Here is a 69,793-nt window from a genome sequence, read left to right as displayed (position 1 = left end):
AAGGTTAAATCTGAAAAATGTTTTCAGCTCTACAGTGCAACTACTACATGTCACTGTTTTTCATTTAATAAGCTAAAGCATCACCACCTTAAAAAAATAAAGTTGCAGAAATAGTCCTTTAAAGTTCATCAGCCCAGTAGCAAAATATCCATCTCACCAGTCCCAAAGTCAGGCTCACATCTACACAAACACATTCACTTTCCTTCTTCCCATCACTCTCCTCTTTTTCAACCAAGTCAGTCATACCAAATACTACTATACTGGCAACACCACCTGTCTCTTCACATTCCCGATTCTTTGGATTACAATCTTCATAATTAACAGAAGACACAGGAAGATGTAGGCTCCTGAACAAGGATGTAGAAAGGCCGCCCGGATGCCTTGCCTTTTCTGTGCCTACAGCACCTAGGAAAGTGCACCAAAAACCACCCAACACAAGCAAAGATTGAGAACATAGCTGAGAGTAAAACAGGAACAACTCTTCTGCCACATCTCCCTTTCTATTGACTAGTTTCCACTTCAAGTTTGAAAGACATATTCATAGTTCCACTGAAAACTCACAATCTGACTTGATATTCAATAGTGGTACCACAGTATTTCACATTGCCAGCACCAATGGTTGTTTACAGTTACACACCCGATTGGGCTGAAATTTTCTATGCAAGTTCTTTTTCCCCAAACTGATTTTCAAAAAATAGTATTTAGCCATTTCCAAGGAAAAAAAAAAAAAGCTCAGGAAAAACATTTTTCAGTTTTTCATGTATTTTACTATTTCTGTACAAACCTTAGGGCTATTGTTTGGAGTAAATACTTCAAGCACATCAAGCAAGCAACAGGCTCAAAGAATGCTGTTCCATATCTTTATGGTAATTTACAGAAAGTCAGCTTTGTTATGAAGTGCAGAAAGTCATGTTGGCTCACACAGAGGAAAGTTATTAGAAGCCTGCTTATTATCTTCCAAATGTCCAAATGCATTTCTAGCTGCTCCTCTGGACCATCACAACAATCTACAACATCAAATTAGTATGTTTAAAAAAAAAAAAATTGAAAAAAATCTATCCTACTACATGCTCCTACTCCTATGAGAAACGCTCCACTTAACTCCTTTCTTACAGCTTTTCCACCTAAACTGCCTATATCCTGCAGTGCATTTAATAGTCCAAAAATATTATGGAATTTTATTTACAAGACTATCACTCTGCCATATGCATTAAATATCTATTTTAGCCTTAACAGACAAGAGAGATTTACAAATAAATAAATCCATGCATGTCTTCTCAGCTATCAAAAAAAAAAAAAAAAAGCTCTTTCTGATACAGTAAGTAAAAAAGTTACACAGGTTATTCCTAGAAGAGCCGAAAATAAAGTCCCTGAGCTAAACTTTTCCCATAGCCTGGCAAATGGGCACTCGTAAGCATACCATCTGTGTAAAACATTTTCCATTCACAACTCTTTTCTTCCCTAGTGTTGCTTCTCACTTAGCAGCGAGGAGGCAGAAGCTGGGTACACCACCCATACAAGACAAAGAAGCCCATATTAAATATCTCAGTTTCGAGACTCACCAAAACCATTACGTTGTTACCAAGACATCAGCCAAACACACGTTATACATTAATGAAACGAAACGTAAATGCAAAAAGCTAGGCAGTCCTAAATAAAATGTTCTCTTTTGGGAAAGAACTCTTCAAAGTAATGGTAAACAAAAGCAAGGGTGGAAAAGCACATTAAATTTCAGTGTCATTAAAGATGACAGGCTTGGTTAAGGCTTTTTGGGGGGGTTCATATTATTGCCAAAGGCAGCAAAGAACAGCCTTGCTGCGAAGGAACACGCAGCGCATGGTAAGCGGAGCGCCTTCCCAGGATCCAGGCTGACAGCGCGTAAGAGATGGCAGTGTTGACATAGCACTCTTTAGTAGTAACTTTGCTCCTGTGAACAAAAGCTGATATTCTGACACTTCAGAGCAACAAGCTTATTCAACAAAATCATGAATTTTCTTAATACTTTTTCTACCACATTAATATACAGCGAAAGCTTGGAACAGCATTAGTGCCTACCAAGCACGTGATTATTTTTGTCTTAGTTGATAGCGCACAATTTGGATGACATACGAAATTCAAGTACTGTAATAAATTGGGATGAAACAACAAAATAAATTCATTTCCTTACACTTTCATCTGGAAATAATGCAAATTTGGTGGAAGCTGTCAAAATGTTGCAGCTTTTTATTACCTCTCCATTGCCACGCTTGCACTGCTGACTACCCACATAACTTCATGAGGAAACTATGCTCAAATCTATTATTTTATCTAATGTTAAACAAAAACATACTACAAAGAAGTCAGTTTAACAACAGTCAGTTTAACACGCTTCCATAGCTTCTAACAGGAATCAAGAACCGTGAACGTTTTCTGTAACAGTAAAATCAAAATGCTTAATCTGATTTTCCTGTTATTCTAAGACGGGTTCAGCTACGTGTTTGAATCAAAGCAGCCAATAATTAAATACTAAAAAGCTCCCTGAAAGCAGTAATTTATTGTGGTTTGTCTTCTTTTTTTGAGGGAAAAAAAAAGTATTGTTGAAAACCGCCTACTACAAACTCTGTGGAGTTTGTCTTTCACAGATTGCTTTTACATAAAAGACAGGTTGAAGATGACAACTTTGAACAATCTCCTAATTGTTTTAGCTCATTTAAAAGCAATGTCAGCACCAAACATTTCATGCATCAAAAATCTTATTTTTAGCTTTAATAGTAAAGAGCACCATTACAACAGAACAGTCACCTGTTCAAGCGGGAAAAAAAAAAATCACATAAGGAAAAAGAAGTTACTGTTTCTGAACATTTTGATGAAAAGTAAATTCTAGTTAGCATTTTCAAAAAAAATGTGCCTATAAGCTGTAATGTTTTAATCCTCACACAGCAGGCCTTTCAAAATATAATAAAGTCTCAAGGACTTCATTTATTAGACATCTGCTTCAGTTAATTTCGGAGGGGATAGGAAAGTGGATTTTGTAGCGGTTCCTCAAAAGGGCTGGCATTAGTCCACCACTAGGCCTGCATTCTTCTCAGTGGGTTTAAAAAAAAAAAAAAACAAAAAGTTTTGAAATATTTGGCATTATATAGTCTGGAATGTAATATGTTTTAAGCTCTGAAGCACTCAGTAGGAAATTAGTGAACTAACAAATACGTTTTAAAGAAGCAGTTTGATTAAGTACTGCTACTCCATACCTACACCTATCAGATGCAAGTAGGCACTTTAAAAAGTAAAATTGTTGCAAGGTGTACATGGACATTAATTTGAAGTTCAAAACCAATTCAACTACATCTATCCAGTAAGAGATATTGATCAGATGTTGGCACAGGACAAAGAAGTTCGGTGGTTGTTTTCTATTTCCTAAACCATTTTATGTTTAAGCTTAGCCACACAAATCAAGCAAGTTTAAACACTGTTATCAATGCCAGTTCATTGCACAAACGCAATTCAAGATCCGGCATAGGAATTCCCTTAAGGTTTGCAAAAAACAATTCCCACCTTTACAATTTCACAATTACAGTAGAAATTTCTACTTCACGAGCCCAAATACACCACAAATTTTTTTTCAGAGGCAGAAAGATACAAGAGAAAAGAAAGTATTGAACTACTCTAGTCTCTACATATTCCACTTTTATTTGTGAGTGATCTTGCACTATATATTTACCAACAGACTGTAAATTAGGTAAGATAGTAAACATGGTAAATAGTAAGTTAGGAAAGTTTACAGAATTTAAGAGCTAACAAAACCACACCTGGTTCAACGTGAGAATATTCTTCTATTGCATTCTCATTAGTGTTGTCATATAATGCTATGATATAGGTATTTTTCTATCCTTTACTCTCATGTTAGGCATCCAAAACACTATTTCACACTGTTTTAAAAGAAATATGTAGTCTATTTGATAGCAAGATTTGAAAAAGTTAAAAGAATTTTTGTTTTGCTGAACTGGTGATTTTAAAAAAATCTCTTTTGAAAACTTTATTATAGGGATATCATCAACTAGAAAAATACAGGTGTAGACAGTAAGTGTCTCTCTTACAGAAACAAGGAGCACATAAGATTCAACGACGTATGTTTATGAAGTGCTTGTGAAACCTATAAATAAACATGGTTTAGAGTCTGGTAGATAGTACACCTCTTACTAGAGGGAAAAAATCAGTGCTTTGCAAAGTAGAACACTGAAAACTTTTACTGTAAACAAACATTCAAAGAATGCTGCTCACTTCACAAAGTTAATTTAACTGCAAATATGATTCTCTTTGCAGACACTGTTCTTTTTAAGACAGAGCATTGTTCTGCCTGATCTTGGAAAAAACTTCACAGCCCCATCTCAGGTTTAAGCCTGATCACAGTGACTGTGATTGCAGTGTCATTCTTGCTAAGACTTGGACATGAAGACGCTCTTGTTTTCAATTAACACTGAAAATACTCAATTAGCAAACTTCAGTAAAAACGATCACAATTTTCACAACATGTAAAGCTTTCTAAATGTATCTGCAAATGCATTTCAAGAAACATTTTCTTAATTTGTGAAAAAAATTGTCACCATATTATTAAGCGTAATTAAAATGTACAATACAAGTTTTAGTCAAGATACAGTTAGACAAGATTTTAAATGCCACATTAAAAAGGATCTTAAAAATCCAAAGTACACATTTCTTTTCTGGGAAAACCCATAAACGTAAGTGGAACAGTGAGAGGCCAGCTCATTTGGCATTTTACATGAATTTTAAATCAAGTCAATAAAAGCTATGAAGATAGCTGCAGTCTATAATCAGAAGGCTTGTTATGACTGTTTTCCTACAGGAAAAAAAAAAAGATCCCCTTTTAAAGACAGTGTAAACAAGACGGATATTTCAGTCACAGCTGTGAGGTGCACTCCCATTTGTTATTTATTAAAAGTATAATGAGAATGGTAAATTATTTATCTTTCTTTGCTCACTAGGTAACGTTAACCAAGCACAGCAGAAGAATGACTGCCAAGACACAAATACAGAAGGCCTGACTTTAACCCTCCCCAGAACTCATTAAACAGATCTATAATAAAAACAACAATAAAAATATTAAAGCAACAAGACCTCAGGTTATGCCCTATACTTCACCGAGGAATACAAATATTTGAACAGATGGTAGCTGCCAATACATCCTTCCAGACTGAATAACCTTACATCTGCTTCAAAACAGAAGCTGACAATTTCATAGTTACGGCAAGTCTGTGGAAATTAATTATTTTAGCTATCTAGATCACTGTTTTTGAGACTTCCTAAGAACATGCCTACAAAAGAACACAACGCACAAATAAAGCAATATAAAGCTTAGCACCCTATCTGCAAACAGAACAGACAACATTCTCAAACCGATGAAAACACTGTTGCTTTTTGTCAGCAAGACGAGCACTGAGGGTACCATCACGGATGTGGCCACTCGGTGTTCTGCTTCCAGAGCCCTGCGACTCGCAGGAAACTAGTGGAGCTTCGGCACTTTGGCAGCACAAATTCGTGCACCAATTGCAGCTCATCGTCTGCAATCAACTTGTAACCAGAATTTCCTTTCTGCGCCTTATTCTCTAACGTAACTGCATTACGAAATTAAGGTTAACTGAAATCCCTGGAACTTAACTACTACAGCTTACGAGACTACTTACCGGCGACCGGGTATTAACCTCAATATTGCGTGAAGACCTTAAAGTAACCAGAGACGCTACAGGCGGGCGCAGCTCCAGAGCCCCACAAAGCAGAACTCCCGCTGCTTCGGGCACCCCTCGGCACCTCGCCCCCGGGCCTAGGCGGAGGGGAACGACGCCTGCGAACCCACCGAGCGGCCCGGCCCGGCCCTCCCCCGCCGCCCCGCTCGGCGATCTCCCCTACCGCCGCACCTCCCGCCCCGCCGGCCGAGAGCTCTGCCAGCGCAGGAGAGGACTCGAGCACCAGCTTTGTCTCCTCTCGCAACGCCCCTCTCCTCATTTTAGTCATTCCTACCCGGAACGTTCTTCCCCACCGGCCCTACGACGCCTCGGAAGGGCCGCCCCGGCGCTCCCTCAGGGGAGGACGGCTGCCCCGAGCCGCCGGCTCTTTGTCCACCGCCGCCGCCTGCTCTCCCGGGGCAGGTGCACCCGACGCTTCCCGGGGCGATCTCCGAGAACTACTTTTGCCCAGTTCAGGCTTCGACCGCGGCTGGATTTGGGGCCAAGCGAACCTCCGCCGCCGGCTGCTCCCTCCGCACCCACGCAAACCCCGACGGAGCCGGGGGCGCCCGGACCGGCGGCGCCTTCCCGCCGCAGACGGCCTCGGCGGCACAGCCCGGGCCACCACCTACGCCCGCGCTCCTCCGGGGATGGGGGACGCCCCGACTCCGGCCCCCGCCGCCGGAGCGGCCACAGCGGGCGGGCGGCGGGTCCGGCGCGGGGAAACCCGCCCGTCCCCGTCCACCGCGCCCCGGCAAAGGGCAGCCCTCCCAGGCGGCGCCGGCTCCGCCTGCTCGGGAACAGGCTCTCGGGAGCGCGGCGCCTGGCAGGTGCGGCGGCGCCATCGGGGAACCACGGCCCGGCCGGCCACCCCCCTCCCGCCGGCGGGGCCGGGCAGCCCCGCCGCCACGTACCTGCCGAGCCCAGCGAGAGCGGCCGCCGCACCGCGTCCCCTCAGCCAACCTGGGGGGGGGCGGGGCGCTGGGCAGCCGCCGTCGCGCATGCGCTCTGCGGACACACCGCCCGCAGGGGGGCGGCGGGCAGGTGTGCGCGACTCCCGCTACCGCCCCCTAGCGGGGGTGCGGGTAACCGCCCTCAGGCGCCGGCCGCGGGGTGCGGGAGCGGCGCGGGAGTGAGGGCGGGGGGGGCTGCCCCGGCCCACGGCAGCCTCCTGGGGCCAGGGACGGGCCGTGCGCCTCCCGAGGCCGGCTCTCACCCCTGGAGCTGAGATGCGAGGCTGTCCAGAGCAGCCCTCTGTCAGTCTGGGCACCGCTGTCTGCCCTCACCCACCAGCGACCCAAAATACTTCCGAGGGGCAGTCTCAGGGAGGCTTTTCCTTCACGCTCCTCACAGTCAGGCACGCTGCCGACAGGCAGTCGGAGTTTCAGAGGCTGGAAGGTATGGCAAGAGGAGGCCTGAGGCCGAGGGAAAGCTGACTCTGCACCATGGGGACAGAGGCAGCCTCCGTCCTTCCGCTGCCAGCGGCGCCAGGGCAGCCCGTGGCCAACGCTTTGGCCCCAAAACGCTGGTTAGATCGTTTCCTTAGGGCTTGGCTGGAAAGGTACCAGAGAGTCATGGCTGACACTGCACGGGGCGCGAGTGCTATCAGGCACCATGTTTTGTGAGAAGGGAGGCTGCAGACGGACAAACTGCAGGCATGGCTTGAGGAGGGATCGGCTGACATTTCCATGCCTCTGCTCATCACCTGGGAGAGGGGGTTGAAACACTACTTCTGTTCAAGGGCACACGAGGACAGGGCTATTAAAGTCTGATTGTTTTGTTACCATGAAAAACACGAGGAAGTTAATAATTCTGTATTTAATGGTGTACAGTAACAAAGACACAGGATTACACAATTAAAAATGAGAAAATGAGACTTATGCCAGATCATTATCCAGTGATTTCCACTCATGGGGCATGCACTGCCCCAAATCAGGTGCCGAGCCTACCTAATGCATGTAATAATTAAAGACTGAACTGTAATTTGTATGCACAAGGCTTGTGAAATAAGGCCACGTATCGAGCTAAAATAGGGCTTACCTCCTAAAAAGATGTGTTTTTCCAGCTCTACTAGTTTGTTCGATGAAAAGATACTACTAGTACTACTACTACTACTACCACCTCTCATCTTGGCTTGCCTATGTACTTAAGCCATCATTACTGCCACTGTGACACAATCAGTGTAGTTCAGGCAATTTTCCAGCTTTTCAGAAGTTATCATGCAGCCTTCACTTTTTTCCTTTTGAAGTCCCCGTCTGTACTGTTTTGTGTTTTCTATGTCTTTAAAAGCAGTAGGCAAAATGTTGGAAAGCTACTATAAACAAGACTGCATTTCACCACTGGTCCAATTAGATTGCCAAAAAATATTCTTCAAATGACAGCAGTCTTGGCTGGATGATGAACTTTCATCGTTGTTAGTGCAGCTGAACTGAAACTGGATCAAAACGTGCTGCAATGGTGAGGAACTTTAGCAAAAAACTAATGTAAACAAGATCTTGTCCCATTCATCAGTTAAGGAATCTAGGCCACATTCCAGTCAATAATTGAAACGTTAATTATCTTGACAGCTTTCCACTGAGTGTGAAAGAATCCTGTTCCGCCAGTCCTGCAAGACATAGCCACAGACGAATAATGTTCTCTGTGGCACATTCACCCTAGCATTTACCAAGCAAGAAGTTCATCGAGGGCAAATAAATACGACAAAGAGAATGTCAAAAGACAAGGGTGTCAAGGCCATTCATCGTAAAGTAAATATATTACCTATAAATAGTAATATCTTTTAAATTCCTTTTCAGTATCTAAATCTATACTGACTACAAAGAGGCTCAAGCAGCAAAAATGGGTACAGAAAATCATCATCCACAGCTTTTCTAGAAGCAGTCTGAAAGCCAAGAAACCAAGCAGTATAAGAAATGCTGTTCAAATAGCAGTATAATTTGAAGTTTGTTATGAGAAGCCTCGTAGCATAGAGATGTTCAGTTTGAAGAGCTCTGACCTCTGAAATGATGTAATATTGACACGCAATAGAATCCAGGCAGTCCTATCAGCATACAGGTTTGCCAAACTAGTAGGTGCATCAGAAAATCATCATCAGAAGGTGCATCATTAAAAACTTGATTGCAAAAGAGACATGACAGGTGGAATCGGAAGTTGAAAACAATGTATTAAGACACAGTAAACTGACAAGAGTCTATAATTAGGATCTGTAATCCTATAGTTCTTAATCCTGTACAACAACTGTACTTGGCATGACAATCTGCTGTCTTAACCAGATTAGACATCTTGCATTTCAAGTAATAAAAGCAATACAGTTCCAAAGACGTTTGGCTGTGCTAAAATTAATCACCAACAGATTTATTTTGTCAAAGTTATTCCTATATTTTGCTCTATGTAATACTTTAAAAGTCAGGCAGCAACAAACCACAGAAAATATAACTTACATGGTTAAACTTAAAAGTTGAAACAGTTTGGATTAAATCCAGAAACATAAATAAGAGAAATAAGCACTTTTTTAAAAAAAAAAAATTTATAAAATGCTTTTATCCAACACTTGGTTCCTTCCTGAGTTGCAGATCAGAGCAGGGCTGCTCCTCCAGGCATCGTGAGCTGGGAGCCAAGGGTAACCCCACCAATGAGGGCACTGTCAAGAGTTGGTGCTAGCAGCAGGCATTGTCATACACTTAGTGACCACCACGCCAGGTGAGATGTCAAATCAAGTCCAGGATCCATCCAGAAAGCCTTGTCAGGAAAAGCAAGACAGAACTAGAGACCTATACCTATGCCATAGGTCTGAGGCTCATCCAAGGAGGGAGCAACCAAGACAGGCTCACCCAAGACACAGCACAGGCAAATCCCAGTGGCCCAGGCCTGAGCTTAAATGGAGCCTCGGAGTCTCTCCACGCTATGGGAAGAAGGTGCCTGAGTAAGAGTCGCGGTTGAGGCTGTTCAGGGCAATTAAGGCCTTTTAGTGTCCTGAGGTCCCTAGCAATCAGGGGAACTGAAGTCCTTTTACCAACAAAACCATGCATCGCTATTGTTCTAAATGAGCAAAGTCACTGTTGCCAGTGATAAGTGATGTACAGTTTACAGCTTTGGTGTGGAATAAAATCTGCCATGGATGCTGCCTCTGATTAAATAGATGTAATCTGACAGGACCATTCAAAAAAACTGCACAACAAACAAAATCTGGTGGACAGACTTTGCTGAAACTGTGTTGTTTCTAATGAACACCGGTATTTGCTGCTCCCATCAAATCTATTCACCCGGCTTGTTGAATCAGTTAATCTGTTCCTTTTGAATTCTTCGGTGTGGTTAAATGTCCCAAATCAGAAATTCCCATTCTCTAGCTAAATAGAAAGCTGTATAGGTATCTTGACACGGATTGCCACAGCAATCTAGATGCTAACAACTGACAGCTTCACTCGCCTAGCTTCTCTCCAGTGATACTGATGCAAAATTCGGTAAGCATCATTGCAAACAGTTCCCTCACTGCACAGAGCCCTCCTGAACTGCATCTCTGTCTGTCCAGGTCTTCTATTGCATTTGAACCTTCTGTCTGAGAGACTGTGTCTTTGAATGTGGTTGTTTTCTTTCACTAATAGTGCAATCCACTGGACCTGAGAAATCTTTGTCGCGGAGGGAAAAGCACAAGAGACAAAGATGTTTTGCAGAGGGTAGCCCTGGTCATGGCAGGTGTCTCTGTTGAAGGCAAGAATGGTTGCAGGACTTTAAAGAAGCCAAGTGCAGCACTTTTCTTTGATCTGGCTTTAATTGAAGTTTCTCACCTATACACACAGACACAAATGCCAGCTAATCAAATTTCTCCTCCGACAGATTGGGAGGAGTATAAGAATGAGATGGTTGTTCTCTTAATAGGAGATGTTCAAGTGTGTGGTGGAGGAGGATGTCTCAACAATTTCACAGATAAATAAAGCAGATAAACTTTGAAATCTTATTTTCTACTTGCCTGTGGTACTTTCTACTTGTTTCTTTTACTGTTTTTTTTTTTTACTATTGAATAAACTGTAATTATTACCTCTCTTTCGATGATGTTATAAAACAATAAAATCAAGTAAACCAAAGGACAAATCTATCAATAGAAGTCACATATGCATTGCAACCCCATAGCACAGTGAAAAGAAACAAAGAATGATCCGCTATGTTAAAAAAAAAGAAGATAACAGAGACTGTAAATCTTACCTATTTTAGAGCAAAACTTTTTCCTTCTACGAGATCAACTGAATCATTCCTAGCAGTTTTGAGAACTGTAGTATAGACAACAATTCCCTAGTCAGTCATATTTCTGCAATGCTTAGCTAAGCATTTGGAAAGCAAATCTAATTGTTACGTAGGCATAATAAGCGTTCAGCTTATGGGAGTCCTAAAACTATAGCTCTTACCTTTTTGGTGCTTTCCCTGATTTGACTGATACAACATTAAAACCAGTGAGGTCTTGTTTTTTTCTTCAAATCCACCCACTAAAAAAACCCAAAAATAATAGCAAGCAGGCAGGATTGATGTTAGCTGCTACTGAAGCTCTTTCTCAAAACTTCCAGTGGTAGAAGACAGCACAGCCTCCCTAAGCACTACATTGCAGTGCCAAACTATCCTTGGAGTTGGAAATATTTTCCAAAGTCTGACCTAATCTCCTTTGCTGCAGTGTAGGACAAGAGGTAATGAGCTTGCCTCAGTGGATGCAGGAAGCAACAATCTTTAGGGTGTTTAATGGCGTCATCTGTCCCCTCCATTTTTGCAAAGAATAAACACATTTATTTTAATCTTTCCTTATAGGTGATGGTTTTTAGACCTCCAGTTGTTTTTATTATTCTGTCTGGACTTCTTCCTGTTGGTCCTCATCTTTGTAAAAAAACAGCTCTCAAGTCTAGGCACAGCACTCCACCTGAGCTCTGAACAGCACTGGCTTTAACATATCACATACCTGCTTATACATCCCAGCAAAAATCCCTTGCTTCTTTCCTTACGGCAGCAGAATGTTGCTTAACCAGTCTTTCTCCATCTTGCATGTGACTTCACTTCTGAACTTTCTTCTGTGTCCATTGATTCTTACTGAATTCTAATCTTGTTCTGAAAAAAATGTTTATGGCCCTTCATATCTTGCAAATTTGGTAAGAGGTCTCCCTATTCCATCAGCTAAGTCATTAATTGAAGTATTGCACGTTACAGGAAGCAGAACAGTCCTCTGAGATGAGATGCCTTACTTTAACAACTAGCCATCCAAACTCATGGTTTGGGCATGGGTTTCATATCAGTTTTTTTCTGTCTTTGCAGTAGCTTATGCTAGACAGTGTATCCCTCCCTTTTTTATGAGATCTCGTAGGAGGGAATTTCAAAAGCCTTCCAAAAGTCTATCTATATCACATACATTGGCTCTTTCCTATTTGTCTTAGAATTACTCAAATGATGTGCTCAAATCACCCAGCAAATCTATTGTAACATCAAAACCTCAAACCACTTCACTAAATAAGTATCAGAAATAAGAGTTTAAAATGATCATAGAATCATAGAATCATAGAATGGTTAGGGCTGGAAGGGACCTTCAAAGGTCATCTAGTCCAACCCCCCTGCAAGGAACAGGGATATCTCCAACTAGATCAGGTTGCTCAGGGCCTCGTCCAACCTGGCCTTGAATGTCTCCAGGGATGGAGCATCCACCACCTCTCTGGGCCACCTGTTCCAGTGTTCTACAGCTCTCATGGTAAAAAATTTTTTCCTAATATCCAATCTGAAATGATGCCTAATAAGTGAATGCTCATTAAAGTCCTGTATTCTTTAATTAAAAGTCAGGACTTGAATGCAAAAAAGAATATAAATGGAAATAAATTCCTTTTATACACAGCAGATATCTATATACAACCTGCAGAACCCATTGACACAGTACATTATGAATGACAAATCCGTTACCGTGTTCAAAAGAGACCTCAACCTTTATATGACTACACAGAACACAGCCTAATCAGGGAAGACACAAATGAATAAAGAATATCAATTCTCTATTGTCATGGTTTGATGTGGAGGGGGGGGTGGTTCTGGTGGCAGGAGAGGGGTTTTGCTCCCTGCGACCTCCCTGGTTTTGGAACCAGGTTAGGCTTAGTTCTGGCCACCAGATCAGACTGCCATCCCCGTCGGGATTGAGCCAATAGGGCGCCTCTGCGAATTGCCCTATTTAAGTCAGGACAAGGGAACCGGAAAAGGTGCTTCGCCCAGGATCGAGCAGAGAAGGGAGGAGGGCACTGCCCCCGCTCCCTGGCTCCCGGCCGGGCAGCTGCCTGCGTCGGGCCGGCGCCGCCCACGGAGAATGGCGGCGGCGGAGCCAGCTGGGGAACTCGGGGGCACCCCACTCCTGGGGTGCCCACTGGGCTGAGTTCATCTGGAGAGGACTGAGATCTGAGAGAAACAGCCGCATCGACAGCGGGTCAGTGAGGATGGAGCGGGAGGAGGTGTGCCGGGGCTGAGTTTCCCCTGCGGCTGATGGTGAGATAGCAGGCTGCCCCCCTGCAACCAGGACGGCCTCGGTGGAGCAGCGACCCACTCGCAGCCCGTGGGGAGAAGATGCCTGAGCCTGAGGATGGTCGTGTTGGGGTGCACGACAGGGCAGAGAGGCATCTGGAGTCTGCGTGACGACCCACGCCGGAGCGAGTGGCTACAGCTCCCTAAGTACCCGAGACTGTGGTAAAGCCCACACCGGAGCAATCTGTGGGGAAGGATTGTTTCCAGTGGGCTGGACTCACGCTGGAGAAGTTTGTGGATTTTTCCTCGTGGGTAGGGGATCCATTGGAGCAGGGGAAAAGGGTGTAAGGACTCCTTCTCCTTTAAGAAAGAGGCAGCAGTAACAGCACGGAATGAACTGACCTGCACTCCCCCAGTCCCTGCCCCCTGTGCTGCTGGGGGGAGGAGGTAGAGCCGGGAGGAAAAGGAAAGCGGGGGGGGGGAAGGTGTCGGTTTTAAGATCTGGTTTTGTTTCTTTCTGTCCTCTCAAGTAATCGGTTTTTGTTTCCCTTTGTCCTTCTAAGTAATCATTAATAAACTGTTTTGCTTTGAGAAAAGCTCTGCCTGTTTTGCCCAGGACCATGGTTGGTGGGTGCTCCCTCTGTTCTTGTCTCAACCCTCAGTCCCTTTGGTTTTTTTTTTCTCTCCTCTCTACTTTACTGGAGAAGGAGAGACTGTGTGAGTTTTAGTTGCTGGATCAGCCTAAAACCACGACATCTATTAACTTTTAAATGACAACTATTAAATGACACAGATTAAAAAGAAATTTCCCCTTTGAGCACGTTAGTTTAAAATTTTCCACTTTGATCGTAAGACTGATTCTGCAAACAAGCAGCCCAACCAAGCAGATTCTGCTGTTACGTATAAAATAAATAACGCTTCTAGGTTTTTTTGAAGGTACTTATAAGTGTAACTTAATACTAAGCGGAAGAAACAAAAAAACTGAAATGTCCTTACCAACTTATGTAAGGACTGACATGTGGTTTCATTTATCTTTAGAAGCAAGCCAGGGACGGATCCAGAGTGTGATTAAAAATAGTACAACGTGTTCATCCCTAGTTGGAAAACAGCAGAGATGCCAAACGTGAACTCAGATATCAGAAAATAAAAATGCAAAATACATTTTCACCTGAAAATTAACCCAAAGCCAAACAAACTTTGTAGCCCTGACAAACCTGTATTTAAACTCGAGAATCCTTTCACCTGATGAGACTCCAAAAATGACTCCACCAAATATTCCAAATAATAATAGTGAACATCATAGGGTGAGGATTCAGGAATTCTGTGGGTTTTTTCACAATTCTGCTTCAGGCCTGTGTACCCACCCAGTGCCTTAATTTATCCATCTCTAAACCAAAATTCATGAGACTGCTTCCTCCTTCCCCATAACATGTGATCACATGATAAAGTTTAAATAATGAATTTTTCAAACATCTTCATTCTTTCAGACTGAAGTTGCTGTGAAAATGGAAAATGTGCCTTTAATGGACTGATTTTCCTTTATTTTTGCTCAGTGACACAGAGATTAAAAACCAGACTCCAGTCAAGGCTGCGAGTTACTGCTATGTTCTGCTCTGCGAGGTGGAGCTGGTCTTAAAGAAAAGTTTTTGCAGGTACCAGCCACTTACCCATGTGCTGGAAATACTGGTTTATTCATCTTCTACCCAGCATTACCTAGTTGGTACAGACATCGTAGAAACATAGAATCATTTAGGTTGGAAAAGACCTTTAAGATTGTCGAGTCCAATCGATGTCCACTGGACATAGGAATACCTCCCAGTTTAGAGCGGCCTTCTCTTCTCCCTGTCTCCAGAACTGGCACCCTCATGGTGGCAATGCTCGGCAAGTGTGGTGCAGCAAAGAGGCATTTCTGAAAAGTAATCTCGTTCCTTTACTCGTTTGCTTAAATGGTAAAAAATGCTGAAGTAGTATCGAAACCAGAGCAGATCCACTCCACAAAAGAGAGGGATTACTCTGTCACACCTCCCAAAGTGACCTTAAAAGTGCCAGCCCCCCAGGAGTCTTGTCTCCACCAGCATTTACAGCTGCCTTACCTTGATTGGAAACGTGCCTACGCTCACCATGGCAGGAAAAGTTCTCCCTCACCTCGCTAAAATAGTGAAAGCGTGGATTTGCCCAGAGGAGTGTGAAGGATAAATTCCCGACTCGCGCTGTTCGATGTCCATGTGTGTCGTGGGCCCTGTGCTAGCTCAGCAGTGACGTGAGGAGCACAGGGTTTGTTTCATCTGCTTCTGGCTCACAGACTAAACCTCGTGGCTGGGGGAGCAAAGAGACTTTCGATTTCGAACCAAGGTAAACAAACACAGCATAGTGCATATTTTGCAAAAGCTACTGAAGCTGTTTAGACAAAATTTAAATGAAAAGTCACAGAAAGCAGGGAATGGGAGGGTTTGCTGCCGTTCAAGAGGAAACGATTGGGCTTATTGTCCATAGAACAAGTAAAGGCTGATTTTTTTTTTCTCTGTTGATTCGCTAAACTCACTATCCTTTTTCCTGGATGCTACTTAATCTTTTTATACTCTTATTTTTTTTCCTCTTAATCAATATCTGCAAAGCGAACAAATGAAGTTCTAAGGAAAATGTTTAGCATTGAAGTATGTGAGGGAAGAAAGCCAGAGCTAGCTTTAGTACAGGACTGACAGGACCAACTGGGTCACGGAGTAAAGTCCTCGGTTTTATCCTTTTCACATGTGTATCAAGCACCCTTTTTAATAATGGTAAGTATTATTAGGTTTTTTCCAACTAAAATTGGCTAAATAAAAAAAAAAATCTCATGTGAGGTGTTCCCTTTACAGAGGAAATTGCTGGTGGTCAGCCATCCTGATGTAATCCTTTTTTATGCACAAATGCCAATAATCCTATTCTCACAAATGCATCAACAACCTTTTCAAGTCCTTTCCAGACAATACCTAACTCAAAAGAACTTGCCTTTTCTAAACACTTTTCCCTGCAAATGCTTTTCTGCCTGTTCTTAGTCTCCGTTTCGTTCTTTGAATCTCTTCTGTCTCATCTTTCCCTTTCTCTCTCATAGAATCAGATACTCCCACAAACCTCTCTGCCCAAGACACAACTCAAGAAAATCCTCCATCCTTACAGTCCCAGGCACATTCGGTGGTACCATGGCTCTGCATTTTGGTTTGAGGCCCCCTTTAATTTGAATACAGGTAACAAAGGGTATAGTTTCTCCCATCAGTTGCAGCATGGTTTAATCACACCGCTAACAGTGTCAATGATAAATTGCACCACAGCTTTAGATCAGTCATTACTGCAGTGTTAATCTTTTAAAGTCATGCACTATTCTGGATCGCCATTCTTACAGGTGATTTTTCATATACGCAAATCAAAATACATTATACATTCATACAGAGAATTTCTTCAAATAAGCAAAGCAAATTATTAAATGGCAGAAACAGAATGGTTTGTTTATACTGTTATGTGTATTGTCCATTGTTATGTGTTATTGTTATTTTGTTGGTTTTGTTATTGGTTTTATTACTATTATTGTTTTTCCATGCAGGGAACAAGAGTTATCATTTGCTACTCTCAAAGATGTAACACTGCCCACTAAAAACCTAACCCCTTAAGCCGTGAAGAACATGAGTTTATGATGTTTCTAGTGATACCTCAAAAATCTTGATGGAAAGCACAAACAAAGATGCATTATTAACTCTAACACAAAGAAACACTTTTGGTATTCTTATAAAAGAAACATTCTGATGTGACAAAAGATCCCTCTTTCTCACATTTAACTCAGTAAGAAGTGCAGGAGATGCTAATAGACATTATAAAACACAGAATATTTATCAACCATTAATATTCTTCAGTATCTGCAATAATACAAAATTCCATTAACATTATTTCTTTATTAAAAAAGAAATTAGAGGTTTGCAGGATTCCACAGGTACAAAAGGACGATAATGCAAATGGCTCTGCAATCAGCTGCGTTTACGGGCAAGCAAGGAAATTATCTAATATCGAATCCTTGATATTGTGCAAGAAGTTTCGAAACCCTGGCCATCTTGTGAAGTAGAATGATGCTGACTTCAGAAGAGCCAGACAGTAGAGCAAAATCAAGCACCTCTCCTTCTGCAATTGCCCTTTTGACACTTAGCTTTCTCTTCAGCTGAAGCTCCGTTAGCATATATTAACTAACCCACCCAGCCCGTTGCAGATGGACAGGATAAGCAGTACTTTTGAGAGGCAGGTCTTAAGTCAAGAGAAAGCTGTCAAGTGTTTGGCTTTTCAGCCCAGTTCCTGGTCACCTTATTCGTGGTTACTTCGTTGGTCCCATCTTCTGTCTGACAAATCCCACGCTGTGACGCGTTTGCTTTTGTGTGTCTGTGCCTTCCAGCAATAAAAAGATTGTTGAGGCTGATAACAGTCACAGTAATGATAATATTTCTAATACCAAACTCAGCACTACCGCATAACAAATGCCGTTTATTTCATTACAAGGAAGTTGCAAAACAAAGTGTTTCTGAATACAGTTTTACAGCACTCAGAGAATTAATCTGTTGGGGCAGCAGGCTTTATCCTGCAGACAAATTCATTTGTAATCCTCTGAAGTATTCTACCATGTGACTTCCAGAGATGAAAGAGCCTCCTTTAAAGTATATTTCTACAACCCACACTGAGTGATGCTAAGTACGGTGGTATCTCTCTCACTGGATTAACTTTTAATTATTGCAATTTCTCTCATGAAAGAGACTGTAAGATATCACAGCAGCTCTCTACACGTTCATTCTATGGGAAGAGGACATTTTATGTTAATTTACTCATTTGTTTAAGACAGGAATTCCCGCAGCAAGTGACAGTAAGTAGAAAAATAAAGCAAAACTCAATATATTCTCATCTGAGAAAACCTGACAGTTGCCCTCTTCCCAACACTTTAATTATTCACTTCTTTTCAATAAAAAAATTCTTTCTTGTTGTTCAGACCACATTTTAGCCTACTTATTATGGCATTTCTTTGGATATTGGCATTATGTGCTGTCGTTACAGATACTGACGTGTTTGCTTGCAGCTTCACTAACACACAATATGAATTAGTGTCTCTTCCAGAAATCTTCCGGTATAAATGGGCACAAAAATCAAGAAGAAAGAGGAGCAGGAAGTACAAATAAATGAAATAACTTGTATTTGATGGATCTCTATCATTTCTTGCACTACACTGTCTTGTTAAACATCCATGGATGATATTAGAAACCTGTCTAGTTACACAGCATTAAAATGTTTTTGACTCTATGTGTTTTATATGTGTCCAAAGCACATCAAGAGAACGTGAATGCAAAATACACCGTTAGCAGTGATCATTAATAGAACTGTATGTACAAGGGAACTTCTGAAAACTATTTTTGTAGATGAGATCTCTCAAATTCTTCATAGATTTCATAGATTTCTAGGTTGGAAAAGACCTTAGAGATCATCGAGTCCAACCATCCCTAATCCCCATTAAACCATATCCTCAAGTAGATCATCCACCCTATTCTTAAACACATCCAGGGATGGGGACTCAACCACCTCCCTGGGCAGCTTATTCCAGTGGCTGACAACCCTTTCAGAGAAGAAATACTTCCTAACATCCAACCTGAATCTCCCTTGACTAAGCTTATGCCCATTTCCTCTTGTTCTATCACCCATCACTAATGTAAAGAGCCCTTCCCCTAACTCCCCACCATCTTTTCTCAAGTATTTATAGGCCGTAATCAGGTCTCCCCTCAGCCTCCTCTTCTCCAGGCTAAACAGCCCCAACTCCCTCAGCCGCTCCTCATAAGTTTTATTTTCCAGCCCCTTGACCAGTTTAGTTGCCCTTCTTTGGACTCGCTCCAGGAGCTCAATATCTCTCTTAAAGCGAGGGGCCCAAAACTGGACACAATATTCCAGGTGCGGCCTCACCAGTGCCGAGTACAGGGGCAGGATCACTTCCCTGCTCCTGCTGGTCACACTATTCTTGATACATGCCAGTATCCCATTGGCCTTTTTGGCCACCTGGGCACACTGCTGGCTCATATCAAGCCGGTAGTCAACCAACACCCCCAGGTCCTTCTCCGCCAGGCAGCTCTCCAGCCACTCCTCCCCGAGCCTATAGCGATGCTTGGGGTTTTTATACCCCAAGTGAAGGACTCTTGTTACCATATACACTTGTAAAACAAAAAAAACTCTTTCACTCCTCTTCCATTATGATGCAACAACGTTTGCTAAGGATGTCTATCAGGAAAGGTCAGAAAAAGGACAAGAAGTGATAAAATGAAACTATTCATTTCAGAAGTGAAATACTATTTTACACACTTCACAAACCCATGCTTTTTTGGTAACCTTTTAGGAACACAGTGTACGCAAACTGGATTTCTGCGTGTTATCTGCAATGTGACACCCGTTAAAGATAATTGCATGTGATAGCAAAAGTGTGAATATCTTAAGAAAGCATTACTTATCATGGCTTGAAGATAGCTTCATTTGGATTAATAGTCCATAATAAGACTCCATACAGATTTTAAACAGTCTCCAAGATATGCAAAATCAATTCTTAAATAGGCAGGTGAAAACAAGTAGTGGTTTATAGTATAAAGAGCACTGGAATTACAGCAACAGTTTGCAGGTCCTTGCTCATCATTATGAGACCTTGAGAATTTGTTATAAAACTTCATTAGCTGCAGTGGACTCAGTGGACTAATAAATGGTCATGACCACCCATATATCTTATGGTGGAAACAGTCACATAGCAGAGGGGAGAAGCTTTTCTTCTTTTTTGCCTTCAAATATATATATTTATCTGTTTCCTTTATATGTTTGTATGCATCAGCTGCCTATTAGCCAGTTAATCAGTTGGCACTCTATTTGAATGTGCTTCTTCACTAAATAATGTATTAAAGTGCTAGGAGATCACTCAGATTGCTCAAGTGGCTCTTTGTAGCATATATGTACTCATTCAACAGATCTGGCAGAAAGACAGGGTCATGAGAGAATACGAGAGATTTCCTAATAACAGGTCAGAAACTGCAGGTCTCTCTGATCTTGAGTCTGTTCCCAAGCTCAGTGTTTGATGGAGCAGTCTTTACCGTACTAGCTTGGAAGAAATCATCAGAATTGTTTTAAAAAATTATTCCTCTTGAATCTCTGAGAACTAGTCCAGGCTCATTCTTTGATAACTCCAGACAAATAATGCTCCAGAAATCCCATGTCCCCTTTCCTGTTAAATTGCCCAAGGCTGCCTTGCCCGGCTAATGCCTGCTGGCTTGACACAACGTATCTATCCCAACCTTGTTGAAAGCCCATCAGCGACGACCAGTATGCAGTGACGGGGATTTATTGCTAGGTAAGCTGAAGGGAGGATCCACAAAAGAGCCCTGCTCTGGACGATGATTTGCCATAGGGGAACAACCCCACCCAACCTCAACTGGTCACTGCTGCTACCCCAGGAGGAGGCCAGGAGATCAGCAGTGTCCTTCAAACTGCTCCCTTGGTCCCTCTGCCTGCCAGCTCCATCTCTTTTCCTCAAAGAGGTCATCGGGCACCCTGCTCCCACTTCTGCCGTAGCCGCCTTGTCTCTGGCCACTGGAACGTGGTGGACAATAACAAGGAGGAAGAAGGAGGAGGAGAACATCGGACAGTTGTGACCAGTGTCTCTCCATCCCCGGTGCTGTAACACCCTGGGAGACTGCAGCCTGATGGTGGGGGGGCAGAGGAATGGATGCCACAGGACTCCTCTTTGCCTCAATTCCTCCCTATGGCTCTGCTCAGCTGTGTGCTCACTGCAGCCATGTCCTGTGCATGCCTTCCTCCCCATCAGCCCTCTCAAAGCTCCGGCAGGCATTTCTTATACAACAGGACCATCACCCAGCAGCAAAGGAGTGTGGCTGTCATTAACCAATATTTTCTCAGTCCTTAGCCTTAGCTGTCACTTTTGTCAGAGATTAGGAAGAGCATTCACTGCTGTTTTCTTCCTCCCGAGTCCCTGTCTTTATCCTCTGCCTCTAAAGCAGAAGGCAGCTTCTAATGTCTTGGAAAAAAGAGGTTTTTGCAGAGCTCTCTAGCTAGTCCTTACCGAACCAAAGAAATTATTTTGATGGCTTTCACAGCCCTTCTGTAATAAATGAGCTTTTTGGAGTGCATCACCAATGTGATGTTGTGAGTCCAAAATATCAATATAAAGCTAAACTGAAGCACTGAATCAAAATGTAAGACTGTCTTAAAACTTACAGTAAGGATCTCCACTCAATCGTGCTAAAAGATATTGGCATCAGCTAGAAAAGGTAGTAACTTCATTAACTGAGGACATCGCAGTAGCAGTTATAAGCTATCACTCTCTCTCCCCTGCTCCCTCCCACATTCAGATGGATTCAGGCAACCTATGGGGGCTGGACAATTTAAAATGGGAGGACCATTAGCTGGGAAATGATATGCCCAGCCAAGTCAGAGGGTTCGGTAAAGCCAGGCAGCAGCCTCTGTTAGCAAGGGCTCTACACCAATCAAGTCTACTTCTCCTGCAGAGGGGGGAAATGGAGATGGAGAGAGAAAAACATCACTGCCTTTGGGAAAAATCCAGCAAGGACCTAGAGGCACTTTAGTGACAAAAAGAGGAGTATCTCCTATAGAACTGGTTGCAGTGGAGCTACACGGCTGGAAACCTGTATTTATTTCTCCCTCTGAACACACAGGAGCTCTAAATCTCACATCTTCTGCAAAGCAGCTCGGAGCCAGCGGAGCAATCTCAGCTGCTCCAGTCTTCAGGAACACTGAAGAGCCGCCAGAAAAACCACCTGATACCCACTGACACAGAGGTGCTATTATTTACTGCTCAGTGCGACCAGCAAAACATTGCGCCCAGCAAAGAAAAATGTTTTAGGTTTAAGTAATTATTTTACCAGTGACCTTAAAATATCCCTGTTGTTGGGAGTTTTCCTTACAGGAAAGGACTGCCTCGAGGGCAGCCGCTGTAATAGGATCAGGCAGTATGTTTCTTCATGCCAAGTCACTGAATGCTAAAATGATTTGTCATCTTTTGCCACAGGCCACTGCCTGACACACACATGCCACAGTCTAATGTCTCGCCTGCTTTGACATCAAAGTATCTTCCTTCTGCCATTGACAGTGAGAAGAAAGGCGGACAATGGCAGCAACTGATTTTCTTTCCAAGAGAGTTTTAATTGAATAAATGGTCTCAAATAGCTTAATGGGACTAAGGCAGGGGGAAAAACCTTTCATCATAAAATGTATTAAATATATAAATCTTGCTTACTCTCTCCCCCTGCAATTTTTTTTATTTACTTCACAGTCACATTATTTCATTCTCCGTAGAGATTTATGGCAACATTATGTGACATCTCCCGGGCTTTCACAGTCTATCACCTTTTACAGCTCTCTCTTAATGCCGTGGGTCATAAAAGACAGAGTCCATCTCCTTTCACAGAGGGGAAAGGAGGAAGAAGTCCTGTGCAGATCCTCCAGTCACAGAAAGGCTGAAGTGTACCATCGTGAGTAGGTTCATTGAGTCTGACGGGACTTTCAGTAACAGCAGCTCTGGCTATTTGTAGGGATGGGTGATTTCTATGGTGTACCCTGAAGTCCTGATTTCCCAATTTGAATCAGCACTGCAAGAAAGATGTCCTCCAGGGAGGGATCGAGGTGCAGCTGCGGCACAATCCCAAGTTTGGTGGGGTTGTCTCTGGTCTTCTCGTTCAGATGTAGTCAGTGCTGTTCACTGATGTGTCTTCACAGGGCTGGCTCAAAGAGCTCACTCGTTTCAAGAAAAGTCTCAGAGAAAAATGCTCCCTTCTTGTTTGTCTCGTTTTGGGAATGGGAAATAAAATGTGGAAAACTGGAGGTACCAGCCAAACCATTGCAAGATTCTTCATTCAAATGAAAGGGGTCCTTCCGATGGCAAGTGGCGTTATAATTATAGACTAGAAAAGAGCAAGATCAGCAGCTGCTGCTGCTGCTGCTTGCGTTTGTTCCCTCTGTAACTGACAGGACAGAGTACTTGGCAAAAACAGACTTCCAGAAGTGGAAAGACATTTTAACCCCTGTTCTTGTCAGTCCACTCCTACTGGAGCTCGGCAGCAGCAACCCCTTGCTTCAGGTTAAGGGAAGAGCAAGGTGACCACTGCAGACCTGAAGGGGACTTTGTTTGGGACATCTGAGAAAGAGGAAGGGTCTGAGATTTGCCTTCGGGCTTGGATTGCCGAATCAAAATAGCAGGTCAGTGGATATAGCCTGAGCTTAATATTCTTTTATAGTCGGCTTAACTCAAATCTCTCTCGCTCACTTTCTCTGCTCTGCCACAAAACAAGAAATAAGGTGATACAATGACAAGGGGGAGGTCTGTTCAGAGGTACTATTTATTTATACATTCTATAATATGCCTTTCATGGTCAGTTAGGAAACACTGATGGCTGTTATTTTTTACTGTGGTTCCTCTCTGAATCCTAATGCACCCTGAAATTCTCAGCCAGGCAAAAATTACATTTACAGTTGGGTTCGATATTAGTGGGGGAAAAAATATTTTATTTTTAGGTGTTTGTGCCTAAAGGCTTCTGATGGTCTTAGCAAAAGTGCAGTAATATATAACTCATATTTCAGCCTGTACTTGAGAAAGTTTCAGGGAGGGAACAAACACTGAACAAAAGGAAAGGCAGTGTCACAGATATGAGCCAAAGTCTCTGCAGGCATAAAATGGGCAAAACTTGTGTTATGTCCTCAAACCTTGCTAATCCATACCAGCAGAAACCCTAGCTCTGTATCTGCTAATGAATTTAAGGGCAACCCAATTAATAAGAAAGTCTTTTGTGACACCAGTGCCTTCGGTATCTAATCTAACACTGTCCTTCTGTGGCCAGGGCCAAAACAGCGCTCAGGCAGGAATGTGCTGGGGGGCATCGTCAGGCTTCGCTCTTCCTGTCCATCTCAGTTTTAGCTTTTTAATTTCCTGTGACCATGAATAATGTTGGAAAGGCTCTCAGTCAACATGGTGCCCGTGAACCAAGGACTTGAGACCACCATGCAAGATCCAGACCCAGTGCAAAGCTTTAAAGCAAAACTTCCCATTGGGAGTTGGGGGCGGTACTCAAGTGTTTTCAGTTGTTCCCAGAGGAAAACCTACAAGTGCAGGTTTAAATCTGTGCTTGGTATGTTGTGAAATCTAATCAGACAGACACATAGCTGTCTTTCATAGCTTCATATACTTTAAAGGCTTCTTAGATCACCTAATCTGACCTAATGTATATTTTAGGACATTACATTATACTACCCTGAAGTCCCTATATGAACCCAACAATAGATGTTCAATAATGCATTTGCTCAGCAGGAAGCTAAAACACAGTGCAACCCAGGCAAGGCAAGGCAAGGCAAGGCAATCAAGGCACCAAAGCCTGAAATTACTGTAACCATCCCACTTTTATTTACCTTATTTCAGAGGCAGAAAGAAAAAGCTGCGGGCGTCCAGTGCCTCCCAAGCTAATGTGAAGAGTCTCTATTCAGAACTAAGGGCATCGAGTAAAGTGCTAAGAGAGATGGCTGGAATCTGATTAAGTGAGATATAGTTGCATCAATCAAGCAGGCAAATTGCACTTCATGGAGAAAACTCTCCTTTCCTAGTCTACTGGGGAAGCAGGAAATATTCTGAATCCTGAATCCTATTATCATTACAGCTCTGCAGTTGTGGCCAACCCCATTTCAAGACAGGATTTGCTGCAGCTCCTTAGAGGGAGTGGACCCATTTTGTCCAGCTCAGTTAGTGGCAAATTTCCGACACTGTCCAGTCACTGATGCTTGGGAGGACAAATCCTTCCTGAACCTCATGTGCAGAAACTGAGAGCTGTGGACTTGACACTAATCACTGCCTACCTGCAGAGCTGCAGATGCCTCGAGGGTGCCGCAGGCAATCTTGTTCCCTCCATGGCCCATGATAGAAGGAACTGAACGGAAAGTTTCACAGATGCCCAGATACCAGGGGAGACGAGCAGAGCCCCTCACCCCCAACCCTGTATGTGCCAACTATGTGAATTCTTCCTGAAGGTCATCTTTTGTCAAGCTATCTGCTCTCGTCTTAAAGATCCTAAACCGCAGAGTGTCTATCCAGTCCCCAGTTCCAATATTTACTTGCACCCCACAGTTAGTGATTTATGTTTGACTTCAGACTGGATTTGTCTAACTTCATCTTCTAAACATTGCACCATGTTACACTGGGTGTCTCGCTTCCCACCAGGCTATAAACCCTCACATTATTGGATATCTTTTCTAGATCTAAGTCCCTACACACAGACAGTCCCACTGGTGGTTTCCATTGTAAATTGGATATTAGTAGGGAGACAGAAAGACGCTTCTTGACAATAATGCTTGAACACACATGCTCCCCACCATCAATGGCAAGGACTAAAGCCTCCTACAGTGATCCCAGGAAATTCAGTGTATCATTAACAGTATTTTTTTACCCTGTTCCTTCCCTGCAACCCAGCCACAGGCTTCTCCTGTTGTTTATAAAGCCCCATTTCTGCTGGAGAATGGAGAACTCTGCTTCCATTTTCTTACGCGTTGCATCCAGACCGCAGGCTTTTTAGCAGGCAGGACTGCATTTCTGCATGCCAGTCAGCCAGTTTGGCTCCTGAATTGAACTTTCTGGAGTTCAAAAAAAAAAAAACCAAAAAATTTAAAGGCCTGTGCCAAGTCTCAGAAACAGGAAAACTATAATTTGGATGTTAAAGAATAAAACCCATGCATCTTAAAAAAAAAAAAAAAAGCAAAACAAATAAAAAAATAAAACAAAAAAATCTCCGAGCCCACACTGGCAAACCTCGAGCAGCCTTTATACAGACAAGAAGAGACAGTCTGTCAGCAATAGAACGCTTATGATGTCTTTTCCCTGCTGATTCCCTAGATGACTAAAAGAAAAAGTGGCACTTTTACAGCTGAATTTTAATGACTGACTTTATGTTCTGCATCAGAGAAACAGCCAAGGTGCATAAAATACTATCAAGCCATCTATTAACTATGGGTTCAGATTTTTTTCTGAGATCAAACGACCTACACTGACATCCAGAAAATATAGTTGAGAATCATATTTATGGTACACAATAACTACTCTGAGGCTTTGTGCTTGTCTTAGTTACTCCCTTTCATGCATGCTATACAAAACCGCCTTCATCCCCATTTGGAATTAGGTTTTTTTTTGTAAGCACAGAAAAGTTTGTGTAGCATCTCCTTACACTGGGTAAGCAAGTAGCAAAACCAGCGTATTTACCTGTATGCTTTCAGCACTGCTTTAATTACACCGTGTTGCACGCTGCCTACCTGAGCAACTCCGTGGCTTTTTTGCATGGCCATGCAATGCAGGAGTATTGATGAGTGTGTCTAGCTGCCAAGCCGAGAAATAACAGGGTTCCCCAGCTGATCTCAGCTGCTGTCGTAACCACTAATGAAAGAGGCAGTCTCCAAATCTCATTTGGTTTTAGAGGAGTATAATTACCAAAGCCGGCTAAAAATACTGGCTGGGGAGGAAGGTGCATGTGTGAAATTTAGCTTTACTTCTGTTACTGGAGCGCTGACAAAGTGTTGAAAAGCATTTCAAGCAAATTTACTTCCTTTTCTTTGCTCACACCAGACTGGAGCAAACTGGGAGTAAGCAGAGGCTTCAGAGGTATAAGGTGTCCCCACCACTGCCACCCAGGCAGGCAGTCACATTTGGCACTACCTGTTGCTTTTGGGTGGTCTTTGAGGTAAAGCCCAAATACAGCCTTGCATCAGTCAACCTGCTGGTCTCAACAAGGCTTGTAACTGTGAGATTTTTATTTTTCTCTCTATCTATATAAATACACACAGCATGTATTTATGCTTACATATACTATTACATGCATATATGTGCGTATACATCTATGTATGTATCTATACAAGGGTGCATTCAGGTTAGGATACACTGTCTAAAATGATGTTGCTTTCCTACCTCTCTTGTACTGTTTCTAGGCACAGCCTGCCAAGACGATGACAGTCACTTATTCCAGCAAAGTAGCAAACGCCACTTTCTTTGGATTTCACAGATTACTCCTAAAGTGGAAAGGCAGCATCTACAAATTGCTGTACAGAGAATTTATTGTTTTTGCTACTCTTTACACAGCGATAAGTGTATTGTACAGGTACACTCTTTCCGATTCACATCTCGTTCAATGTTATACTGAAGTTTCACGCTTCACAGTGTTAGGCTGATGAATGATGGTTGGGGGGGAGGTTACTACGTAGTTATTGTCTTTTCCTTGGACCTTTTCTAATGTCCTTTCCAAATTTACTTTAATATTCCAGAGAAAGCATGTAGGGTAAAAATAAAATACTATCGTATTCAGCTGGTTCTACTTTCAGCCCAGTGTTGAGCTACCAAAGTTAGGCTAAACAAACACCCACAGCTAGCCTATGTTATACAGCTTTTATCATTCTGATGTCAAGTTGGCGCAGCGAGCATGCCCCTCGGCTTTAAATGATAAGTATAGACCTTTCGTTCTTCTTGCAAAACTACATCTTCAGTTGCTGAGTGGTAATTTCTTTACCAGCTCCGAAAGGTAATAATTTGAAAGCCAGGTTATATAGTCAGGAAAAGCAAAGTTTTGCTTAAAGCTAGGACAGCATGGCAAACTTTATTTTTAAGCTTGCAGAGGGCCAAGCAAAACTGCACAGAAACCAGACATGGTTATTACCTGTGTGTCACCCAGCACCTGGGAGGGTCACATTAGGAGAGTTGCTTCTTCCACCAGGGTGTGAATTAAACACCTATATGACAGATGCAATGCATCAATTAGTACAGTGAAACTTTTAATTGATGAAGTACACTACACAGAAGTATCAAAATTATGATTCAGCTCTTGCCTTGATCTGTAACTAGATCTCCATGTTTGCTTTTTATGTGAAGCAAGGAGAAAATGAGCTTCAGTTCATCTGTGATTAAACAGCAATTTTCCAAAATGTTCAGTAATGTATGCCTGTAAACTTGGAAAGAAGATTACGGTGTTAATATGTAAAGAAACACCAGAGTCACACATTTATTTAAATTAATCTAGTTTTACTGAAATGTTAGGCAATTAAAGACCATGGTAAATACACCATAGAAAGCTTTCTATATGCGCTGCAGTTTTTATTGCACAATTGTAAGCGAAACCCACCAAATATTTGTCATGTCTTCCCTTTCTATGAAATCAAAGAATAACTGTAATACTCATCTATACAAATAAAATAATTGTTTATATTTAAGCTTCTTGCATTTCATTAGATATCTTTCTCCATGGGCAGAAGCTGCCATGCTCCACTCATTTTCTATCACCTGGTGAATATTTTCTTCACTGCAAAATAAATACTTTTGTTATGTTTTTAATCTTGTGAAAAAGAGAAATTTTGTAGGAGTAAGAGTAAAACTGCAGCACCAATGTAGCATTTTCAAACAAGAGCAGTTAGAGATTGGTAACCTTTTGCAATTCAAGCAGACCCAAGCATTTCTTAAGTAGCCCTCTGAAAAACAAGAGCAAACTCTACCTGCAGACTTATAGCTTACTATTGTCTTTGGTCTGTATGAGATAGCAAGCTAATTCTCCAGGTGTATTGATCCTAATTAGTAGTGCCAGTCAAATGAGTCATGAGAAAACTGCAAAGACTGGGGAAGAATATTGTCTTCTCCTTCAGCTTCTTTATTACATGCCAAAAGTGTTCAGCACTTTACCTTTAAGAATTCGCTGGAAGGCATTAGCCAGGGTTGCTCTTGATTGCACATACCTGATTATTTATACATATTTGCACTTTGTAGTTAGTGCCAGAGTATTACCAAAGGACAGATACATTTTATTTTTGCTGCAGATTTTTTCTTACAGGTAGCCAAAAACGGTTCTTTGAAAAATTATCAATTTACTGTGACAAATATGCTGAACAAATCCCAGTAACTTTTGTGCTTGGTAAGTACTGGTTACATCTGAAATTATTCTCCTACGCTGTCTCTATTCAGGCATTTTGTGAATGTCTATGCAGGAGCGTATAGGAGGTTAGAAGCTCACAGTAAAATCATCAGCTTCCAGCAGGTCTCCTTAAATTTGGATTGCTTTTGTCACATCTACATTTATGCTCCTGTTCTTAATATACCAACAAAAGAGTAAAGTTTCCATATATGTATATATATATATAGTGTCCACTAACACTGATACATCGTGCCTGATCTTTCAAAGCACTAAATCCACTAAGTGTTTACTACAGAAGAGGAAATTTGGAAGTTCATGAGCATGAGATACTCAGCTGGAACAGGCCATTAAGTTACAGTGTCTATTAAATAATAAGTGTTGATTGCATCCTGGATTTTTTAAAATGCATTTATTCTGGGAAATGTAGCAGCTTAGTGATATGAATAACACTTTACAAACTAAATCAAAGTAACCTAAACAGAAATCCTGATAAGGACTGGACTTTTTTTTTCCTTCCAATCCCCAGGTTTCTACGTTACTTTGGTGGTGAATCGCTGGTGGAACCAGTTTGTGAACTTGCCATGGCCAGATCGACTGATGTTCCTCATCTCTAGCTGTGTCCAGGGCAGAGATGAATATGGGCGCTTGTTGAGGAGGACTCTCATGCGTTACGTGAATTTAACATCTCTGCTGATCTTTCGCTCTGTGAGCACAGCCGTGTACAAAAGGTTTCCCACCATGGATCATGTGGTAGGAGCAGGTACTGCCGAGTCCTTCTCCCCAAAATTTCTTTCCTTTCCCTCAGATGTGGGGGCACAGGGAGGGAAGGAGCCAGACTCATTTTTTCTTTCCTCTTTGGATCCATGTGTCCCTCAGTGTAACCCATGTCAAAGCTATTGTGTTTTTGGTTTAAGTGAAGTGCCTTTAAGTGTATGTCTTTAATGCTCTTAAAGTCTTCATCTAGTGACACTGTAGAAATCAGAATGAGTTTGAAACTGTTATGGGGAGCTGTTTTCAGACATCATGGGGGCAACAGGCCCGGACACACAGGCACATGGAGCCCGTACAAAGTTGTCGAAAGCATTCAAAATAATGTAGTTGTGCTGTAGCATGATGCAGTAGGAATGTTGACTTGATATACGGCATTGCCTTCATGTCTAGGATATAACCTTGTCTTGAGTATCAGAGACTGATCTCCGCAGGCACTTCGCAAGTACAGCTTTATCTCAATTATTTGTAAGTAGATTGCATAGGTCATAGATTGATTGTGATACATTTAAAAAACCCCAAGGGTATTTTCTTTAAATTTACAATCTCGCCTTAAACTTAGTTTGTCAGGCATAAATATACTAAGTATTAAGCGTGTCTTTATTTTCTCTTTGTTTGGATAGCATGGTGAATGTGATAATGGAGAAAAGCATTCAATCATGTAAGACTTTGCTTGTTTATGAAGGACTGATCACTGAGTATTTAGAGGCAAGGTGTGATGCTGTGCCTTCTAGCTGGCTTGGTCACAATCAGGAGTAGGGCATCAGGGCAGAGATGTGAGGATCTGCTCCAAATAGCAGAAGTCATACATTGTTTACTGAATGACTTGGACTTCTTAAAATTATTTCTTTGGCAGAGTTTAGTAAGCAAAGTTGTAGCAAGTTAAAATATGCAGTGTGTATATGTATATACACATTTCAAGTATCTATGAGAAGCTTTGGATGTTAAAAAAAAATCCAGGCAGAATGCACTCATCTTACTGAAAAAAAATAATTCGTGTTGGATTCAGTTGGATTTTGAAGTTCTCTTCCTTGTGCTGTTTAACGAAACTGTTTACCTGAGCCTGTGAGAGGTCAAGGAAGCTTCTGTCACTCTCCCCAGCAATCTGCTTCTAGTACGCACTGGAAAATTACAACATTTCCAGCAGGCTAATCCAGCTCTGCCTCCCTGTTGATAAAGACAATCTGTTCCAAAAGAGACAAAATGCTGCAGCATTGTACAAAAATTGTAGAGTGGAAAACAAGATTTTTTGGGTTTTTTGGTGTAGTGGAAGATATTCTACTCTAAACTGTATAACTAGGTATTGACAGTGTAATCAGCTCTGTGGATTTCAGTACTTATTCTGTAGGTTTTAATGCATATTGTGCCACAGAATTTTTGTTGCTGCAAGACTGAGAACTTGAGGGTATATTTTGCTCCTATTAACATCTAGTGATTAAGACAGTGCTCTACAATTATCCCCTCCCTAGCTCCCTATGGCATTACATATCAGGCTGCATGGGAGTGCAGCATTTAATATGAAGGTGAGCAGCAGAATCTGATACTTACAGCACTGTCATCATTGAAACAACTTGCGCCGATTTTGCATTTTGCTATCAAACCGACCACTGCCACAGCGTAACTTTTGCCAAACGTTTCCCTTGTCAGCAAATGAACTGCTTAGATGCCTAGATTTTAAATCTGAGAACAGTATCATGATAATCTAGTCTGACTCATCCATAACACAAGGCCTAAAAGCTTACTCACAACATCCTTCATCATGTTGCAATTTCTGACTGAGCTATAATACCTTCTAGGAATATAACCAGCCCCGATTTAAAATTCAGCTGAGGATAACAGAGGCTACACCACATCCTGGGTGAACTGACATTCACAACGGTGAACTCGCTGTTGAAAAGTGAAATTTTATTTTCAGTCTGAGCTTGCATAGAGTCCTCTTCTAGTCACTGGATGTTGTGATGGGTTTGGGTTATTCTTCTTTTATTTTCTCTCAATAGCTACCTGTTAGCAGAGTGCATAAAGGCTTTAATAAACTTAGGAGCTTCACCTTCTGTAGTCTCTCCCTACAAGGTATGGTCTTCAGTGCTGGATCTTCCTCCTAACTCTTTTCTAAACCCTTTTTCATTTTTAGCATTCTTTATGGAGCTATAGACAGTAGATGCATGTAGATTCATGATATTATGATGCTGAGTACTTCAGCACGTATGCCATGTGTCAAATGCCTAGCAGCAGTCCTGAGTGTACCAGCCCTGTTGGCTCAAAGTTCAAGAGGGAAGTTTGATGCTCAAGAACATGAGTCTTAAAAGACATGAGTAATGAGTCAGCAGCTGGACAGAGAGAAGCCCAAAACAGCTGATAGGAAATGCTGAAGAGAAACATGAGGTGTGAGCCCAACTACATGAATACCTGCAGACTGCTGAAGTTCACAGTCCCAAACCCACTACTGGAATGAAGTACCTAAATTAATTCTTTTCCACATAACACAGAAGGAGAAAGTGAAACTTTTATGTTTGACTGTTGTTAGTGCACTCTGGAGACAGGAGATGACTGCAGCTCAGTTCCTTCTTCTCTAGCCACTAACCTTCAGAGTATTTGATGTGAGTACCCTGAACCACTGTTGTCTTAAACCATTCCGTTTTGATGGGAAGACTGAATACTCTTCGAATCACTTGAGGGAGAGCACGAGTGACTTTTTCCAGCCAGGCTTGGGTTCTTGTCAATAATTTTCTCATGAGATCGCTTTGGCTGACACTGTTCACGTTAGTGTCCTTTGATTCTTTATTGATTGCATCCCATGTCAAGCTTCTCATGCTTTTGCAAGGATTCAGTGCTCTGTTATTCCTTAGATCATCCTTTTGAAGATCTTGGCACAGTATTTGTCTAATATTTCCAATTTTCTGGAGCTGCTCCAGTCTTCCAGTGCTTGTCAAAACCAACAATCTTGTTCAGAGAGTTACTCAGTTACTTCTTTGAATACTCTTGAATAAAAATAGCTTGACCATATTTAGAAACCACTTAATTTTAATAACTGAGGTTTAATATTCTCCCTTGTATTTGATGAAATATAGTGTTTCTTTGCCACTGCAATAATGGCAAGCAATTCTGAACCGTATGTTGTTTGTATTGCCATAACCTTCAACAGAAGTAAGAAAATCCAGAACTGTTTAATATTTTCTGTGATAAGAATACTAAGCATTATTAATATCCATCAAAGAGGATATTTAATTAATATAAACATGAACACCATAACTTTAAAAAGAATGGCAATTTGAATGTTATTATTAAAAGAACAAGGCTTTGTTGAGCTTTTCTGAACAGAAAGGTACCCAGTTTAAGTGGAGAGCTGAACAGATCCTTGGAGCTTTGCTGTTTTTCGTGACCCCCTCAGGCTGCGTCCTTCCAGATAATGACTTCCCAGAGCCTCTCAAATGACTTGCATCCAATGTTTACTCCAGACTGTCAATTTTCTGATATTCTCTCTGTCTGTTTCAGCCTGACAGAAATATCCTTTCCTGTCCCATAATGAGCAAGCTGTCCAGCCAAAAATCAAAGACAGCCTGAAAGACTGACTTTCAGGAGTCAGGAGTCCTGACTAGCAGGTCAATTTGTCTGATTGTCTGATTATTTCTGTGCAGTTGATTATGAGATCTGGCTGCACACTGCCCAGAGATCTTTTAAAAGCAGTATCTTATTCTGGTCTCAAATTCCAGGATGCTGTAGGAGTACTGTGTCTTGCTGCTGAACTTTTCCTCTTCCACAGAGTTTTTTTCTTCTTTTCTGTGTTCCTTCCTGGTAGTTGCAGTATTTAATACCTCCAAAGATAACTTGTTGCAACTGTACAACAGTGGCATTTTCCTGAACAACAGAATATTTAAACAGATTGCTGTGTTTAACAAATCTTTTTCCTTATTCACATTTTTATACACAACACAACTGAGTTTGTGCATGTTTATTTTTTTGGTGCTTCATGTATCTTTAGCAATGTTAGCAACAACAGGCCAATTCTTAGTTACTAGTTGTAGACTAGAAAAAAAATCCTGTCTACTCTTCATTCCCTTATTGAATTTTCTGCACTAAAACTTGCAATTAGTTGTCTGAGCCATCTATTTTGAGGCTGCTTTTTACTAACTTTGCCCCGTTTCAGAATTGATATGAACACAACAAAAGAAGCCTTATACCCTCATATAAGTACCTAGTAAAAGAACGCTGGTACTCAACACAAACACCTAAGCAAAAACTAAGATCCTCCAAACCTGAAGATTGCTCCAACCCCAGAAAATCCAAGATGCAGACAAAAGAAAACGTGATGTTCCGTCTCATTAATTTTTCGAGGTTGTTTTTCTCAAAGGCTGGGTGGAAGGAGGACAGCAAAGCTGAGCTTTCTTACCCGCAAAGCCCAAGGGGGTGGAGGTGCTGCTCCAAAAACCAGTTCCCATGCCAGTGCCAGACAGTGAACTTCTCTGGTGGAGGTTATGTCGCATACAGCCCTGGCTCCCCTGCTATTTGACCTTGGACTTGGATGCAGCAGGGGAAAAGCAGGGCTTCACGAGGCCAGGGAATCGCTGCAGGAACCATAATACCTTCCCAGCACCCCGGCAAGACAAATTGCCAGGCAGAGAGCAGCTTCAGCCTGCAGCCCCGCAGCACGTCATCTGGCCCGGTGTCCCGCTAGCAGCGGGGTTTCTGTGCATGATGCTTTTCTGTCTCTTTTCACGCCTTCATAACCCCAGAGAAAACATGAAACACAATCTGGCAGGGAAGTATTTTGCTGGCAGAAGGCACACTCTCTGTCGAGCTCTGTTTCGTGCCTGCACTTGTATGCTCTGTTGCTTGCTCACTGCTTTAAAGATTTACAGAAAAATTATCAGAATCAGAAGGTCACATAACTGCCCTTATAACATATGTTGAGATGCTGCTAAAAGCCATCATTGCTGAAAAGTGATAGTTTCTTGACTGATGTATCCAGTTCCTTATTTTCCTGAAAGTAGAATATGAAACTAGGAGTGATCTGTACAATTCTCAGTATTATATGTATCTATAATATGTCAGCAGTCAGAAGAACACAGTAACAGCAAATTACTGCATATAGTGATCAAGAGGGATTTTGTGTAGGTAGTTATTGCAAAAAGAAGTCGTTTCAAGCAAGATCTATCCTGGCAAAATGCTCTAAAAAAAAAAGGGGGGGGGGGGGGGGCGGTTACTAGATAAAATTATAAATAGTGTTTTGCATAGTTCTATGCAAATATCACATAAACAGATTCAAATATATTCAAAATTTATAACATCAGTTGCACTGACTGCATGGAATAAATGAAGTCTCTTTTTTTGTGTAAATAGGTTTTATGACAAGATATGAAAGAAAAATTTTTGATGACCTAAAGTCTCCCCACCTTAAATACTGGGTTCCATTCGTCTGGTTTGGAAATTTGGCATCGAAGGCACGAAAAGAGGGAAGAATTCGAGACAGTGTAGATCTGCAGACACTGATGAATGTAAGTAGAAAAAGTAAATCTACAGAAAAGTAATCTGAAATTGCTATGCGGTAGCTTTTCACTTATATAATTTGATTTAGTGTGCACAACTCTCCAGTGTCATCTAAATGATCTTACTGAAGATTTAGATCACTTTTCTCTGCGTACCAATGTACACTCAAGCACACACAGCAGCAGGTGGCTGGGATTGTATTTATATGACTAAGAAGGTATTAACTGAAGCAAAAAACTGATGAGTAAAAAATTATTGTAACGTCACTGTAAATTCATACTTGTTCCATTGCTGCAGGGAAAAAAAAATGAGAATAATTAGACATTTTGAAGATTTTAATAACAGTTTCAGGGAAGATAATCTCCCTGAATATTTCATTAAGTGGTCAAATGTCTTTTTATGATATAAAATATTCTCTTTTGTGTATCACTAGACTGTAGATAAAATAGAAACAAAAGATAATTTGTGAAGTAATATATACTATACTAAGCATTCCAACTCCACAAACGAAGTGAATATTCAAATGTGACAATGAGGTGCTGGATATAATTATGATATCAATTTACATATACTACCCTTTCTTACCTCCTTGTCTTTTTACCTGTGCAAAAACGTATCGTAACAAAATGTTGATCACTTAGAATTGAACCTCAGTCCATGTTAGTTTGTTGGGGGTTGTTTTTTTCTTTTTTTTTTCCTTTGTAGGAGATGAATAAGTACCGATCTTGGTGTAGTCTTTTGTTTGGTTATGACTGGGTTGGGATTCCACTGGTCTATACCCAGGTACTGATACATTATCCTTTGCAAAATTTGAAACAGAATTTCCGTAAAAGAGGAGTTTGGTGCATGACATCCATAAACTCAGAGTCTCTGAGCTGTTGAGCACTCATCGACTCCCACGGGACTATGGACGCCTAGCTAACTATTTAATTCATATTTAATGCGGAGATGTTTTGAAGGCCTTGCATAATCTGGGAGAGGGGAGGGAAGCACTGAAATGTTTTTATGTTTCCTGGGTCTTCTTCCTGGCTATAATTATTCCTGTGGCCTCTCTATTTGTAATACCTCCCTACAGATTTGTAAATTATATGGCGAAAGGCAGTCAGAGGCCTTTGGGTATGTGTTGCCTTATGCATAAGACTGTATGATTGCATGATTTCAATGAAGCTTTGTTCTTTGCAGGTTGTTACTCTCGCAGTCTATACTTTTTTCTTTGCCTGCCTGATAGGGCGACAATTTTTGGATACTGACCAAGGATATCAGGGACACGACTTAGATCTTTACATTCCAATCTTCACGCTTTTACAGTTCTTCTTCTACGCAGGATGGCTCAAGGTAAACTAGCTTTCTGGAGAGGTCATGGGGGAATCCTCCCTCGGGGAGCTGGTGAAGGTGTCAGAGCTGAAGTCAAAGTGTTGGATTTGTGGCACACTGTAACATCACTGAAGCTTAACAGATTTACAGGAAAGTTGAATTGAGCCCAAACTGTCCCATGGTCATAAAGAAATATCACAGAATCATAGAATGGTTTGAGTTGTAAGAGACCTTCCAGATTGTCGTTCCAACCCCCCTGCCGTGGGCAGGGACACCTTCCGCTAGATTAGGTTGCTCAAAGCCTCATCCAACCTGGCCTCGAACACTTCCAGGGATGGGGCATTCACAACCTCTCCAGGCAACCTGTTCCAGTGCCTCACCACTGTCATAGTGAACAATTTCTTCCTTATATCTAATCTAAATCTACCCTCATTCACTTTAAAGCCACTGCCCCTTGTTCTATCAATCCTATCATCCAATACATTTTTAATTCTACCTGCCAGATCTTACAATAAAAAACAGTCAGGAACCTGAAAAAGCCCATTTTAGTAGGACTGGGGCAGCCACAACTCCCCAAGGAAGTATCACTCCAGCAAAATTGGGTCCCAGGACTTGGACTATAAAATGACAGAGGAAAGATTAAAAAAAAAAAAAAAAAAAATTTCCCCCACTCCACTGTGTGATGGGGAAATATTGCTGCAGACCTGGCACGGGCTGAAAGGGACTGAATCATACTTTCTTCTTATGATCAAAGCCAGCCTTTAGTATCTCTGGTAACTTAATCAGATGCAGGCAATTAAAGGTCTACAGTTCCAGAGGGCTATCAAACAGTGACAGTCAAAATTGGCTACAAGTCCACCACATTAAAACATTCATTAAAAAGAAGAGTTAGAGAAGGAATTGGATGCTACCCATCACCCCGTTGATGCCTGGTCAGTGAACATATGGCCGTCAATCTGATAGTTGAGTAATTAAGCCACATACCTCACGGTGGTTGTCTACTCTGCAGTGAGTATCAAGGTAGACTAACTGAAAAAAAGTTTCAAATAAAAAGCAAATTGGTACATTAGGGTCTATGTGCATTAGGATTTCCTTTTGGGAATATTAATCATGGCTGGAAACTTAGTACTAACTTTTCTCTTAGGATATAAATTGCACAAAATTGGCCAGTTTTAGAGCCCACTTTCCACAGCCAACTCTGAATGGCGGAGTAGAGAAGGCAGCAGGCTGAGCTGGAGGATCACAGGGGATAGTAAAGTGCCTGCAGGACAAGCTCCTCTAGTCCTGTGTCCTAGGAAATTGGGGGGAGGGGGGGAAGGGTTTGCCGCATAGGGATCAGCCTGGAGGGGAAGGAGGAGAGAAAGGAGGGGAGTCTGGCAGGGCGGTGGGAGCACTCAGCTCCTACAGAAATGAGAGGCTTTATCTCTAGGCAATGTCTGCCAGGGTTCTACTAGTGGGTTACAAAACTGTAAGCTGTTCCTCTTGACTGCCCTACCAGTGCTCCTGAGAGGGGAATGGGTTCCCCTCCATCGTCACCCAAGGCTGTTAGTAGCATCTCTTCCAGTCAGGCTCAGGGCTTCCAGCCAACTCCTGGCCAAGGCAGGTACGAGATGCCGTTGAAACTGAAAAATCTTCTGCATAAGAAAACGGAAAGGAGAAGAAACAGTTTTAAAAAGAGAATTTAATATCAGCAGTGCTTCCTCAGACCGGAGGTTTGTCCGAACCCGCAGTGCCCTCGAGTCGGGATATTTCTGTCTTGAAGGTTACAGCCGGTTTCCTGCTGAGTGCGTGGGGCTTTGGCTGCCAGGCTGCAGAAAGGGCTCTGAGCTATTGACTTCCAGTAACTTGGCAATTCCTCAGAAACGATGGCTAAACTGAGCTCATTCCTTGGCCTTGAGCCTGGTTTGTTATACCTACAATACAAGGGTAAGGTTTCTCATCACGTGAGACACTTCTAAATCCCCATTTTCGTTATGGGGATAGGCAGATCGTCCAAATACAGGGCTTAGTTGTCCAGTACAACATTCCTTTCCAGAGAATAAAGTCACATCTCATATGCCAGGACCCGGTCAGCCAAGGAAAAGGCCACCACTGCTGTTCCTTCTGTCCCAACCCTGCTCACTTTTTGTAGCTCATGTGACAGGTTTTGCGGTTGATTTTTGGGTGGTGATTCCCCAGTTTACACCAAGCTTATCCAGTGTCTTCCCTGGAGAGCCGCAACACAATCTGTGTTCTGGCTTATTCCTATTGCAGCACTTTCATAGCTATACTCAAAATTTAGTGCCATGGGGCAGGCCAACAAGTGCGAGCAGAGGTGTCCCCTGTCTTCTTTTTATTTCTCCTGCCTTATGTGGGTTTTTTGTCACGTTAGTCCGCCCAGCAGTTGTCTCCTCCACAGGACAGGCTTCTGTCCTGTAGTTTTAATCACTTCATGGACAGAAACTCAAAACAGTAGGATGAATTAAAGAACAAACTCAGATCCTCTCTCTTGGCTTTGGCTAGCATGATGCACAGCATCCACTTGAGTCAAGTCTTTTGGTGGGCTGCTTTTCCCGAAAAGCTTCAGAGGGATGCCATCAGCATCACCCCTGATAAAGAAGGAGGGGCTGAGGACTGAGCTAGAGAGATGAGCTGCACTCCCTCCAGGAGAGTCCAGCTGCATATTTGAGTAATTAAGCCACATAACCTCACGGCGGTTCTCTAATCTGCAGTGAGTATCAAGGTAGACTAACTGAAAAAAAGTTTCAAATAAAAAGCAAATTGGTACATTAGGGTCTATGTACCCAGGAACACTGACCCAATGGGCTGGTGGAGTACTGTAAACTGTAAGGCAAAGACAGAGCCTCTAAACCATTCATTTAAATCAGCCCAAGATGACAGTGAGGAAAGGTAACGACTATCTTATATGACAATTACCGTGGCCCAGACATGTCTCAATTCCCAGTAGACCAGCGCTGACAATCATGATTGACAGCACCAACAAGGCACTGAGGTATGAATCTGTAGGGAAAGCAAGCTGTTCCTTCGCTAGGCTGGCAAAACCATCCTACGGGAGCTCATGCTATGATTGCAAGTGACAGGCAGGAAGAGAGAGAAAAATCAGATCCTATTTTCTCTGCGGCAGTGTCCTGACATGGCATGCCAACCTCTATTCACCATCTCATTTTCCTTTCAGGTTGCTGAGCAGCTTATTAATCCATTTGGAGAAGATGATGATGATTTTGAAACTAACTGGTGCATCGATAGAAATTTACAGGTTGCTGTTGTTATTTCTTCTTGCAGCTTTACCTTACGACAGATTATCATTACATTTAATCCTATTTCTTACATCGCAGTACAAATTAAGGGCAACAAGTGTCATCAAAACAAATTCTTTCCCTGAAGGAGTATCTACAGCTGTGATCCCCAGGTTTTATTTTTACAAGATAATGCATCCTGATTTAGGCATTTGGCATTTCTTGTTGCCTGACTAAACATGCAAACAGATGACCTCAAACTGTAAGCTCACTTTATGCCTGGAAAAACACGCAATGTAGGTCAATCCTGCAAAATCCAAAAGCCGTCTATTCCCACAGAGACGAGAAAACATTTTGCTAATATGAATGTCTAGAGATTACAATATTGTATATGAATCTTCCTCTAAAAAAAATGCAGTAAAGATATCAAAAACACCGAGCAGAGCCCTGAACTAAAAAGCGGGGCCCATGCCACGATTCATGTTGCGATGTTGCTGCCCACAGCAGCATCTATGATCGGCACAGGAGCCAATGTCCTCAGTGGCAGGAGCTGCGAGATGGTCAGGGTACAGATTTATTGCAGTCACCCCCAGTTCCCAAACAGCCCTGTCTGTCATGCCATGAAGAAGCCCCAAGAAGTGAAGAGGTCCCATGGCACCTGCTGCTCCCCTTACAGGTAGAGCCAAGTGTAGGGTTGAGCTGCTGTCGGACCCCACGTCTGCTGGGGACCACTGAGACTGCAAAGCAGAGCCCAGGTGCTAGAGGGAGCAAGAGCAGGGCAAGCAAATCAGCATATTAAGCAAAGAAAGCCATGCAGGTACACACAAGAGTGGGACAGGCCTTCACGCTGCCAAAGATGCTCTCTGGCTTAACACCACTTCAGGCTACTAGTGCTATGGTGCTTTGTATAAAATGTACTGGAAGGCCCTAGAACAGGATGGTCACGTACTTGGTTCTAAATATCTTAAAATGTGGACAAAGCCTCTCAGAGTGCTTCTCAACCTCTGGACATTTTAAGGAGCACAAGTGATACTCTACACAGGCTTCCCATAGCACATGGAGGATCATATGTCCATTTAACTACATCATGCGTGAAGGGCTTCAATTTGACGCAAATACCTTTGCGGCACAGAAGATTCAAGTTACAATAAAATTTGTGCTTTCAAGAGTATAGGACAATATAGGGGACATATTTTATATTACTGAGTGTCTTCCCAGTGTCCAGGCCAGCATACACAGCTTACTTTAAAGGGTTTCTGAAAGAAATGTTGACCCAGGGAGTACAAAACAGATGATTTCATATACTGTACTATGTTGAAAATGACATGATTTATACCAAAAAAAAACCTAAGGTCTCACTTCTGGCGGTGGACGAGATGCACATGAACTTACCAAGGATGGAGAAAGATATTTACTGGAATGATTCCTCTGCCCGGCCACCCTACACAAAAGCAGCTGCTGATTACTGTATTCCTTCATTTCTTGGATCAACTATTGAAATGGGGTGAGTGGCACTAAGGGTCCTTAATGCCATCAGAAAGATCACTACCCCTCCAGCCCACGTTGACTGATGGACAGTCAGCTGCAGGGCTGCAGGCTGTGATGATACTGTGAACGGGCAAGCTGGAGATGGGAAATGATGCTCCTGGGAGGGAGTGGACAGGCTGATGCTGGTGGGATGATGTCTCCAGTGTTCCATGTGCTCATAAAAATTGTGCACCCACTGCTTAAATTGTGTAATTAATAAATAGAGTGCGTTTGCAGGGAGGGTTTGTTGATAGTCAATGGCACCTGAAGGCAGTGACTGACTTTTCTTAATAATTTTTTTATTTACTACAGCTTCTTCGTACACCCCCCAGTTAGCAAAATAGCTATTCCTTTGCTTGTTTTGTTAGCAGATGATGGCTAATATCAGTCCTGATTTTTGTGAAGATAAACAAGAAATTATCTTAAACGTTGTATGACTTTTCATTGGCTAATAATCTAGGCATGGAAGTTGGAGTGATCAGATTTTGTGAAGAGATAAAGAAAATGAGTTGTTTCCTGAGATCAACACAAGAACCATTGTTATAAAGAAACATATAGAGGATATCGGATTGCCCTGTGTTGTCAGGACCTATATGAGAAATCAGTGATAGGCCAGTCAGCCTAGAAGCTGTTGAGTTTAAACACTCGTGACATGCTGTAATATAGAACAGGCCAGTAAGTGTAAATAACACTGTGCCTGAACAAATATCAGGATCAGTAGCCATTTTTATCTGAAAATCTTTTTAAAAACTTTAGAGTAGCCATTTTTTTAACTTTAAACTTATCTCAAGAACTTTTCTATTTTTCCAAAATTTTCTGCCTTTATCAAAATAAAATGTGCTTCATTTTTTCTTCATTTGGCCTGGAAATTGGTGTTTTCTCCTTTTTATTCCTCTCATTTTTCCATTTTTGCATGCATTCTAGAATAAAGAACAATGGTTTACAGGAGTTCCTTTTATCACACAGCCTATTCGGAATTTAGTTCCTTCTGGAAAAACTATACAATGTCCAAAAGAAAAGTAAAAAAGAAAGTAAAACAGTAAAGAAGAAAAACCTGTAGAAAATCATTTATGTTACTGCAATTCCTAGGGGGAAAAAGTGGCAAAGAAAAGAAGAAACATTATTAAGTCTGCAAACAATTTTTTAGTAAGAAACACTTCACACATGAAATTAAGGGGGAGTGAATGAAAAATAGCTCCATGTTAGCCCCTGTGAAACGCAAACCGCTCTGATGTGTTGATTTTTTTATTAATTATTTTCTCCTCTGAACTGTTTCTCTGTTCATCTCTCTAAAAAAACTGGGTAGTTCTTATACAGACTTCAAAACCAAGGTCTAAAGATTCTTTCAAGTCCAAAGCAAATATATAAAACTTGAGCCCAAATCCAAAGTCTTTGTCAGTCCCTCAAGCCAACATCTTCACAAATGCTGGATGGGATTCCTCTGTCCCTCCAGGTTAGTGTAGCCTCCATGTGCTACTCACCTCAGATTTGGCCTGAGCATCTTTGCCATCCTTGCCCTTAGGACAGGTAACTGGGCCAATTTGACTTGCCTTCCATCAGTAATATGCACTGAGTCAGTAATATATACTGAATTGCCCAGCAGACGAAGCAATAGTCATTCTCATGAACCACTGAGGCTGGGCAGGAGAAGAGCACCAGCTACAGGTAGGACTTTCAGACACACTGTCATTCCCCAGAAGTAAGTGAGATTTGGCCATATGAGTAATTTCAACATTTTTTGAAACTGTCGCACTCTGCTTTCAGGAGTAGCTTTTTCACTGTCGTTATTTTTACCTGAAGGATTCTCCTGAGAAAGTATCTACGGCACGAATAAGGGTTTCTTTCTCCCCTTTCCTTCACCCTAAGCACAAGCCTAACCACACAGAGCTGCAGCCCAAATATGAAATGGGGCCAGGTGTCTGGCTGGATGCCCTACCAGCCTGGTCCTCAGGAAAAGAGACACCTACATGTGAAGAGCTTTCCAGGTGATCTGGGTGGTCCAAAGGCATAGGCACTATTTCCCAACACCCTCACCTCCTTTTCACCCTTTCCATGCCCTTCTCTGGGGACACACTGGGGCTTGAGTTCCTGCTGAGACAGCAGGATTTATGTGCATGTAGATCACACGCTTCCTGTATGTAAGTGACACCAACTACCTGGTTTTATTTGGCAGGCTGGCTGATACAGAATTCCTCTATGGGGAAGAGTGGCCCTGGGAAGAGGAGAAACATCACAGACAACGATCAGTGCTGAGAAGAGTCAAGAGATTTCTCAGCGTCCATGAGGGCCCTTCATCCCCAGCTCATCCTCACCGGCGCTACAGTCGGCAGACAAGCGAGAATTCCGTGTTCTTCCCGGCAGATGAAAAGGGGCACATCAGACGTTTGCAAGAAATGCACACAAGAGGGAGACACTCTACCTCAAGCTTCAAGAAGAAACATGAAGGGGTTGACAGAAGTAACAGACTTCATAGTAGCAGAGATCTAGGACCCATAACAGAAACCTCAAGGAACGAGGCACAGTTCGGCGACAGTGACACCTCATCTGAGACAAACAAGCTGGTTCCTGAGGTCATCATCTCTGAAGCCGAGGAGAAAGCACCTGATGCACTGGGAAAACGAGATCTGCAAACAGAGAGCACCGCAAGCATTCCAGAAGAGAAGCTCCAAAGAAGCCTAACTGAGGCAAATGTGACTCTTCTGGACCATCCTTTTTTCCCCCCAGAAATTATTACATACCTCCCAGGCTCTGAGGTGCATCAGTCACTTCCTACTGTGATAGGGGAGCCCAAACATGAACCTTATGGTAGTAACATAGCCGGTTTCATAACAGATCATGAGAGAAACCTTCAGCGATGGAGTTTACCGAGCTTCCATAGCCATAGTACAGCGTCAAATGCTGATGCTGCACTGCCTCTAACAGGTTCTGGGACAACTTCACAACAAAGTACCTTGAGTGATGGAAAAAATGTTACTTCTGCTGCTGCTCCAGAGACGTTTGAGATGCAACACTTATGGGAAAACTTGGATACTAAAGAAACAGCCATAGTAGAATTTTCTAATGAGAAAAGTGAAAGAAAACTTTGATCCTGCTTCCCCTGAGTCTGATTGAACTTCCTGTCTTCTCTTGAAAGTGGCTGTCACTCAGATTTGCTGACAAGTGCAGAAAGATAGACATGATGCTCAGATAAGTCCTGAGCAAGATCCAACAGAGGATTTGGGCACCTAAATACGAGGCGTTATGGTGACACGCTTCGAGCCACTTGGTCACTAGCTTGAAATCTGTGACCCTGTGGAGAAAATATTTATGGAGAGAACTGAGAGCCTCAGGAGTGGATGCAAACCTGGCAGCACACATGGCAGTGAGCTGCGTAAGCTCACCTAGAGGAAACACTAAGGATATCAGAAGAGCAGAGGTGGCTCTGTCCTTTGGATCCACCCTGAACATCACCACCTTTGGCCACTCCTTCAGACTAAGGTCCATGGCATCCTTGTAAGACCCACCAACAGTTTTGGTTTCTACTCACATGGCTAGAAGGGGAGGTGTGGGCTCAATTCCCTTCTCAGCCTGGCGGGATTCAGCCCACCATCTCTCGCTGCCTGGAACAACGCTTGAAAAATCAGGCTTCTCCTTTGTGTGGGGCAAGAGCCTACCCCACTTCTGCTGAAGATATGCCTGAGTGGAAAAATAAAAATGAGATGTTGAACTTCACTAAGAAAAATAGAAGAGGCAAAACTACAGATGAGCTGGGCATGGGAAGCCTGAGCCTTGGTCTCTGCCCCTTGAAGCACGTATGTGGTGTACATAGTGGCTGTTTATTGTAAAATACCATTCCCAAGTGGCCTCTCTAGGGATGGCAGGGCTGTGGCGCTCTCTCAAGAGGTGATGGAGCTGCAAGGGCGACTGAGCGTAGGGCTCCATTCTTGAGATGTTCAGCTGGCAGCGCACAGGCTACAGTCATACAGAGACAACCAAATGGCTCAGCACTGCTAGCAAAAATTGCTCTCTGCTTCCTTCCTCCATCCCCCGTTGCCATTGCTGCCCAGATGTTGTACACGTTACTCATCAACCCAAACCCAAGCCAGCATGAGGTGGCTCCTGCTGCCCCCATGGTGGCCGTGTCACCTCCTGGTAGCAGCCTGGCCTTTCAGCTGCTGCTCCTGCAAGGAGTCTCAAAGCAGAACCCAAAAGCAGCAGTGACTCTTTGTTACTAGCTGTCACTCATATCTACATGAACACAGTCCAGAGTGTGATGCCAGCACTCTCCCACGAGTGAGTATGTGAGTAGATGGTCTCCTTAGACAAGGGAGAGACCAGGTATCTCAGGGGCTGAGAAGAACAGAGAGAAGGGGAGACACAGAAGATGATGGGGGCTGCAGCAGCCACCAAGCAGTGTGGACGGTATGGACAGCAAGTCCAGCCAGCTCTCTTGCCCAGAGAACTGCACTTCAAACAACAAACTGGTGTCTCTACCAGGGCAACTGGTAGCACCAATGGCTCCTGGGAGTCTTCAGGACCCCCTGAAGCTGGGAAGGCAATGAACGGATCTGCCTGCTCCAGCTCCTCTTGCCAGCAGCTTAGGTGAGGAGCCCTGCAGTAGGCCGTCAAACACAGCGGGACTCTGCTATCTCATCTGCCCTCCCCACTTCTACTTCTTCCAGCTTCTTTTCCATCCAGGAACTGGCTTCTGTCGGTGTGCATTAGCCATAGTCGAAGTACCACCCTTTCAAATCCTTCAAAGACACTAGACAAAAGCACACATATCTCCATCAGAAGACAGAGGACACTTAGCCCAAGGAAAAGCTGTTCAAACTGATACTATGGGAGCTTCACGTATGCAGAAAAGACAAGCAAAAATTTCCCAGACACCTATGAAGGCACTTCTTCACACCATGAGATGAGGTGATGCCTTGTCTGACAACAGCTGAGTAGTGAGGTTTGATCACAGTTTCAGAGTAAGGTGTTCTGGTGCAACCTCACCCTGACCACTTTGCAATGGCAAGTCAAGCTGCTATGTTCAGGTTTGACCAACAAAATGAGAACCTCAACAAAGTGAAATTATACTGAAATAAATATTATCTCAGCCTAGCAGCCCTATTTTTCTGGATGGCCCTTACAAGGCGTACCCAGCTTCTGGCAGCATCCTCTAGCTTTTCAGTCATCAGAGCCCCAGGCTGCTGACTGTCCCTGGGGAAGAGGACTCTATTGGCCCGTGACAATGGTGGAAATGCATAGTTTTCCGTTCCCTACATCAGCAGAGAAAAAAAGATTTTCCTCCACCGTTACCTCTTTCTTCTCTATTCTCTATTTCTTCTTTTAGCTGAAGCCACACTTTCCAATTCAATATTTTCTCAATTTAATTGCATCTGCAATTGTCAAGGAACTCCATTTACCAAAGAGCTTAACTTTAACAAATGGTAAATTTTAAGTTATTGATTTTAAGGATACCCAGACAACTCCAGTCACAGAGGTAGACACAAAGTTGAAGTAACTGCTGCTCTACTTGGGAGCCTGAAACACTCCTCTATAGCACTTTGTTAAAGTCAGGAGAGTGATACAGGTTTCAGGGGAGTTTGGCCCCCAGCTGCACACATATAGGGAGGGATTTCAGCGACTGAGGAGAAAGCCTGGCCTGTTATCTAGCTCTCTCCTCCCAGTACATAAGCATCAGGAGCTGCGCTCCCTTGGGCAAGGGAATTTAAGTCAGAAATTAGAGATGACTGTAAAGCACTCGCTACAAATCTGCACTGAAGGTCCGTTCTCACCACACCTCCTCACTTTCCTCCTTCACACAGCTTCCACCAGGGCTTAAGGTGTTGGAGCAAAGTGCTCATCCTCCTCGACCCAGACATCAGCATGTTTCATCCCAGCAATGCTAAGCCTGAAGAAGACTTCCCAGCTTCTCATCATCCAGCTCTACTCATCTTCCATCATCTTCTTCTCAGCCTGGCTGCTACCTAGGATGCACACTGCTGTTTTCCACCAGGACATTATGCATCACAATTATGAGCAATGATTTTACTACCTCTCTGCCGTGGTTTAGCCCGGCCAAGAACTAAACGCACTCCCTGGCCCAGCAACTGTCTTCTTTCTTTGATGGGGGCTAAGGGTGGCCACACAGTAGCCATTAGGTAACATATCCTATGTTATAAATAGGAATGACAGCTCTGAAGTCCCGCCATGTAATCTGCAATACACAAATACCATTTCACATATAGCGGGCCAGCTCCAGGTTAGCTGTGATATTCTGTTCGTTGCTTGTAAAGAAGCTGGTGCTGGGGTGAGTTACCAGAAAAATTTCCTCTCCTCATTTAGTCTTATCTCACTTTCGCAAACATCTGTGGGCTCTGATTTGTATTAAATTATCTTTTGGGATTATGTGCTCTCTTAGGCACTTCTCTCAGTAAACCACTGCCTTAGCATGGTACAAGGACTATTTTAGCCAACCCAGCAATTTACAGTTTATGTTCACTGGTATAAACAATGTTGAATTATTGCATGAATAAAGGCGCTTTGAGAAACATAGTCACCTTGAACGTATTGAACTGTAAAGAAGCACTTCTGGCAAAGGTTTGATCTTTCACACAAGTCAACTTGATGTCTACTAGTAACAGTGAGGCAGACCTACAGAAGCTGGCTGGCAAAATTGGAAAAGACTGAGGAGAAAATAGGGCCGGGATGGACAAATAGGTCAGAGCACCAACTTGCTCCCATCAAATGGTGTTAATCTTGAGCAGGGTGTGATATATCAGAAGAAAGAGAGGGCCAGTCCCTGCACATGCTGCCTAACTTTCCACCTATTTCTAGGATGTGTTCACACTCTGCACTGGAATTCGTAGAGCTGAGATGTTGGTGCAGGGAGCGACAGGCTGCAGGAACATGTACCACCCCCCTTAAAATCATCCATCATAAATAACAGATTTCTAACTCTGACTGCAAGCTCATGTTTGGGGAATATATACGTATTTCAGAAATAATGGAAACGTACCAGAGTGTTAAGTCTGTAGTAGAGGAAACAAAAAAAACTCGCTACTGTTAAATGCGTGATAGGACATTATAGATGTTTGTTTGTCTTGATTTATGACCAAACAAATGACGTTTTCTGGACAATTAAGTTAGCTCACTCTGTTCTTTAAGAGTGATATGGACAGAGGGGAAACAAGGTAAGTTTGGCCTGAAATACATGGTAACATCGTACTGCTCAATATCTTGTCTGCAAAAAGTGACAACTGGCAGCAGAGTCCTCGTTGCTAGAGGTCGATGGCCTAGATGCCAAATGCGTAACACAATGTGACTGCAAATAGAGAGTCATGAAAATGTGCACCGGAGAGAGGGAGTATTTCATACTGGAAGATCAGTATTTCAGAGATATTTAGAGGCAAACAGTCTAGCTTTAGTAATACTTATTGAGTCTTACAATTGAAGCCTTAAAATATGAGGGGCTGCAATCGTAACGCTGTCAAGGCCAGTAATGGATATTGTGTTTGGTCTGTGCTAAGCACAGGCAGCAGCAGCAAGTCCCCTGGGACCACCAGCCCCTGCCCCAGCCATGCCGCAGTGGGGCCGGTCTCCAGCTCCCCACGGCCACCCTGTCTGGGAGGTGTCTGGTACCTGAGGCCAAGACTGCAGATGTTTTTCAGCTTCAGGTGGAGGATGAGCAGCCCCAACACATCCCATCTCTCTGTTGCACCCTCTCTTCCCCCTCCTCTCTGGCCTCACCGCACAGAAACTGCCATAAGAAAACATAAAATGAAACAGAAACAGCACTAAGTCCAAAGCAGATTTTGCTTGGTTAAGTTTAATTCACGTGTATGGGGGCAGTGTCAGCTTTAGCGATCCAAACAAATACTCTGATGAGATCATTCGGGCCAATCTTCTTTTGCCAAATCAGCGGAGCTCCCTGCAGCCGTTCCACACCTCTGCCAGCCCTGAAGCTGCTGTCGCTGCTGCCGAGAAGTGTCAGAGCAAGGGGCAGCAGATACTCAGCGCTGGTGTGGTGGTCTCGTAACTCACCTGGGATGGAGGGGCACGGCGCTATCCCTTTGCAAGGGTTGCAGTCTGGGTTTTGTAATGCCAATAGATGCTGTTCCCAGCTGCCCGCGCTACCACGGGGCAGAGGCATCAGATGCTAAAAGCAGCATCTGACCTAAGACATGGACACTGAGACCTAAAAGAGGAAAAAAGCCTCAAGGGAGAACAAACCCAAGGGGAAAAGTAGGTTTGAGAGATGGCATAAGGAGGAGTAGTGGAAATTAGTGGTCACATAGGCATCAGTCAAATTCCTCTTTCTATAGACTGGTTAGAGCAAGCCCATATAAAGAGAATTTACGTGGCACTAAGGAAATGAGGTTAGAAAAACTCCAACCATGGAAAACAGTGAGGAAAAGGAAAGCAGTAGGAAATGAGGTGGAAACTAGCACACAAGAAGAAAAAACGGTACCCAGACCAGACCAGTCTGGAATTAGTTTCCTCCACTCGTAATTGCTGTCTTGTCAGCCTGGCACTGTTCAGCATTTTTATCCTTCCTGCTCTATTGCAAATCTGAGTGCTGAGCTGTTTTCACTTCATCCTGAGAACTGTGATGTCCCATCAGTTATTCAGGAAAAATTGTTTCTCAGTTGTAAACATACAGAGATGGAACCAAACTGTATAATTTGGGACAAGGATCACCCCAAAGCCCTTAAAACCTGAAGGGAAGAACATAACTGCATTTAGGTCCAGAGTTTCAGTTAAAGCCCTTCTTCGTACGTGCATTAAAGATCAGTACATTAACATTTGGGTTAAGGCAATATAAATGCTATTATGACTTAGTAGTAATCCTTCCTATGAACAGCTTTTGCAAATCCCACCCTGTCATTCCCACGGTCAAAAATGCAGTAAAACGCAGACATAAAGACATCTCCTAAAATCCAGAGCGGGCCGGTGCGAGTGGTGATGTCGAGAGACTGAAAGCCGCTCAAGCAGAAGGTTTGGTCTTCAATAGACTCCTGGAAGGGAAAGCACGTGTCTTTGTGGCCGCCTGCTCCAGCCCCAGCTCGGGATGGGGGAACAGGGAGCAGGGAGCCTGCAGATACTCACCTTCATGACATACTGTTCTGCTGTCAGTTTGTACTCGTGGTGTCCAATCGTGAAGCTTATGTGAGGCAAGCTGGACAGTCTTTTGCAGTCTACGAGAAACTGTATGCAATGCACTGATTGAGATGGGATTGGTTCGCCTTTTTTTAAGTATTGGCCTTTGAATTTGAGATTTTTGCGGCAGATAATAGTGAATTTACTACAGAGAAACAGCATCAGGCTGACTTATGGCCCAACACTGCCCTCCAGCTTTCCGGCTCCTGCACTAGGTCAAACCGGTCTAGCATCCCAGACCACTGCACCAAAGCCCCTAGGGACCCAGGGCTGATGAAAATCCTTGTGACTCCCAAAAGGATCGAGGTGAAGGGGAACTCTGACATCCCCCCTGCACAACTCAGAAGCAAAACAGAGTGTGTGAGCCCCAGCGAACCCATATTAGCAAGGTCTACTGAGCAAAAGTCTCATGATGCTCTGGCTAGGACTAGGTGGAGGGAGCTGCCTCCAGCCCATGCAGGGAGTGTCCAATGGCTGCAGCTCACCCTGCTCCCTCCTGTAACGTCATCGTTTTAGGGAGAAATAGCTATTGAGGAATATAGCACTTTATACTCTGCCCTGGAGTGAGATTTAAAGAGCAGAAGAAGGACTAAACTCTAGCATGACCATTAATTTCCATAAATAATACATTCACTTACAGTAACACAGTAGATCATTTCCTGTCCTTTTTAGTTATTTCATGAAACAACTGGCATGTTAAATGGCACTGCAGAATGCTCCGAGCCCCAGAGGGATCTATGCTGTAAACTGTAGTGTTTAAAGTCATTGTTTTCGAGGCTTCCTAGAAGGAAGAACCTACTTTTTTTTGTTGTTGTTAAATCTGCTTTATGAAAACATAGCCCTAAATCTTGTGTACACTTATCAGGTGTTGTACCATTAGAACAAAATAAACCATGGGATAGAAAGGACAAGAGTAAAAAAGCCAAAATAATGGTTAGTAGGATATGAGAAGCAAGACATAATCCATTTACATAGCTAGTACATCCGGAATAAATTAATCCTTGCTGGAAAGAGATAAAAGCTCTGGTAAAATCACTGATGGATGCATCCACTTCTACTAGGATAAATTTGAGCCAATCTATTTAGCTTGTCTGTGATCGCTACAAAAACAGTCATAGAAAGTCTTATTTTCAGGATCATTTTTTGCAGAATCTGAGACGCTGGCTGCGTGTTCTTACATCAGCATTGGAGTATATAAACTTAGAGTGCAATGACCTGTTCTTGCTTATATTATGTAATACAAGTACATTAGGAATAAGTATTTTATCTAAAGCCAATAATATGTACCATTATAAAACCAACTTGTTATTAAAGCATAGTTTGACATGTGTCTGAAAATGTGAATAAAAACAAAATTCAAGGTTTAATTGAGAAAGAACCAGAAGCCTCATGAGTTACACGGATGCAACTCCAGGTTCTCCTCCTACGAAAGGCGGCAGATTAAAAGTCCGCTTTGTCTTCGATCATTGCCCCGTGCACTGGGTAACTGTAACACTCTTAATTTTCTTCTGAGTGTAGTTTAAGGTCAGATCAAGATGACTGCGAAGTTAATGGCAACTGTACGCAGCAGCTTTACAGTGCCCCAACACTGGAGCTGTGGCGACATGGCAGCTACCTGTGGGAGTCAGCCAAGGGCCAGCAATAAGGCACAGTAAAAATAAGCTGCCCTCTCCCTGGAAGTGGGTGGGTTTAGCCGTCTCAGGCTTGTTATCTCAGTGCTTTAGATGTTACAAGGGTTCGGTCATGCCATTTGAAAACTGCCAATGGGGAGATGTGAAGGGCAGCAGAGGGATGTCCCAGTCTGTCCCGCAGACAAGGCGGTGGGAAAGTTGAACCTACCTTGAGCAACCTCGGCTCATGCAAGCCCCCTGAGAGAGGAACAGTGGGCCAGGGACTGCAGATGTGGGGTCAGAGAGACCATGAAGCAGTACATCAAGGCTGTTTTTGCCCACTAGAGGAAGTGCAGGTGCTCCTCAGAGGGCAGGCAGGGATGGGGAGGAGCAATGGAGGACGGAGGAGAAAGTGACAGTGAAGAGAGGAAAACCAGTGAAGAGACAGAGGAATAAGGTTCAGGAGAGAGAATAAGAGACAGTGAGGTCTGTCCTATAGCCCATGGTTCATCTGCCAGGAGCTAGCATTGTGAGCACCACAGCTGTGCATCCCTCCTGGGAGCTCCAGCACAACATCACCTGCTCCGCTGGAAGCTGACAGTGAGAGGTCCCATCAGTGGAGCCATTGTTAGGCTGTAATTGTGATATGTTTCCCTTTCCATTTGGTGCTAACGGGGCTGGCCACCAGCATCGAACCCCTCCTGGCTCGGGGGAGCCAACAGCTATAGCTGGGGACATTGAAAATCCCTGATTTTCCAAAAGAAAATTATCTCTGATGTAGAGTACAAATCAATTCCTTAAAAGATGCCCCTGTTATTTCCTTACACGCCAATGCTGATGAGTACAGGAGAGGAGGTGGACGTTTGGGAGGAGGGCTCTGACAGCAAGGCAAATGGGTCAAAACCAGCTTGCTCTGAGTTCAGTGCTATCCTGGAAACAAGGCTTTCACCTTTCTGAGCAATTATTTTGGTTATTTTCCCATTCTATAAGCTCTTTGCACCAAATAACAGTTTCTCTCCCCCTCTGGCTGTTTTCTGGCTGCATAGTTTTTACCTCTCCAGTATGTGATGGACTTGCCCCAATATACTCCTGTAATCGTCTGATTTGTGAAGAGGGACCAGTGATAAGAGAAGTGCCTGAGTCAACGATGGCTTCGCAGCCACGGGAGCAAAGCGCCACCCGGCCCTGGATCTTTATGCTGCAAGGGGAAAACAAAGCATCTTTAACCATATGGCGTATACACTGTGACCGAAGCAGCATATTTTCGCTAGCTAAAGTACCACAGTGCGATCTGAAGTTAAAACTAGCTGCCAAGCTTTGCCAGTCTTAAAAGACAAGAATGTCTTTAGAAGACAAGACAGTAAGAAAAGGAAACTGCATGAGGAAGATGTCTTGTCTGTGGACCCACTTTTCTCTCTCAGGATTCCTACAGCCCTAATCATTTGCCACCCACTGATGAATTTGTCCTCACCCACAGGTATGTGTCCTCATCGATTAACGGCACAGAAGGAGAAGTGAAGGGACACTGACTACTTTGACAAAGGTTAACAGGAAAGATGAAAGCAGGACCTGACGCTGGATTCAGTTCCTGGATACCTTAACCTCTCAACTGAATAGTGTACCAAGAGTCAACTTGACCATTGGTGTACCGTATTAAAACATATGAAAATGCTCTCCCAGAAACTAGCTTCCTGTATCACAGCAGATTTAGAGAGCTAATAAACCCCAGTCTCATACGGGCAAACCCCCTCTTTGAGAGGCACAAAGGTAAAACACTGCAGCCGAGTCCTCCTACATCTGTATCACTAGGTGTTTCTGCCTCTGCGGGTTTTATCTGGGGAGATGAATTCCACCAGGTATTTCATACATACATACATACTTGTTCACGTGTATTTGCCAGTAGCTTTTCTCAGTGACTGGGACCCAGTGGATTGAACCTTTGTAGAGGGAATGGTCAATCCCCCCCAGGATCAACTCACCACCGTTCTCAGTGTCATCCTCTCTGGAAGCAGAAGACAGGTTAACACAGACACGTGATTGTGCCAGCATGCACCAATGAAATTACACGTAAAAAGCAAAAGACAAACCACATTCCTTTCTAAATTCAGATATGGATGGCTGAAAGGGATTATTTCTAAATTATAACTGCATCTGTCCCAACTCAGAGCCTCCAGAAAACCTCCGAGAAGAGTTACTGTAGGCTGCTGAGGTCTAAGATTTGAATCAGGAGCAGGTTGAGCCAGTTGCTGCTCTCACATCCAAATAAACCTTGGATAAATTGGTGGTTACAGCCAGGTCCGGATGAGGTAACAACATTTCTTTTCTGAAATGTGGCTACTTGGGTGTAGCATGGCATTTCTGTTCATCTGCACTGGCCAGAAGGAAACCTCTGCCAGCTCAGACATGGTGAGCCTCAGCTGGGAGTTTTTCTTTTCCTTATGACCAGCTCCAACAAGAATAACTGTCCATTCAAAAATTCATGGTCCTCCCCAGCATGTTTTTCCTTTTCAGTCTATATTTTTCAGTGTCAAATTGAAAAAAAAAATGGGGAAAATTACTTTCTAGAATTGAAGATTTTTACAGATGCACAGCTGTCCTAACAATTAAAATAGATTTGCTTTTTTTTTTGTCAGTGTCACTTTAAAGACTGACCTTTTCAGATAGAAAGAGAAGACCGGCTCCTCTACCAGCTGCTGGTTCATGATGCTGTCGAACACAGGCAGAGCATTGCCCACTGCTAAGGAGGGGTAGCCCAAGCCCAGCACACCATCAAAGTGGGCAAGGGCAAAGGTCATTCCTGGTTCAAACACCGACTCACCAAAGTCCTGTCCCTTGATGGAGATGTTACTTATCTGTTTGGTACAAGTGAAAGTAAAGACACCATCAATTACATGAAATTAGCCACATTTCAGATCCATATCAATAGATTCATTCGGTTTGCAAAGCCTGAATATACTTGTGTGACTGGCATCAATAAAGCAGGTGCCCATTTGATGAGTAGGCTGCATCAATTCCTTTTAATACTTTAATTCTGTGGATGTCTCTTCATAAACCCAGGGCAGGACCCAAGGAGAGAATCAGAAATGCAAAATAAAAGTTTAAGGATTTGTCTGGGTAGCCCAAAGCAGGAGCAGCACCCACAGCTTTCAGCACCCAGCTTGGTGAGCCCTTGCCCTGCCCTCGCCTAGACCAGGCAAAGTTTTCCAGGGCAAAGCCAGTATCTGAACTGCCCTGAAAACCTGGCTGACCTGGAGGCTGACACCTTTTAGGGGGATGCTCACCTGCAGCGTGTCTTTGCCAGCAATGCCCAGAAGCTCTCCCGTGCCGTACTGCAAGGAGAAGGCTTCCCCTCCGTGCTCATACGAATCCGACAGAAACGACTTAAATTTCTGGTGCACCCCTACACGAAACAAACGACACTGGCACACTGAGGGGGACCCTGGCAATGCACCTGCTCCCTGATGCAGAGCCAGATAAGATGCAGAAGAGACATATTTTTGCTTGTCTTATGAGGAAGGTGTCAACGGAGGTGCCCGTTCCCCCACAAGCCCCCTAGATTTTCTGTACCTCAGAGGTTATTTGGGGGTTTAAAGGTGAATCAAAACAAAAAAAGGGCATTTCCACCACTATTTGTAGCTCCCCTGGGTTTATTTTTGTGTCTTTCACCCCAGGCACCTCGTGGTGTGGAGGATGCTTGGCAGCTGCAACCAGCACCTGCCCTGGCTGCGGGACAGCACGGAGGGCAGAGATGGAGGAGCAAGCTGGGGAGGGGAGGGTGGCCCCCGGGGGTGCTCCACATCCTCCCCTCCCAAATCCCTGCTGCAGGCTAGCTTCTTGGGAAAGGAAAAGTGGCCAAGGTACCCGAGACATGAGGAGCGTAAGGCAGAGTAACGTTTCTTACTGCATGCTTCGCTGATGCAATAAGCGGAAGGGACCCAAAAATTGGAGGAGCCGGTGTCGAACACGACGGTGAAGGTCTGTGGCGGCGTGCCGACGCTCACGGCTCCGTAGTACTGCGCCTAGGGGGGAGGAACAATCCGGTCAGCCCCTGGCTGCCTCCTGCTGAGCTATTCCTGAGGAGAAGGCAGATTTGGGAGCGTGATGCAACACTGTCTCAGGGGGCTCGGTGCAACTTCCTCTAAATGTGAATGCGCGCCAGAGGGAAGCGTGTCTGACTCCACGAGTGGCTGTGGGCAGCAGGTTTCACTCCCGCTGCGTGCATAACAGGGCAGCATTTCTAAAGCCCTTTAAGCAAACGTTCAGTTGGGTTCCTCATGAAGTTGACCATTCCTCTTGCACCGGCTTCAACGATGGCAAGGTCAGCCGTGAGATGAAGCTCTGGCACAACCATGCAGACTTTCAGGCAGCTCACTACTGATGCCAGTAAGAAATCAGTGATGCAAAGACAGCATGACCCACTTCTGCCAGTGCCAGAGGGCTCCGATCAGTGGCACAAACACTGTCACAGGTAGCTGGGCTTTTTCCTTTGTAATTAGCAGCTATTGGCAAGTCAAAAAATGAATTCTTTTGCAGAGATTGTATCTGATGTACCGAACAAAGTTCATCCAGTGGATAAAGAAACCACTAACTGTCCTTGGATACCAATTGAAGCTAGAGATAATCTGAACACGTGAATGCTGGAGTGAAGAGCTTATCCACGTCCCGAAAGCAAGTGTCTAAGTGCCCCTGTCTGGCCCTGGAAGAGCACTTCAGCATTAAGAGACCTATTTTTAGGAAGAGGAATTTCTGGAATTCAAATGCAGATAGAAAAGCAATAGACAGTGCCAAGTCTTTTGTAGCAATACAAATATTTGAATATGTATCTTCAAGGCATGTTTGTTAATTAATACACTGAATATAGTTTCTGATCCCAGAGTTTATGGTCTGAATGAGGTAATCATGAAAAAGTAAGCAAGCACCCTATTTAAGAGAACAATCAGCTATACATAGGATTTGATTCCTTCCTGTATTAAACAAACCTTTATCGATTAGTCTGTAAAGTGAGGCAGTTCTAAGACATGTTGGTGAAAAAAAAAAAAACTGAAAAAACACAAACACACCACATTGAAACCTCCACAAAACTTTTCCTGGTGCCAGCTGGATGTGCTGGGTAAGTGGGTTTTGTTTTGTTATTTTGATGTTTATCCCTCTTTGATAAGCTTTAAAGCAGGCTGAAATTTTCCGGTCTCCTTTGTTCTTCTTCACACACATCTCTAGCTCCTCTTGACGTATTCGTTTATGGCCCTCACGTATCAGGAATTCTTGCTGAATTGATTTGGCTTTCCTTTCCCTTCTCTTCCCTGTTCAAATGCAGCCTCCACAACATTTCTGTTAGCTTGCCTTTAGATAAGCATAACAGAAGAACTGAATAAATCAGAAAACAGAGACCAATCAAATGGACAAAATGCTAAACTCAGGAAAGACAATTTACAAAATGGTCGACTTGCTGACTTGCCTGTCTGAGATCCAGTGAAACTTGTATTTTTCCTTTCTCAGTTCAGATGGTAAATTCAGCCAGGTTAGTGTAAAACCCAGGTTGGTCTCAAATATTTAATACATACTAAGCTCAGGAGACAAAAGCAGAAAAATAAAAACTCTACTTGGGACTTTGTTGTCACTGATTTATTACTCCACATGATCAAATCGATGAGATTTAGGGAATTTTTTTATAACATGCAAACATCCCATTTTCTGATAAATAGAATACAGGTAAATGAAGTAATCAAATTCTGCTACTAAAAACCAAGTCCTGAACCAACATTGACACAGGCAAACCTCCCACTTTTGTTTGGAGACCCAGTCAAGTCCAATACACTTCTATACAAAAATAAAACTTGTCACAGTTCTACCACTGCTCAACTACATCAGCTTGCTACCTGGGTCCCATGCCAACCTACATCTATACATGCTTTATTTTGCAGACTGGTAAATTAATTTTTTATTATCAGTATTTATAGTGTAGAGCAACAAGCCATTTCAAGCCCTAAAATTTCACTGAGATACTAGATTTGAAATGTTCTGGGGAAAACTGCCTTCAGGAGGAGTCCTTATGATTGCATTATCAAAACTGTACTTACATTCATGTAATCATACAGCCTTTCTGAAGTGGTTCCTATCGATAGAGCAATATCTGCAGGGAAGCAATGCAGGTACCTCCGGGCAAAAATGTCGGGGTGGTGATTCCTCCAAAATTCCTCTAATTCTCCCTTTTCCTTCAGCTGTTTCTTGATAGATTTGAATCGAATGAGGGGGATTCTGTGCAAATAAAAAATCACACAAAAATGAACTCATTTTCCTTTCTAAAGCTCTCATATATTCTTTTTTTAAAAAATTGTTTCTTTTTTGAGACCTCAGGTAGCAACAAGTGTGGGTCAACCCCGGAAGCCAACTGAGACACACACCAGCGACACTAGATGTGTTTTCTTACCGTTCCATGGCCACTGTGAAGGGCATGTAGACCACAGCCAGCAGTATCAGCCTCATGGCTCCAGGCAGTTTGGAGTTTAATGACACTCATTTACTCAGAAGTCCCTTTTAAATATCTGCTGTCAGCAGAGGGCTGTTCGCCAGGTCAATCAATCACAGGAGGTCAGTACTTTGGCAGAAAACCTATTAATTTGCTCTCAGAGTAACCACTGGTTGTGCAAGTATCAGTGTCCAGTGGAGCTACCAAGGCACAGATAACCAGGGCACAGTCTAGACCAAATAGACGTTTTACTAACAATCCTTAATGTCTTTTATGTAAATGTAATAAATGGGGTGAGCTTGGCTCCAGTTAGCATGGGAAAGAGGAGACGATCCAAGGACTTGCCTGGTTCCCTCCAAGTAAGCTGCTTTTCAAGCTCACTTTAGTAATAAGTGACCCAGAAGCATCTGAAGCAGAGAAAAAGGACATAATATATAACCATTCCCCTTTTACATGGAGACATTTCAGCAGGACTGAGTAGACATACATTTGACAGGGTTGTGACAAGTCATCCTCTAACAACTGAAGATTAATTCCCTACTTACGGGAGAGCTTCAGTCCAAACATAAATGTGATTGTCACCCCCAAAAAACAGGTCATAAAAGTCAAAAAGATGACAGCTTGCAACACGCAGTAATAAATAGCCAGTGGTTCTGTACACATTTCAGCAAGGTGTTTGGAAACGCTCGCTGGGATTTATTTTCCTGCGAGTTTCCTGAGGTTGGCGGTTCTCACCCCTGCTGGACATTTGGGTTCAAGTCAAGTTGGCAGAAAAATAATGGTGTCAAAAAGAAACTCTGATCTGACAGACAGCAACCCCAAACCCATTAGCTGCTTGGGAGGAAACTCAGCACTGAGTCTGCAATTTACTTACAAGACTTTTTGAATCTTTCCTCTGCACAAGAAAGTGTGGTGAGCAATTACGTACTGCAGCCCAGCATACTTTAAGGATAAATTTGAATAATCAGCCATTTTTGTTCAAAAGACTATGCTGCGATGCTGGGAAAAGAGCCATAATGATTATTTCCCTGCAATACATTGCTTATTTAAAATAGACTGTTTACCACGTGAAGGTGAACTGGGACTAAGTAACCCCTCCAAAAGAGAGCAGATGCGTGACAGCGTGCAGCAAAGAATGAATGTCAAGAACATGGAGGAGGCAGGAGTCATCGTCTGCACTAGTGGCAAAGCTCCAGTCAAGAAAAAATAACAGAAACAAACAAACACACAGCATTTGTGAGCACAGAAGGGGTCTAAATGCCTGTCACAGACTTTAAATAAATGTAAAGCAAATCACTAGCAGCATGTACTGAAGGCATTCTTAAAAATTGTTCCTTTAAGTCTCTTTCCTTGCTATGTCAGGGAGAGACATGAGAGCCTTAAAATGAACAAATGTAGAGCTCTATTCATTAGTCCCCTGGATTTTGAAATACATGCTTTGCTTCTTCAAACTTACCTCCAAAATTGTGAGGGCTACACAACCTGCTCTCAGCAAAGGCTGAGTCTGGTGTCATCATCACACAGCTGTGTGTAGAGCTTCGAATCTGAAAAAGCACCAGTATTTCTGTATTTCTATCCTAATGGTTTATTTAAAAAAAAAAAAAAAAGAAATTAAAAAAATGCAGGAATAACACACAGTTTTTATATTGATTTTGATTTTATTGTGATTTTTTTTTTTAAATTGTCTAGCTCTGAGCAATGTTCCCTGTTTCTTCTGGTCTCAGAGGTTTTACACGTGCTCACAGCAAGCAACCACGTTGTCTGTCTCACCGCCACCCCAGCCACTGAGCTGCAGGAGCTGGGTGCTGGGCATGAGAACGGTGAGCAATAGCTGTGGTCACTTGCAAACTTTCAGAAAGCAAAGGCATTTCTCAAGGAGCGTACACGCGCCACCTGATGCGTAGCAGAGCAGATGTCATGCCCTCTGGTAGGGCAACATCGCTTTCACAAGGGCAAGACTATGTCTGCCCTGAGCGCCTTTATCGTTTGAACTTTTCCTCAAATGCCATAAATGCTTCTGGGAAGCCATGAATGCTCATGCTGGAGGGCATCAGGATAACTTTGAAGACATGAAGTGGCTTTTAAAACACCGCCCTGGGTCTACTGAGGGGACTGCCTTGGCCTTAGAGTCTCCACTGAGTCGCCGATTCTCAGAAGGATCAACATTGTTCATTTTATTGCAAATGTAGCCCTTTATTATCCCACCACACAAAGGTTATTTTTCCCAAATACTCTGATCTCACAGTGTGTTCCGAGCAGACATTCATTTAGCCAACAGAGGTACAAAATGCAGCAACAAAAGGTCATCGTGACTTTTTTTGATAAGCTGGAATAATGATTAAACTACAATGCAGAGGATCCCTAAGAAATAGGCGTCTGCAGCTTAAAAGTGTCATTAAGCAGAAATAATTCAAGGAGAAAAAATATATACGTATTGGTGTCTATAGACATGAGGTATATCACAAAGTTATTTCTCTCCATATGGATTATTAAGAAAAATATGCCTAAACTATATTATTATTATTACTAATACACTCTTACCTAGGCTTTTATGTTGTTCCGATCAGGAGGATATCTGAAGGCATTTGTCCAAGGGACATGTCTTTGCCATGGATGTAAATTCGTTATTATTTAAGCCAAATGCTTTTGCTTTTCCACATCTGTAGCCTACAGTATCTCAAGATGGCGGGGAGCCTTGCCTTGAGAAGGGGCCACAGCTGCTTAGAAGTGGAAAAAAAAAACAAAAACAAAAACAAAAATAACCTGCTGAGGGCCATGGGAATATTCTCTTAAAAGTCAGATCACATTCCGTGGTAAGTGCTGGAAGAAGGGTGCCCTGAGAGATCTAGGAATGCCACGTTCCCCACAGTGGTCTTCTGACAGGGCACGTAGTGTTAAAGCAGTAAAGACATGGCTGCTCTGAGATGCTCATTCAGTGAGAACCAGCTCTTGCTACTGGGATGCTGCACCCTGCACGTCTCACCTTCTGTCATGACGGAGAGTATTTTCAGCACTTCTCTTCCACAGCACGGCTACAGATCACTGAGACGTATCTCTGTTCTTCAGGCTTGATACTCTGTCTGGCTTCTCCGTCCAAAATCTATTTTACGGCACTCAGGTCGCAGCACTCCCTGTTCTCCGTTCTGCTGCAATACTGGTCCCCAGATGCCCTCTCTGTTGTTCTCCTCTCCTAGGAAACCCTCCATACATTTCACAGCATCGCTGCTGCATGGCACAGCCACTCATCTTGCAGGGAAAAGACCAGTGAACATCCTATAGCCTATACTCAGTTGTTAGCTAAGACCTACTTTACATTTCAAAGTGATAGTAGAGAGCTCTCTATTACCAGATGTGACCGAAGATCCAGAGGCCACCTTAACTGTTTGATACTGCCTTTTTGTCAATCTTCTGTTTGCTCTGCCTTTGGTTTTTCTAAGAACACATGACTCCCAGCAACCATATATTTTGGTTGTGTAGCACCTAACGCACAGCAACTGACCACAGACTGTTTGAAGAGAGTACCCTCCCTAAATTATGGTAAATGTGGAAAATGACAGCAACGAGCTGTAAATATCAAAGTAGAGAGCCAGTTGCCAGAAACATTATTTCACATTAAAACACTCTGCCAGTTTTCACACTCAAAGATCATGGTGGAACTATGGTCAACACACAGGTAAGACAATCTCCGAGAAAGCTTAAAACAGCAGCAGCTCAAGAAGTCAAAGCATGCAGAGGTGCCTGCACATAGGAAAGCTACTCCTAGAAATCGGAGCTGCTCCTGTCCTGAATAGCAATAGATTTTGCAAGGGAGGAGGGGAACAGTTTACACTGTTACATCTAAATAGTCATAATTTTTAACATCATACTTATCACAATCATAACAAGTGAGAATCTTGATGGAATTAAATCCATAGCAGGTTATTGCCAGGTTGTGGTACAGACATGGGAATTTACGGACACGGGAATTGCAGTAGCACTGTCGGAAGGCGGCTGGAGAACAGCCTTGGCAGGTTGCGATAGCGAGAGTATTAAACTGCAATTCAGACAAGAAGCAAAACATAATGTAACGAAAAAGGCCCTACACAGTCAAGAGTGCCAGAGGCTATAGTAAACACCATTAAATTAGGAACATAAAGAGCAGAACAGCTCAAGATAGCAGTTTGCCAAGTATTTGTGTTAAAGGTTTAAGATAAGTACTGGGTGGCAAGTTACACTCTGAAATTATGTATTTGACACCTTGCAGAGTAAATCCCTAAAAGTGCCACTCATCTGGAAAGTCAGTCAAGTCTTGACAGGTATTTTAAACAACAATTGGATTACATCCGACGTTTCCGCTAAAAGTTTCATGAAAGCTAAACATGGGAGCTTAAAAATTTGGTCCTGTGTGGTGTTTACTTTCCCAAGCCAATCCCCACAGTCAGCACCAGCTGCACAGACAGCACAGCTGGAATGAGATGTGAGGGGCTGGGGCACCGGGGCGACAGTTTGGGGCAAAATCGGAGAACATTTATAGTGTGCAGGAAGAGGCAAGAAGGAATGTTTTCAGGGGGGCAAGCAGGAGTGCGGGGGAGAGAGGGAGACCTGCACTCGAAGTCGTCCTGTCCGTAAGCCCCATCACCAAACACTCATTTGGTTATCAGAAACATTTCAGAGCCCTTGAGATTAATGGCTGGTGCCATGTAAACAGAGCCTTATATTGGAAAGACAGAGTTACCGGCAGGCCAGTGCACAGCAGAAGACGACCAAGGCGGGCCCCTGTCCCTTGCAGTCCCAGTGACCCCCAAAGGAAGAAAGTCCCAGGATGGGCAACAGTCTGAAAGCCATAGTTGCTTTCGTGCCCTCCGATGAGTGCCAGAAGTACCTCCTGGAAGACCTAGAAGAGATGCCAGTGGATAAAATGGTGGATCTGAGCGGCAGGCAGCTGAGGCGACTGCCTCTGCACATCTGCTCTTTTAGGGAACTGGTCAAGCTGTACCTGAGCGACAACAACCTGAACCATCTGCCCCCTGAGCTGGAGCAGCTGCAAAACCTGCAGATCCTGGCGCTGGACTTCAACAACTTCAAAGCGCTGCCCCTGGTTGTGTGCACGCTGAAGCAGCTGTGCATCCTCTACCTGGGCAACAACAAGCTCTGCAGCCTGCCGCTCGAGCTCCGGCTCCTGCAGAACCTCAAGACCCTCTGGATCGAGTCCAACTGCCTGCAGTGCCTGCCCGAGGTGGTGTGCGAGCTCAGCCTGCTGAAGACCCTGCACGCCGGCTCCAACGCACTGCGCACGCTCCCCGCCCAGCTGCGGTGCCTGCAGGAGCTGCGCACCATCTGGCTGTCGGGCAACCTGCTGTCTGAGTTCCCCTCCGTGCTCCTGGACATGCCTTTTCTGGAGGTGATCGACGTGGATCGCAACTCCATCCGCTTCTTCCCCAGCCTGGCGCACCTTCCCGGCCTGAAGCTGGTGATCTACGACCACAATCCCTGCAGGAATGCACCGAAAGTGGCCAAAGGGGTGCGCAGGGTGGGGAGGTGGTCAGAGGAGACCCCCGAACCCCGCAAGCGGTCCGGGGCAGTGATAGAAATCACGCTCGATGAGAAACCGTCACCACCTCCTGCCGCCAAGCCCGAGCCAGAAGCCGAGCCCAGCTGACGCTCAGCTGCCCGCTCTGGCAAAGGCGGCAGCATGCTCACACCACCCCCCAGCCTCTGCTTCTCCCTTGCTTGCTGGTGCCCAGGGAGCACCACGCCGCCTGGCCAGTCTTTAGTAGGTGCACCAGCTTAGAGCAAGGTGACAGCAAAACTCTTGTACAGACACCCTCTTTTGCGCAGCACCCAGCACTCTCTCTAGAGCAGAGACTTCCTCCCTTTCCCCCTCCTCCCATGCAGGGACCGCTCAGAGTTCGCCCTAGAGATGAAGACACAGTTTAGATGTTTTCCACGGATGGATTGTACAGACCACAGACAGACTTGCTGCTCTTCAACCACGGGTTCACTCCTCTCCTCCTCTCCTTCTCACCTTGCTGAGGTGTCCGAGCTCAGCTGGAAGCCACTCTTCAAGGTGACAATCGCTCCTGGGAGTCACAGCTCTAAAGTAACCCACAATGTTCATCGCAAATGACTTATCTGAAACGCAGCAGTAGCAGCAGCTTGCAGATTTCCGTGCCTGCCGCATGGGAAGCGGTAGCGGAGCGCTGGCTGCCCTATCAAGGAAACAGTGCGTATGTACCAGCGAGCTCTCCTCTTACTGCTGCCACCTTTTCTTCCTGGAAAAGTTGCCACCACTCCTGTTTTGTTATTGCCAAGCAGCGTTTTAAATGACGGTGAGGAAAGGTAGAGGCTTTGCTGCTCCTTTTCACGTTACCAACAACGCTGCCTGTATGGGCAGCCGTACATGCCGAGTTTTCATGCAGTAGCAAAGAAGAAAATCAAAGCCTGACTGAAAGGAACAAACTACAAGAGCTGCAAAGGTAAACTGGCATGAATATCACCCAGGGCTGGGAACCTGCCACTACAGGCTTGCACAGAACTTGAGGCTGAGGTGAACTTTACTCCGCTGACTTCAGCCAAGTATTTCTCCAGCTTGCAACTCAGACCGGTTCGGATTCCCTTGGAAACATGCTGAACTAAATTTTTTTAAGTATGTTCTGCTTTGTTTGTGTAACACAGAAAAGAAATCTGGCTCAAAATGACATTTTTCGCTTTTGATTCCATAGCATCGATCACTGAGTTTGGCAAAGTTTGGTAGAAGACAGCTTTTTTTCAAGAGTGGGGAGTCCTTGGTGGCACAGAGCAGCCGCTTCCCTCTCTGCCTCACTTGTCAGCGGCACTGCCTCACCAGCGCAGCCTTGCACAGGCGGCAGTTGACTTCCCAGAAGAGGTTTGATTCCATGCCAGTTCATGACTGCTTAATGTCACTTACATGCTTGAAAAATTATCGGGAAATACATAGACTCTGCTAGCGCTTGCTGTCTCGTTAAACGAGGTCTGAGTTTGGAGCTGGCTGGCACCCATGTAGTGTGCTTACTAGTCATTAAATTAAATAAATGTCCTAGTGTCTCACTGAGTTAAACCATCCTTCTTTGGAGTTTACTGAATTCTCCCTTTCCAAATCCTTTATCTAACCTTTTCCAACAAACTATCTCTTCCTACAAAAGAAAACTATTCAGGAGGACAAAAGTTTGGGGCTTTTTTAACATCTTAAGTTCAATGGTTTATTTCCAGCAGAACCGATTGGTACTTTCTTTACTTGAGGGGGTGGGGAAGAAGGTGCTTCCACCTGCTTGTCAGCGGTTTGTACTTAACACAGCACTCGCTGCGCAGCGTCATCGCTTTTGGCAATTTGAAGGATTTACACTGAGAGCTCAGAGGAGCGTTCTGTAAGCAAAGTCTCTGCATTTCAGGAAACCTAAGGGAGAAAAATGTTTGCCAGACACTTTCTTGATTTCCAGTTGATCTTCCTGCTTTGGCAGCCTTCCCTCAGCCCCGTTTGCCAACGTGCTGTGTTACACTTGCAAGGGCCAGCAGGGTGACAACATCCAGCTGGCACATCTCAACAGGCTCCCAGGCCCACAGGGTGCCTCCACTCGGCTCCATGCACAGCCGTCGAGGATCTGGGTGAAGACGGCAGCAGGCACCACAGACTTCCTTACAACCTGAGCGTAAAGAAACTAGTACAATCAAGAAACACGTCGCTTTTGCAGCAACTACTGGAATAGGAAAGAGAATATAAAGATAGGCCACAAGAGACATGAAAGGAGGAGGAAAGAAAACAGGAATGCAGTGCAGCCTGCCACCTTTTCCACTGACTGCCCTCTGTTACAGCAGTAGCTGTTGGCAACGTCAGCCTGAGTTCGGTAATTCAGAGCCAAACAGACTGGTCCAGGATGTTGACCTCTCTCCCAAACTGCATCTCCCTCTCACCCATCCCTCAGCAGAACTCCTATCTACAGAAAATTTGTGGCGTAAAAAGCTGTAAAATCCCTTAAGTTGTAGTTCTGGGCATTGACCGAGGTTTGTCTTCAGCTTTTTCTCTTCATCATCAAAAAATGAGGAATCATAGAATGGTTAGGGTTGGAAGGGACCTTAAAGATCATCTAGTTCCAATCCCCCTGCCATGGGCAGAGAAATCCTCCACTACACCAGGTTGCCCAAAGCCTCATCCAACCTGGCCTTGAACACTTCCAGGGATGGGGCATCTGCAACTTCTCTGGGCAACCTGTTCCACTGCCTCACCACCCTCAATGTAAAAAATGTCTTCCTTCTATCTAATCGAAATCCACCTTCTTTCAGTTTAAAGCCATTGTCCCTTGTCCTGTCACTACACGCCCTTGGAAAAAGTCCCTCTCCAGCTTTCCTGTAGGCCCCCTTTAGGTATTGGAAAGCTGCTGTAAGATCACCCCGGAGCCTTCTCTTCTCCAGGCTGAACAGCCCCAACTCTCTCAGCCTGTCTTCATAGCAGAGGTGCTCCAGCCCTCGGATCATCTTTGTGGCCCTCCTCTGGACTCGTTCCAGCAGCTCCATGTCCTTCTTGTGCTGGGGACTCCAGAGCTGAACACTGTATTCCAGGTGGGGTCTCACGAGAGCTGAGTAGAGGGGCAGAAATCACTTCCCTCAACCTGCTGGCCACACTTCCTTTTGATATAGCCCAGGATACGATTTGCTTTCTGGGCTGCCAGCACACATTGCCGGCTCATGTTGAGCTTCTCATCCACCAGCACTCCCAAGTCCTTTTCCTCAGGGCTGCTCTCAATCCATTCTCCGCCCAGCCTGTACTTGTGCTTGGGATTGCCCCAACCAACGTGCAGGACCTTGCACTTGGCCTTAATACTCCAGTTTCACTAGAAAAGGGTAACATTTAACTTCAGAGCCTATTTGTAGGATCCCAACTCAAAACCTACACAGCCAGGATTGGAATAAACCGCTCACAATAAACACACCACCTCAATCCAAACCAGCAAGCTACGAGGGCTTGAGAGGATATCCTCAGCACTGGCTGCCTGGTCGCTGCTTGAAGCGTCCAAGGACTGAGGATGTGCTCTGCTGCTTTTTTAATGAAACTGCCCTTCTTGGTTCTACACAGAGACCAATACAACCTCGATGGATTTGAATTTATTTATTTCTGTGTATTTTGAAGTGGAACCTGGAGAGGAACAGAAGGAATAGGGTTGTATAAAACCTCTTCTTCCTCACAACATGTACAAACTGAAATAAGTTAGAACTAACTGAAGACAGTTACTTCATGCCATTGATGGAGATGCTCGTCTCAAGCTTCTGTTCCATAACCTCACAAAAATTAGATCATTAAAAAAAAATTACTAGGTGAGATCTGGTCCACACATCCTCAGGTACTGTAGAAAATTTAACAGGGGCGATGATCTGGGACACGTTTTCTGGTGGAAAAAAAAGAAAAAATATAATCAGAAAGCTCCCCCCGATGCTGATGTCCCCCAGCCTCCCCACCCACCCTTACTTTTCATTTTTAGTTGGTATTTTGTGCTTTATCTCACAGCACAGAAGGTAGCATCATTTCAACACTAACACACCACCTTTGACCACAATGAAAACCTCTGAATCACAAAATAGCACAAACTACCTGGTAGCAAGCACGCATGGGATAAACCTGCCTACAAGCAGAATTTCTTCCCAAACTTTCCAACAAGCGTTTTTGTTTTAGCTGCCAATTCCACTTCAGAAGCAGCAGTGCATTTAACTACAATTTCCCCCCCCCACCAAAAAAAAAGCAGCACATTCCCTTACATTTTGTTCAGCCACACTTGCAGATGCTTTAGTACTGTATATGGCACGTGAGTAGCAGGTGACCTAAGACTAACTAGGCATTGCTCAGGCACGCTCATTTAAGCGCACTGATGGCTCTAAAGGCCCGTTCATACTCCTAACGCAAAAAGAATCTTGGAACAGGAACATCAGCATGTCAGATATCAGTCTTCATGACAAATAAAGTATTTTTTAGAACAAGACTTTTCTACACAATTACTGTTTCACAGAAGATTACTCTACGCCACTGTAACTGACTAATGTGGACACTCAAATCGTACCTTGGTGCTGCTTTAATAATGTCATCTACACGAAGAATCATTTCTGCTGCTTCAGCTGCACTCAGCAAAACTTGTCTCTTGACTTGGAAACTTTCTGTTACTCCCAAAACTGCCATGTCTCCAATGATACCCTCTTTCATATCTAGAAGAAGAGAAACAGTAAGTTTGTTTGGGGTGGGTTTTTTTTTAACTTTTCTTTTTTTTTTAAAGGAAATTACAAGAAGCTGACAGTATGGCAACTTACCTGCTCAAATGAACCATACTGATGGTAAGGGAAGTATTAAATAAAGTCTGTCACTTCAAGGCTCCTGATTTAAGCCTAACATGTTTCATTTACACGAGAAAAATTAATGATGAAAAATTTATACACTGGGAAAAGGAGACAACATTCCAGCGGGACTCTCAGCACTATTTCCTTAGGTATGTCAACTTCGGAATTCTCAAAAGCTTGCCTTTTTTTTTTTTTTTTAAGTTGGGGGGTTGTGGGGGGGAGGGGTTGGGTTGGGTGGGTTCTTAATTTGTTTCTTTTTAAATCAGTGCCTTTCATTTTGAGCTTCATGTAACCATACTCAATATAAGTAAGGAAAGTGGTTTTACAGACGGAAACAATGCCCTTCAAAACCAAACATTTCACTCTAATTGTGAAACACCTGGTAGAATGACAAAAGAATGTAACATTGTATCCTATGTTCTAGCAAAGCAAACAGATATGGATGTATTCAGTTCTTCCAGCTGAATATATCAGTGAGAAACAGATGCAACCAAGTTCAGTGAGCCTAAGCCCCTTCCCAAACACCAATCCAGTAACAGAGGTAATATCAAGCCCCTTACCAAGCCCGTAAGTAGTCTTCCCTTCACTGTGAGCAGCTCTGAGCTGAGCAACCAAATCTGCACTGTCATAGCCAGCATTATCAGCTATTATTGTTGGGATCTATGGGGATAAACACAGGTTGTTTTTAATTAACACAGGGATTGATCCCTAGTAAGCATGAAACACACTTTGGTATTACTAATTTACTAATAAGGTTCAAGAAGAGAAAGGTTCAAAAACATAG

General features: G+C 43.5%; 4 protein-coding genes across 7 annotated transcripts in view; 2 read left to right on the top strand and 2 right to left on the bottom strand.

Annotated features, from left to right (window-relative positions):
- Positions 1–27,215: 27,215 nt before the first annotated feature.
- On the top strand, positions 27,216–44,576 carry BEST3 (bestrophin 3). 2 transcript variants are annotated; one of them, XM_086610069.1, is made up of 9 exons: positions 27,216–27,367; positions 29,067–29,161; positions 29,688–29,921; positions 35,267–35,421; positions 36,119–36,196; positions 36,596–36,748; positions 39,903–39,983; positions 41,316–41,467; positions 43,664–44,576. In XM_086610069.1, exons 1-9 carry the CDS (start codon positions 27,216–27,218, stop codon positions 44,574–44,576), a joined length of 2,013 nt encoding a protein of 670 aa, XP_086466195.1. The 2 variants fall into 2 exon arrangements, with proteins under 2 accessions (XP_086466195.1, XP_086466194.1); XM_086610068.1 differs by having other exon boundaries at positions 39,903–40,015; positions 41,315–41,467.
- Positions 44,577–50,297: 5,721 nt separating this feature from the next.
- Positions 50,298–58,712, bottom strand: LOC104382090 (cathepsin E). Of its 2 annotated transcripts, none has more exons than XM_086610044.1 (9): positions 58,657–58,712; positions 58,307–58,484; positions 56,131–56,248; positions 55,511–55,629; positions 54,878–55,081; positions 54,109–54,227; positions 53,283–53,427; positions 50,569–50,667; positions 50,298–50,477 (listed from the first exon to the last, which is right to left on the bottom strand). In XM_086610044.1, the coding sequence occupies exons 1-9, from the start codon at positions 58,710–58,712 to the stop codon at positions 50,298–50,300; spliced, it is 1,218 nt and encodes a 405-aa protein (XP_086466170.1). The 2 variants fall into 2 exon arrangements, with proteins under 2 accessions (XP_086466170.1, XP_086466171.1); XM_086610045.1 differs by having other exon boundaries at positions 54,109–54,231; positions 54,882–55,081.
- Positions 58,713–63,496: 4,784 nt separating this feature from the next.
- LRRC10 (leucine rich repeat containing 10) lies at positions 63,497–64,333 on the top strand. Its single transcript, XM_009989963.2, has one exon. It carries the CDS (start codon positions 63,497–63,499, stop codon positions 64,331–64,333), a length of 837 nt encoding a protein of 278 aa, XP_009988265.2.
- Positions 64,334–67,790: 3,457 nt separating this feature from the next.
- Positions 67,791–69,793, bottom strand: part of CCT2 (chaperonin containing TCP1 subunit 2) — a 14,323-nt gene continuing 12,320 nt past the window's right edge. For both annotated transcript variants that reach the window (XM_086610864.1, XM_086610865.1), the window contains exons 14-16: positions 69,570–69,669; positions 68,739–68,880; positions 67,791–68,072 (exon numbers count right to left, since the gene is read on the bottom strand). In XM_086610864.1, coding sequence (XP_086466990.1) covers positions 68,042–68,072; positions 68,739–68,880; positions 69,570–69,669 — 273 coding nt within the window. In that variant the 3' untranslated portion in view covers positions 67,791–68,041. The remainder of the gene's footprint in view (positions 68,073–68,738; positions 68,881–69,569; positions 69,670–69,793) is intronic.

Source organism: Tauraco erythrolophus, chromosome 4 (assembly GCF_009769465.1).
Source record: "Tauraco erythrolophus isolate bTauEry1 chromosome 4, bTauEry1.pri, whole genome shotgun sequence".
NCBI lineage: Eukaryota > Metazoa > Chordata > Aves > Musophagiformes > Musophagidae > Tauraco > Tauraco erythrolophus.
This window is presented reverse-complemented; position numbering and strand designations above follow the sequence as displayed.

Excerpts from the sequence above, each read along its gene's own strand:
- BEST3 (XM_086610068.1), top strand. The coding sequence starts at position 27,216 with ATGACAGTCACTTATTCCAGCAAAGTAGCAAACGCCACTTTCTTTGGA. Across the intron at positions 29,162-29,687 it reads CCCAGTAACTTTTGTGCTTG|GTTTCTACGTTACTTTGGTG; the intron begins GTAAGTACTGGT and ends TCCAATCCCCAG. Across the intron at positions 41,468-43,663 it reads GGATCAACTATTGAAATGGG|GCTGGCTGATACAGAATTCC; the intron begins GTGAGTGGCACT and ends TTTATTTGGCAG.
- LOC104382090 (XM_086610044.1), bottom strand. The coding sequence starts at position 58,712 with ATGAGGCTGATACTGCTGGCTGTGGTCTACATGCCCTTCACAGTGGCC. Across the intron at positions 50,668-53,282 it reads GTCCATCACATACTGGAGAG|TTTCTCGTAGACTGCAAAAG; the intron begins GTAAAAACTATG and ends CATTGCATACAG. Across the intron at positions 50,478-50,568 it reads CAGAACAGTATGTCATGAAG|GAGTCTATTGAAGACCAAAC; the intron begins GTGAGTATCTGC and ends TTTCCCTTCCAG.
- LRRC10 (XM_009989963.2), top strand. The coding sequence starts at position 63,497 with ATGGGCAACAGTCTGAAAGCCATAGTTGCTTTCGTGCCCTCCGATGAG.